The sequence below is a fragment of the Vidua chalybeata genome, chromosome 10, assembly GCF_026979565.1.
Source record: "Vidua chalybeata isolate OUT-0048 chromosome 10, bVidCha1 merged haplotype, whole genome shotgun sequence".
Lineage (NCBI taxonomy): Eukaryota > Metazoa > Chordata > Aves > Passeriformes > Viduidae > Vidua > Vidua chalybeata.
In genome coordinates this window covers 4112519-4182351 of record NC_071539.1, presented here as the reverse complement: position 1 = coordinate 4182351, position 69833 = coordinate 4112519, and the positions used below count along the sequence as shown (strand labels likewise).

The following is a 69833-nucleotide window of genomic DNA, read 5'->3' as shown; positions in this document are numbered from 1 at the left end:
CTTCCAACACTAAAGTAAATCAAGATGATGTGGGTTTCCATCATTAATCATTTCAGGTCAAGTTTCTTTATTAAAAAGAAAAATACAGCACATACACATCTTAAAAATTATTTGCAGGCATGTTAGAATATATATATGTCACAGATGTCAGATACTAAACCCCCTATTATTATCCAAATTTATGTATGAAGTCACAGGTTTTAATACAAACTTCTTCCCCGTGTGAGATTAGCATGTAAAATTGCACACCTGACCTTGTGAACAGGCTCAGAAATCAGCATCTCAAACAGATTGAACATCTTCACCTCCAGTTTGAAGGATCAGACTATGAGAGAATTACTTGAGTTAGGATTGCCTCTCTCCCTTACTCTTTCCATTTTCTGCTGCACTGTGGAAGTCTGGAAATTCACATGTTCTCTAACTAAGGAACTTGAATTTTCCACTCCAGAGACAATGCAATAGTGCCCAAGCCTTTCTCAGTCTACAGCTAGTTCTGCCCACGTAGTCAGATAATAACAAAATGTAAGGAACCCTCATTACCTTAAGATATTTAAAAAAAATGTATTCCACTGTGTACACTGGTGTTCCACAAAGCTGCCAGCACTGGGGTTTGTTATGATGTCTACACACATATAGCCAAAATTTTCACTGGGTAAATCTAAAGTAGGTACATCAGACTAAAGCAGCCAAATATATCTTGTGATAATGGCCTTGATTAATTCTGATTGCACGCTGATTTGGAAAATCCACTGCACCAGGAAATAACTATAAAATATTAAGATTTTTCTGTTTTAATTTAAAAGATAAATTAGCACAAAGATTAAGATAAATATATTAATAACCACTTAGCTTTTAAGAATATTTTGTTATGGATAGACAAGACAGGGAAACATTTATACATACATAACAAGCAATATGATCTGAATCCAAAGTCTTCTAGAAAAATACTGAGTATGCAAGGACAAGCCTTCCCAAAGTAAAATCTTCTGTCTGTGAAACAGATCTTAAAATATTTCTAAAATTATCCAGTTATGTCATAACAAATACGGTATTTGCACCTGAATATGCAGAATTATTTACCCATAAGAATACCTATAGCAGATTGCTGAGAAATCAGAATTGAGTTAATCACATAATTTACTTCTCCTATACCACCCTGCCTATTCCTAACTTTACTCAAGCGCTGCTCTTAAATAAACTCGCCACAAACAAATTTGCTTTGATTTGCTCCATTTCTACTGTGAGACAAGTCTTTCCTATTTAACCTGAAAAATCACGCACCTTTTGGTATTACTTAACAGGTGTTTCATCACCATTTACATTAAAAACCCAGCACTTCTTATTTCGTGTATACTTACATCTATTGTGCAGACCTTAGTTTTGGGTACAATGAAGCCACCATGAACATCCAAGTGTGTCCCCTCTCTATGAGTCTTCCTTCCAGGCTGCCTCACTAATGTGTTTGGCAGCTTTTAAAACACATCAAGATTAACATGTCAAAAACTGTCTTAACTAACGCTGACTTGACTTTAAATACAAACTGAACTTGTCTTGATTAGCTCTCATCCCTGCTCCTAAGCTCTCCCCACTCTGACATCACAAGCTCTTCTCCAATACCAGCCCCTAACCAGGCTGTAAAAACATAATTACATGAAGAGCACTACACTGAGCTGATAAACCTATTTCACATTTAACCTGCTAAGCCGTTGTTAGCTTTTAAGATGCTTGATGCATTCACTTAAAATCTTCCTGTTCCAACAAGAAATACAAGACAAGGTTTGGAATTGCTTGGCTCTCCCCTCTTGTGTTACCTATTTATACTGGTTTTTAGAAAGGGTGCACTTCTGACTTGGCAAGGAGTTATCCCAGAAGTGGGATACCCCAGAGCTGTGTATCTGATGGGATTGGGGGGAGCTGCAAGGTGGAAATCCTGTTAAGCATATTGTGAGGCTAACACAGGGATCAGTTGGTTATACTGCTCAAGCCAGCAATTTACTCTTTAATTCTCACTGGCCATGAGCTGGCTCTCAGAACCAGTGCCTAGAAATGGCAAGTTTGGAAATGTCAGGGAGTGCTTAGCTTCTTCCAATATCTGTGTCAATTGATGAGATGTTTGTTAATCCTTAATCACCTGCCTAAAATTCATCAGATGCTCGCTGCAACAAGAAAATATTGCCCCTTGTTCTCTCTAAAACACTAACACAGTGCCTGAACCTGGGGCAAATGGGCTCATTCCTATTGAAAATCACCCTCAGGGAAGTGTTATCATTAGCAAAGGGGTATAATTCTGCTCTACCTCTGCACAACCTCACAGAAAACAAATTCTTTTTTATAACACAAAATATATTCGTTTTAATGTGGGATTATTTAAATTTTTTGAAGTGACTGTGACTCTAAATATTTTTGTTTTAAATCCCATCGTGGCTATTTTGTTGCTGCCTGGACTTTCTTTATACAGAAGAAAATCCCACTCAGAAATATTGCTTTAAAAATCTACTACTGGGTTTAAAAAAATAATTTTGGGTCTTCCTTTAAAAAAAATTAAATTATTGGAGACCAGTTAAAATAAACTGAGAATAGTTTTCATGTAGATGTCCAAATCTTTGCATGTGCAGGCAGACAAGGAAGCAAAGGAGCATTCTAGGTTTAAAGATAATTTTCACCTTGTATTCAGTCCACTCAATTCGTAGCTGCCTGTGACTTGAAATGTAATGAGTAGATAATCTTGAAAAATGTTTTTTTACTGGAATTTTTTCAAGATTGTCTGGGTGAGGCTGAAGCAAATGCTGTGTAAGATGTGGGGTTGGCCAAATAAATAAAAGTAAAACCTTGCATCAGCATCCATTTTTCATCAGATGGTTTAGTCCATGTGAATCACATTTCAGGAAAACCACAAAAAGTTAATTATCAGAAAAAATTACTTCCCGAGGTAGAAACAAACCCAGCAATATAATAAGACCATATATTTATTTTTTCATGCTTTACCTAGTGAGGGAAGTTTGGAGAGAGAGACACTGCTTCCCAAGATCTCTGGCACGTAGCCCTTGGATTCTGGCACAGAAGCAGCATTGCTGTGTGCTGTAGTGAACTGTGACAAACACAGCTCATAAAGATGCTTCAGTGGTCCCTCTCCAGGGAAGAGCAAGTTGCTCTTGCCTGGATGTTGCAGGCATCAGGCAGGAGAGCATTTCTGTATCACACCGTGGTCTGTGTGTCCCTCAGCATTCCTGTTCCTGCTGGGTGTCTTCACCTGAGGAAAAATGGCAAAGCACCAAAGGAGGGACAGAGAGACATGCAGGAAATTAATTATGAACAGAAATTAATGAGTTTTGGGCAGTTTGGGTATTACTCTAAAGCTGAATTAAGAACAAGGAGATCCAAAGAAATGTCAACTACTACCCATCTTTCTCAATTCCTGAAGTACCAGGATTTGCCCTTTTGTTCCCTTTTGACAAAGTCAATGGCAGACATAGCTCAACTGATGGGATTTATGGTCTTCAAAAATGGAAGGTAAAAATTGTATTAGACAATTTTATTGTCTAATAATTAATAATTGTCTAATGATTAATAGACAGTTCAAGAATTATGTTGGTTACCAAAATGTAGTGCTAAAATGGATTTGTAGAAGTAGAGAACCTGCTAAACTAGTGCCTAAGCAGGTTTTAATCCATTCTTTCTAAACACTGTCTGTCCTAAGTGAGGAATCTGTGAAAGAGTGATAATCCCTGTTTCTTCTTATCAAGTTTACTGGAGCAAGATAAAAATCTACTTATCTCCACTTTAATGGAGATATATCATGAAATGAACAGAGACAGAACTTGATAAATGGCTTATTTATCACAGGTCAGCCCATCTTTTTCCAACATGTAATCTGTGTTCAGACATATCAGATTCTTTAGCTAAACCTCACTTCCTTCCATGTTTCCCCCAGAAAGGTCTAATCTAGAAGAGCACAGTTGCCAGAAGCAAAGTAAAGAGGGAGTAGTCTGATGGATGGGTTAGAAAGTCTGAGACCAGTCCAAGAATGAGCTTGAACAGAAGCTGTGCCCTAGGATTAGAAACAAACACCAGATTTTACAGTGTCACACTGCCTTGGAAATGGTGTCTTGGTCCACAAGAAATTGAAAAACAACCAGAGAAGGGAACAGGCAAACTTGTGTGAGTGTCACTGTAATAGACTGGGCTGTGCAGAATGTCCTTCAAGCTGGAACACTCCTTGGGAGTTAATTTTTTCCCCAATCCCTTGGTTGCAGGGTAGATGATTTTGCTCCTTCCTGAGTTGCAGGACACTGAAAAGTGCCCACCTTTGGTGTTGTCCTGTACTAAATTCACACTGACGAGGTCAACAGATACTGCAAAGGGAACAGGTTGCAACATGATTGGTTGTTTAGTGGAAAAGCATTACATTTACTACTGTTCTTGAGAGAATTTGGAGAGACTAGGTGGATTACATAGCTCTCTCATTCCCAAGGGAAATCTGGGAATTAGTCAGGGAGAACTGGAGCCAAACTTTGGGCAAAACTGAAGCTATTCAATTTTACTTAGTGTGGCTGATCTCAATTCCAAAAGCCAGTGAGTGAACCTCAGGGTTGAAATATGGCTAACCCTTGAAAATTCCTTTGAATTCCTTTGAAAAGTCAATTGACCAAACATTGTTTGTGGAAAGAATACTGGATTTTATGTGACCTTGGACCCAAATGGTTTAGAAGGTCTGGATGTAAAACCATACAAGTTGAGATTTCAAAGACCTGAATTTTTTTTGCTAATATGGTATAAAACGAGACTGATAGGTTTTGGTCAAAACTTTCAAACTGACCATTTGCTGAAAGATAAAATGTATTGGCAAAATTAAATTTTAATGGAAGCTGCACTGTGCCATGTTCCTGTCATTTATGGAATTTCTGGACATAGCTTTTAAATTGGAGTAATAATTAGTGAAGCAAATCACAATACACATAATACCTTTAATGAAAGCATTTTATGGTAGACATGATTTCATATTTGCTTGTTTAGTGATTTTTTTCATTACCTGTTGTAAGGATTTAGGGTATTTTACACATTCTTGGATGTATAAAGGCAAGTAATGACAGCATTGGCATTGCATTCAAATAGAAAAGTGTTGAACAAATACCTTTTTTGGTAGTAACTTTTGAAACAGCAGCTAGAATACAGAGATATGGCATCACTAAGGATGACCCTATAAATGGTTTATAAGCAGCTCCTATATCTGCATAAACTTGCTCTCTCTGGCAACACACATTCAGATTGAGGTTCCACAGAATGTAGTGGGGAGTTTTGCTGAACTATCCAGCTCCATTATACCAGATGGTACCGTATGGAGGTAACACTGATCCTGTGACTCTGTTGATTTGTAATTAGATTTCTAGTAATTAATATAGTTTGCAGGCCTTGCATGAACTCTGCAGATTGCCCATTCATGTAAATGATTAACTGAAAGGGGATTAATCCTGGCAGAAGTTCAACCAAAAAGAATTTTCCAGACTGAAAATCTTCTCTATCAGTCTAGTATATTGTAATAGAGACTGAAAATTTGCATTTGTGTAGCTCCATTTTAAAAGGAGTAACTTGATATCTGAGTGTTAAAAGTATCTGCACTATGTGCATAAATGTACATTTGCTGCAATAGATCTATAAGTCTTGCTTTTTATGGAATTCAAAATGCATATTCAATCTACTTATTGTCACTGCTATTTAATAGGAGGTAATGTAGTTCCAGCTTTGTAAAAAAGAATATGGTTTAGAATTCTACAGTTTGTGTTTAGCTGCTTGTGCTGGAATATGCAAAGGTTGGAATTCTTACAGCTACAATAAATCAGTGACAACAGGGGCTGTCACACAGCTCTGCACACAACCAGTTCATCCAGCACTAGCTCTTGCAAGATTATCACAGAATCCCAGAATGAATTGGGTTCAAAGGGCCTTTAAAGCTCATCCAGTTCCAAACCCCTGCCATGGGCAGGAACACCTTCCCCTGTCCCAGGTTGCTCCAAGCCCTGTCCAACCTGGCCTTGAACCTGGCCTTGTCCTGCCAAGTGTGCAGCCCCTTCAGGTCCTCCCTGAGGAATGGTCTTCCAGCCCATTGTGTGTGCAGTCTCTTCTGAAGGATTTTGTCTGGCCCTAAAGCCAGTCTCTGCAGCTCTGTGGATCACCTGGCTATAAAGAAAGTTGACATGAAATTAGTGAGTGACACAGATGTTTGGCACAAGCAGCACAGCATCAGTGCCAGCTGAGGGATTCCCAGCTGTGTGGGCAAGGCTGAATTCCCCTGCCTCTGCTATGAGGGGTCAAAGGATGAATGGAGGGACAGAGCAGCAGAGAGAGGATGGAGAGAGCTGTGGAGAGCATGGTTTGATGCATGTGGCTGGGAAAGATGAGGGCAGCAAACCTGGTGCTGGACCAGGCCACTCTTCCCTTACCCTCCCTTGGCACTTGTGTTCTGAGTCAGCACAGCTCAAGACTGTGACACCTGGAACTGCCAAAGTCAACCATGGGGCAATGAACATTTTTCCAGCCCCACCAATTCCTTGCTCCATACAACTTCCCCCAGCAAATCTGGCCAAGCAAGAAAATCCTGCAGAGGCAAAGCTGGGGAAGGGAACTGCCATGGAAGCAAACAAGGGTCACAGTGTTATTAAGTGCTCCAGCACTCAGATTATCAAAAATCTCTAACAGAAAATATCCCAAATCATTGCATTCTATATAAATATAAGGCTGAGTGCCTCCCTGATGTAACTGTGATTGTATGATAGCAAGGATGGGTTTAGTCCAGTGTGTTTAGACTCTCTATTATTTTAACCAGATGCTTGGGGGTTTGTTTTCCTTTGGTGGATAATAAGGGCCATCCAAAACAGAATTGCTGATTTGCTTGGGTTTCATTGAAAGAGACACTACTAAAGGGAGAGGAAATCCCCAAAATGATACTCAGTGATTAAGCACATAGAATATAGGATTTCAGTGTTTGCAAATCCTTTTTTTCAAATGAACTTGTGGCACTAATCCTCTAATGGCATTATTTCTTTGGAATATATGCCGGATTAAGGAGTCACAATGAGGCAAAGTACAAAAATCCACATTAATCTCTCCCCAATGGATGCTGTGTGGGATGCAACTTAAACTATTTTGTTCCAAAATTGGTTCTGTTCCTAACCTTGCCCCAGGTCTAGACAGAGAGAAGAGCAGATATAAACAAGTGTGACACTGAGCACTTGGCAGATGGTCACAGGCCATTTAACTGGATAGAAAGGGGAAGGCGTCTATTATTTTTAAACTCCAAAAGCTAAGCCTGCCCTGTGCTGTCCATGACATGCTGCAGGAAGCAGACACAGGGCTCTGACAGGCAGGAGCAGGACACCTGTTCAGAAGTGTGCCAGGGAGGAGATGGAGAGAGCAGCAAACAGGGCATGGCTGGGCCTGGCTGTCGTGATATATCACACGTGCACAGCTCAGCCTGGGCCTATTGCAAAGTGCTGCTCATGTTTACAGCCTAGTGCAGCAACCTCGCTTTTTTTTGGGGGGATAATCCTGTTGGCACCTCTTTTCTCATAGCTGATGTAAAAAAAGGTAAGGATTTGCTTTTTAGGAAGAGGAGACCAGGTCACTGTGTTGCCCTTCTCACCAGATTACAGGGATGCTGTCAGAGTGCCCTGGAATATTGTCACTGTCATTCAACAGTGGTGAAAGAACTCAACTCAAGTGGTGAAAGAACTTCTGAATTGACAGCACATCATCTGAAATACTGATGTCAGAGCATATGAGTTAGCCCAGCCTAACCACTGTAATTGGTGCTCAACATGCTTAAAGATTTCCCCAGTTTCACAGGACAGAGATTATCAAATATTCCCATTCCTTGTTCTCACTGAACTGCAGTGGGCATTGAGAAGTCTTGGGCCAGGAGAGCCCAGGACATGTTCACAAATACAGATTGCTTGGTCTCTGCTTCATTCCCAGTCACTCTGTTGTTAAGCACAAGCAAAGAACTGTCAAATTCAGTTCTTCACCAACAGAAATGCTGGGATTTTCCACTGTGTGCATAACTGAGATGCCTGGACACGTGAATTAGCACAATTTCCTAATGTGGATACAGCTCTGTAGTGAGATGCTAATTTCAGAAACAGAGAGAGGACAGCCACTCCTGGTGTCAGAAAACTCTAAAGCTAACTTGGACATCCTTTCTGTTTGGGAATGGAAGTGTGCCCTCCTTTTCTACAGGGAAAGATGGTTGATCACAATGGTTTTGTGCATTTCTAGCTTCTGTAAATGTTTCCCAGCATGGTACCTCTCATGGGCAAGAGGATTTTCCTGATGTTCACTTTTTCTTCTCATCTTACCCTGTTGACTCCCTGCAGCACCCTGTGCCTCATTCCACCCTGTCTGAATCCTTTGTCTAGTTTCACCCTGAGTCAAGCTCTTCCTCAGGCTGGTGTCTGCTCAGCTGCTTGCAAATGAATTGTTGGTTTTGTTTACCAGCTTTATCATTCCCCACCAAAATCATTCCAGTTTGCATATGTCTTTAGTGCATACAGACTGTATACAGACAGTGGATTTAAGGACGTATAAATTATATTGCACCAGGTGCAGACAAAGGTGAGCAGGAAATGATAAGGGAAATGGAGAGTTTGCCACATGAGAGGAGAAGGATTTGGCTGGTTTAGCCTGCAAAAGGCAAGACCTCATAGACTGAAAAAGATTGTCAAGGCTAAAGAGATTCAGCATAAATGGCTATGAGTATGGCTCAAACAGAAATTGTGATGTTCACCATTGAGGAAATCAGACTTTAGGACAGACAGACCAAAAAAAAGGTGTACCTGAGTTTGAAGTACACATAAGGTGTGTCCAATGATTGCATTATAATGTTGTATCATGGTTGCCCAGAAGATGATTGTGACTTCTCCTCCTGTGTCTCCTAAAATGATCAGGAGTGTCTGTCCTCCCTTTTTCTTACCTTTTTCTTACCGAGCTGTGCCTCCTGCACTATTGCTGACCAGTATGGACAAAAGGGGTGGGAAAACAAAGAGCTTTTCTTCAGGTGCTCTTGTAATCTGATCTGTACGGTGACTCAGCCTCTTCTAACAGCAGCTGTCTCAGGGGCATGCAGTGCTGTGTGAGCAGCGGCGAACATTTTGCTGCCACTTCCTGATTTCTGCCTTGAGAGCGATCTAAGCTGGGACATGATCGGAGCATTTAAATGGACTTCTCAACGCCAGGAACGGCAGACTTTGGGATAAAGTACAGAGGAACAGAGACATCAGGAAAGAACCCACAATCCACTCGTGCAGAGCTGCTGCTGTCAAACTGATGAAGACAGAAACCTGTGAGAGAAAACTGCACGGAAAGTTCCTATTAAGGAAAGGAGTGAGGTTTTGTTTGCATGTCATGGCTCACCTATCCCACAAACCCTGAAAGTGCTGTAAAAACTGAAAAGTGTGAAAGGGAACCTCAGGTGTAGCCATGGAAAAGACAGGTATGTTCTTTGTTTAAAATAATGCCTCTCTACAGCAGGAAATCACAGCCAGGGAAAGCAGGATTTCTCTACAGCTCAGTAACTGTGCATGTACATCAAGGTATATTGGTTTGTACCATTTTTGTATTTCTAAGGAATACAGCTGTGACAGCACATTAATGCCAGCTTTTAAACATTGCCTCAGCTTTTTGTGATTGTAAGTGCTCTGCTCTTGAACACTTGTATCATGGCTATGATATATGGTTGGATGGAGGCAACGGAGGCAAATTCTCAGTGCATCTGCCATTATGAAAAAAGGTAAGCGAGAGTAAACATTACCAAATTCTAATTCACACTAATTCTGTCTGCTGATCCCTTGAAAGATGACCAGAACTGCCAGGATAGACATGAAGAGGACAACCCAAAGAGTTCCCCATTTGACTTTGTAATAAAACAGTTCCAAGGAAAGAAGTGTGCTCCTGAAAAAAGGAAAGAGCAGCCTTCAGTCATCAAACAGTTCTTCAAAGGCTTTGACTTTGGGAAATCTGAAGGAAAGGACAGAAGGGAAATTGAAGAAACAGAAATAAAAAATGATGGAGCTGATGATCAGAGTGAAAAGCAAAATCTCTGTGTAGAAGGTAATGCTGGTACAATAATGAAACACATGTGTAGGTGTATATATTTTAATTTCATAGAAAATCAGCTGTTTTCTTGCTAGCCAAAATCCTGTAATTGCTGCCTACAGTTTATCCTCTGGCCAGGATTTACTTCTGATTGGGACATTATCAAGGATGTCCCTCTGATTTGATAGGTGCTAAGCAAGGACTTAGATCTACATTGCTGAGCAAGGGTAAAGCTTTTGGGTGACTTCTCTCTTGGTCTGCAATGTGAGAGTCAGTGCTGAAGTCAGCTCATTAGTTCCAGAACCAGTTTGGTTTCAGAGCCAAGCTTTGAGCAGTAGCTTGGCCTGTTGTATTTAAGATGGGTCTCTGTCCTGCTAAAGCAGTCTGAAGACAGCAGGAGCAGATGTTTCCTATCACTTGGTACTGGGCAGGGACAGAGGAAGGGAATGGGAATCCCTCATGGATATTATTTTGCACACACAAGGATACTCTTTACATCCACTCCAGAGAAAATGGAACTATTTTTCAAAAAGAGATGGAAGCTGAAGCTTAGAACCCTGTCCTTTGTCCTAACGGGTCTGGGTCAGTTTGTGGAAATGATAAGAGGGCAGCTACTAACAGCAGAGAGTGGATTGCTATTTTCTGTATTTTTTTTTGCTTTGCAAAGCCCAGAAAAGCAGGAACTACCTTACACAGATGTTGTATGAAAATGCAGCAAAACCTTTGTACTGATTTGATCTATAGTGATCTTATCAGTCAGGTTGTTGGTCCACATTGATGAAAAATAGAGCCTGCTTTATTGTCAGATTTAATTAATTTTCTAAAGTCTTCACCTGTCAGTCTCAGTCAGATTTCACACCTTGTGTTTATTAAGAGAGGTAACCAGGGCTCTATTTCTTTGTTGCTCAGATGGACTTTCACATCTCACTTCTGAAGCAGAGTCACCATCTGGTGAGCAGAGATTTAACCAGTTCATGGAGAAACTGGGAAAGAAGCCCAGCAGCAAGAATCTGGATCTAAATAATTGTGCACTAAGTGCAGCAGATATAACAGAGCTAGGTAAATGCACATTTTATTCATGTATTTCTTTAATTTTTATTTGCATGTTCTACTATTCCCTCTCCTCTTTTCCCTTCCCTTTCTTTTATACAGGCCATATTAACATTTCATCTAATGGTCCCAAGTCTCTGAGAGATATTAATTAATAAATTATATCAATTATATAATAGATATAAACATAGAAATCCAGGTCTGTGAAGCAGATCAATGTCCTTACACTTAAGATACAGATAAGAAAAGTGAGGCACAAATTGTCATGGCTTTATAATTCTCTATTGGTTGTAGAAAACATCTCAATATTAAGATGTATTGATATCCAGGGTGTGCAAACAGAAAAGGTTTTTCTTTTCTTTCCTTACAGCTTCCTTACTGCCATTTCTCCCAGAGCTGGAAGAGATCAGCCTGTCCTGGAATGGTTGTGCTGGAGGGACTTTGAAAGCTCTCACTGCCCATCTTCATCATGTGAACCTGTTAAAAGTCCTCCGACTTAACAACTGCAGGCTGACAGCTGAGGATGTCATCTCCTTAGGTACAGGATTTCATTTACATTTACTTCCAGACAGCTTGGGGCTAATGCAATCCATCTCATCTTTTCCTACATCCTACTCCTGCTGCTTCCACACTGGGCAAAGTAAACTCCTGCTGTGAAACAGTAGAAACTTGGGCTTATGGGTGACCTTACACCTTTAGGTAGCTCTGCAGCGTTCATTCCTCAGGCTGTGAAGCTTTCATACTCAGAAGGGAAGAGAATCCAGTCCTATTTGCAGGAAAGAATATTTTTAATTTGGATTTCCTTTTTTTGCCTAGAAGCAGAGTCAATCACAATAGGGTCAGCTTAGGTCTTGGAGCTGCAGGAGAGGTGTGTGCTCATCATGAAAACCCCAATGGTCTTTTGGGAGAAAACTCAAAACCAGAAGTGCTGTCTCAGAGCTTTATTAATTGGTGTTTTTTTAAGTCTGGGAGAAGCTTATTTCTCTGCTTGCTTCTTTGCTTGGGGTGCCTGCACCCTGCTTTCTGCAAAGCATGAGATGGAAAAGTTTTTGAGGTGGTGTTGCACACTCAGGTTCTGGCATGGAGTCACCTCTGGGCCTGGAGTTTACTCTAGAGTGGATCTGTGGTTTGTATTTAAAAGAAGGGCAAACACAATCAATTAGAAATTATAAAAGTTATTGCTTATTTTGAAAGTTCTAAACTGGGTGTGAGTTATAAAGCTGGGCTGTTTTTATGTCATTCATATCCAAGCCTTTTCCAGGAAAGGTTTAGAAATAAAATGACATATATGGTGGTAGATCAAAAGTGAGTCATGCAATCTCCTGGGGAGGAAATAAGCATCTATACAAAAGCTGGTGAAAATAACTGCTGTGTTTCTGATGAGTGTGAAATCTGTATTTAATTTTCTACTATTTTTTCAAATTTATTTCATTATTTTCCAAACCTCTCTCATAGATTTGGTTTTTGTTTGTTGGGGATTTTTTTCCCTTCTGAGTTTTATTGGTTATTTTTCCAACTGATTCATTCTGCCAGGTTCTTCAGTGCTGTTTCCTTCCCAGTTTGGTTTAGCTTCTGCTGGGACAGACACAAAATTGATCACAGAAGTTGAATTTCCAGACAAAATGTGATGCCCTTGACACGTGGAATAGCAACAGTCAGTTTGCATTGATTTTGCCTGTGATTTTGAAAACAACTTGTGTTTTTAGGCCAACCCTGGCTGTGTGACCTTGTCCACATCTCTCTGCAGAAATGTGGCCTCTTGTGGACTCAGCACATCCTGCTTAGAAATCAATGTCTGAAATATAACCATAATATCAACCTATTCTATGTGGTTGCTCAGAGCTTGACTGTGAAAGGTGATAGGAAACAATTCCTGGAGTTATATTCCTTTATTTCTCTTCTGGGAGGAAAATGTGTCTGGAAATCTATAGTCCTCCTGTCAAACAGAAACAGGCTATACTGCACTTCTCAACTGTAGAGCATTGCTCAGTATTCAACACTGAGGCAATAATTTAAAATAAATGCAAAAATAAAAATTAAGATGTGACCTTTCCTCTCAAACCCAGATATTCACTTACGGAAGTAATTATTTTTCTATTATAAATCTTTTGTGAAAAATTAATTATGAAAATCACATAGACATGAAAGGCTATTACTGTTAAAATACAATTCTCAATTATTAGACTTTAGATCAAAAAATTGTGTATGACACTTTGAAATTGCATTTGCATATGGTCTGATTATTTGATCTTTTTGGGAAGGAGTTTATGCAAATATGCTCTGCCTCCTTCCCCTACAAAGGAAGTTAGGAAGCTGGATTTTACATTGGGATGTTTGTATTTCAAATGAGCACTAACACAGTTCACATTGACAGGTGTGTCAAGCCTTGAAAAGGCTGAATTTTCTGAATGCAGTAAAAGTCAGTTCTGTCTGCCTTGAAATCATGGCAAAGTTAGTTTGAGTCAAAACAATGCTCATCTTGGTTTCCTATGAAGTGAGTCAGAAATTCCTGTCAGAAATGAAAACTTCACATTTCAGAAATAGCTGTGAGAGGAATTCTTTCATTCCCTCCAAAATGACCTTTGTACACAGTACAGAGGATGTTGGAAATTTGCCAAATAAAACAGAGCAGAACTCTCCAGTAAATTTAGACTTGTCACTTGTATTGATTTCCCTGTAGACTGGACTTTCTGGTCCCAGCACAGGCCAAACAGCCTGATGAGGGTTTGGAAACCTGAATAAATTTCAGGTTTGTGTGCACTGTGACAATGACTTGTGATCTATGTTGCTCCTTAGACCATGTGAGATTTTATACAACATTGCTGCAGAAGCAATAATTCATTTATTTAACAATTTTCCTGGCAAGACATTCATCATAAAGTAATTTGAGTATTAAGTAGCTAACCTGCCTCTTTAATATATTCCAAACCTGCATTTTTGTTTGCACTGAAATTGATACATAGAATGAATCATTCTAGACTTCTGTTGCAGGAGAGGCATTTGAAATTGTTTATCAGCTTGAAGAACTGGATTTATCATGGAACAGTAACATAGGTGGAAAACTATCACTGCTGACAAAAAAACTTCAGGAAGGATGCAAATTAAAGTGTCTGAAAATTACGGACTGTAACCTGACGGCAAAGGATGGAGAATCCCTTGGTATGTGTGTCCATGGAGCTGGACTGAGGCTGGCTTCACAAAAATGGAACTTATTTGACTTAGATAATGGCTGTATTGAGCTCAATATCAGTGAAAAGTTAATTTATTTCAAGTTCTGCATTACAACAGTATTTATGATGTGGGGATTTAATGCACTTCCTTCCAAAGAGGAAAGTTGTTCTCTCTAATCATATGAGGGAGAGTTGAGAAGACCTAAACCACAGTCTGGCTGCCTCAGTGGTCCAGGGTTTCTGGATCCTTTGATACCTTCAGCAAAAAATGTGTGCCAGAATTTCCAATACTAATTAAACTTAAAAATTATACTTAAAATTAAGCAGCTGAATATGTAATTTGCCATGGGATTGGAAAGAAGGTCTGAGGATTGGGAATTTAGGCAGATTTGGCAACAAGTGACCACCCTTCCCTTCTGTCCTCTCACAGCTTAATTCTGTGTGGTCATTTTATCTCATTGTGTTTTAAAAGGTGTTTTCTCAGTAAAGAGAAGCCCCATGGCTCTCATCTCCACTGCAGGAGGAGCCCCATATGTAACAGACATTCCTATATATTTTCATTAGAAAAATTTATTTCTGTTTGTATTTCTGCTTTTTTATTCCTCTGCATTTTACTAACAGTCCCTGTAATTTTTCACTTTTATTTTAATAAATGTTTTTCACAGATTTTCATTATTCCTATCCAGTCTTTCTTTTACTGGGTTGTTTAGGTAGAACAGGAACTTAGCAAGTCCAAACCACACTGACAGGCAAACCCTGGCCACGTCTTCCTGTTTATCATAGTGCTGTATTTTTTTAGGGTTCATCTGCATGTATTCTAGACAATTACCAATTCTGGTTTTCTTTTCTTTTCTTTTTTTTTTTTCCACAGCTGAACTTCTAAATGTGATCCCAAACCTCGAAGTATTAGATATCTCTATCAACAAAAACATTGGCTGCAGCATGAAGGTTATTGCTCAGGATCTGAAAAATGTGCCAGGCTTGAAAGAGTTAAACTTGCACATGTGTGGATTAAAGCAAGACAGCCTCCAGAGCTTAGGTTAGACTTTATGTTCAGAAAACTTTCATTCTGAATAAATTGTACATCTGAAAACCATTTAAGAAAGGCAATGAGGTGGGATTTTGCTGATGGTTTGGCAGTACTAATGGGCAATCATGATTTGCTCTTTGAGGATTGGTAAAAGACTACAGGGCCTTTCAGCAAGAGCTGAATTTATCTCCCCTGAGCTCAAGCTTGTGAAAGTCAGTGGGGAGAGTCACCCTCCACACCATTTATCTGAGACACAGCTCAGGGCTGTGGCTCCCTGGATGTGCTTCCTCTTTCCCCAGACAGAACATAGACAATGGCACAGACAGGCCAGCCAACTTTTAACAAGCTAATCTTGTTTTCCAAAGGAAATCCAAATTCACCATTACCATTTAAAGTGTCCAGTGAAGCCACACGAAATGGTCTTGTTATCTGTGTCTCTCCCTAGTGGATGTGGCAAAACAGCTGGCATTAATGAACACATGCAGCAGTAATTTCTGCAAAAGGCTGAGGACTGACTGGATGTGGGGGATGAGCTGGCCTCACCTTCACCTGCTCTCCCAGAGAAGAATGGAGCTGCATGGAGAGGGAGGCTTTGCTGCATTACTGAATGTCTGCTCTGATTATACCCTGAAGCTTAGCCCAGGAGCTTTGCCTGCAATACCTTGTGCAAACTTTGACGTTGAAGCAAATAGATGCCAAAGCCCTGACCTGGGCTGTTGTGGCAGCCAGTGACCAGAGTGTTCCCTTTTGCATTTCAGACACTGCTTTACAGCACCTCACAGAGCTAAGGAAATTAGACATCTCATGTAACAGAGAGATTGGTGGCAGCTTTAAAGCATCAACAGCTCATTTGGCCAGCTTGAAAAATCTGGAAGTCCTTGATCTTCACCAGTGCTGTGTCACAGAAGAGGACATGACTGTTTTGTGTAAGGACATGTTAAGGAAATTCATTAATGATCTCGGTTTTGTCTTCTGAAAATATCTCAAAGACATAAAAGATTCTGGCTGGCAGAAGAGCTGAGCTCAGTACTTTTTTCATTAGGCAGCTCAGAAAATGCAGTATGGGGAAGAACTTTCTTGATCAATATGGAATGTTTTTTTTTGCTGAACAAAAGGAAATCTCAGAGTGTTTGATCCCATGTGGAACTAAGGACCTGAATCTGCTGGTGATTCAGATCCACAATGGGAATGTGGGAACTGCCACCAAACACTGCTTTTTTTTTTGATAATCAATAATTTAGCAAATATCCAGGGACAGTTCCCCCAGTGGTATAAGTTGGATGGATCCATGGTAGGTATGTGCATGGAAACATGGAAATATAACTGCCTAAAACTCCCTTGGTGAGCGGCACACCGAGAAGAGGATGATTTTAGGAGATCTTGCATTGATGCTGCTGTGTGCTTTCTCCAGGTTGAATTGATGCAACTATAAACACTACTATGAAGAAAAAGGCATTTCCCAATCAATTTGTGAGACAGTTTATTTTTCTCTCTCTGTTATCATAACTTTGTTTTTACTTTTAACAACAACAAATCCCATGACTCAAAGCCTATATTGCCCACATCCTATTACCCATGACAAAGAAGATAACTTGAAGATACAATGATGAAGCTTTAGGAAATATTCAGTATTAGTAATAACAATCATGATTTATTTTTAATTTATTTTATAATAGAGAATAATAACATTAAGACAAAGAAGTTTCAGTTAGCAATGAAAACATTTGGAAATTCCCTACTTCACCCAGAACATTTCCAGGAAGCCATGTTGTGACAACCTTCCACATAGTACGGAATACTTAACTTCTGAAACAGTTTTACTGAAAATGACAAGGCTATTTATGGTCTAAAACATTTCTCACCATGAACTTGAGCGTAAAAACTTGGCTAGCCATGACTTTTGGATTGATTTATAAAGAAAAGAAATTATGTCAGGCAAATATACAACTACACATTTGTTATGGATCAGTGACTGTCTAATAAATATTTCATGTTTTTGCAGCCCAGGTGATACCTTTACTCTCCAATCTTCAAGAGCTGAATTTATCCTCGAATAAAAATGTAGGACTCTCATCAGATCCTCTTCTGGGCAGGCTCAGGTTTTTACCAAAGCTGAGATCTGTGACCGTCAGCAATTGTGGCTTAGGCGAAGAGTCCCTTTCATCACTAGGTAGGAATGTTTCTTTAAAGTGTGCCTATTCTCCGTGCATTCCTGTAGGACAAAACATTCCCTTCTCCTTTGGCTGAACTCCAAGGATTATGGTTACATTATACCTCAGGTCCTGAGTGAAAAAGCCTCTGATGAAACCAATGCCTTGTGGGAGCAGGTTGCAAGGGAAGAGAATTGTATGACTTCCTCTACTGCACCTGAGGGGATGAAGTTCTTTTAGTCCTTTGTCTGATAGTGAGCTTTTATATACTCCTTTATTTTGGGGAAAAAACAAAAACATGATTTTGTACTATGCTGTAATCATAGTCTGGACGTAACACTTCACTCAGTGAGGTAAAATTTTGACTGAGGGTATTTTACCTCGCTGCAAGTGAAAATTTCAGTAGAAACTTTCTGGGGTAGAGTTCAGCATGGGGCAGTGGAGGAAATGACTGCAGTGGTGGAAATGATATTGCACAGCTGTGAAGAAAAGTCCAGTCTAACACAGGAGATGTAAATTCAGCCTCTTTTGCCTTCTTATTGCAAATCTCTGTGGATTTGTGGCCTTTGATAGGTGTTCCATATGTCACATGAAATCTTAGTATGCAGGATCTCTCAGTTACTGTGTCTTATGCACTTGTATTTCGTACTGTTACTCGTGACATTAAACCTGGAGTAAGACTTGACTGCCTCCAGCAGAAGCAGTAGCAAGCTAAGCTGGTCAGAGATCCTTGCAGAAAGAGTATTATGTTTATATCACTACAGTTATGTAAGAGTGACACTGTGGAAATCAGAGCTGTCAAAAGATACAGAGCATCTCACCTTAAAGAGTGAGTTCACAGCAAAAAAAAAAAAAAAAAAATCACTGCCTTTAAATTGATATAAAATGGTTTAAAAGCAAGCTGTTAAATTAAATTAATTCAGTGCAACAAGGCCAAGGCAATAATGTGAGCAGAAAGACAAAAACTCCTCTCCATAGAGTCCTGATAGAATCTATAGCCAGAGCCTTTTTTTTTTTTTTTTTGTCTGACTTTCATTGGGATAAAAGAATTCATTCTAAGCACAAGCAATCAGGCTGTTAGGATCTTACTTACGGGTGAATTGCAGGTGAGGTGTCTGTTTGAGGCCATGTTGTTTTCTCTTAGTAAGCAGAAGTTGCTGGTCTTAATCTTTTCAGCTGAGGCTGCCCTTCACCTTCCTGAACTGGAGATATTAGACCTTTCTTGGAATAAGTGCGTTGGTGGGAACCTAAAGCTGCTTTTGGGAGCACTAAAGCTTGCAACGGAGATTCAAGTGTTAAGACTGAGCAGCTGTAACCTGGTGGCTGAAGATTTGGCACTTCTAAGTAAGTATAACATGGTATTTACTAGCACTAAAGGAACTAGGGCATTTAGACCACAATTCAGAAGGGGCTTGTTCCATGGGCTGAGCATAAATCAATGAGGTTTTGCATAAATCAAATGAAAACATGGAGAATACGAGAGTATTTTTCCCACAAAGGGCTTTCATTTTTCTGTGTGTCCTGGACATGCCCAGTGGAAAAGCTGAAAAGGCTAAAATGCAAAGAATCTTTAAGCACTTTTATCTATTAATAAAAAAAAAAAAGCATAATTTAGAAAATGTTTTTTATATCAAATATTTAAAGCTGCATCTGAGGAGTTTTATTTTGCTTGGATGCTGTTTTATGGCTCAGTACTTTAGAGAAAATGTCTGTGCTGACAGCCAGGAATACTACCAGCTCCCAATCATTAGGTGGGTTTCTGGAGTCAGACTACTGGGGGACAATTAAACCAGAAATGTTTTCATCCACCTCTCAGCAGCTGCTAAGAAATACTGGAAAATGGGAACCTGATCAAGAAATAAATTCTAGGATCCTTTTAAAAACTTGCTAATTTTATACTCATCCTTCTGAGTCTGTGGGCCTGACTCAGGGGTTTGAGTGTCTGACATTGGCAAAAGCTGTGTGACAACTGTAAGGCCCTGGAATGTAAAATCTGGTGAGGTGAAGCCCAAATACTTTTGACTTGAAAAACCATCACCCCTGATGGGTGTCTCCTTTGCCAAGCATATGTTAAGGACCCCTTTAGGCTCCATTTGGCCCTCCCACAGTGAGAGGTGGCTGTTGTAGTCAGTCATGCAGCCTCACCAAGTTTTGCTTTCCCCTTTCTAAATCTCCTTGTAAAGTCTGTCTGACTCTTACAATTGGCACTCGATGTAACCTCCTTCCAACTGACTCCAAGGTTTTCAGGTGGCCACACACTTTTAACTCAATACTTTGTTACTTTTGAACTGCCTGTGCTTTAAGTGTTGTAAACTCCTTCAGCTGTTATAAAACTGTCTTTCTGAGATCAGCAGCAAGTGGTTTTATGTTGCTGAGGAATTAAACCTTGCTGTTTGACTGCTGAAATGAGGTATTAAAATAGCATTCTCTTTTCTGAGAAGCTTTTAAAGCAGTTACCAGGATTTATTAATTGTGCTTGTGTCTGTCATCTCTTGCAGCATCCCTGAGGCAAGATGGCCATTTAGCCAGATTGCAGAAGCTGGATTTGAGTTATAACAACAACATCTCTGATGAAGGCTGGGCTGTTTTCTGCCAAGGTTTAGGAGCATTCAAGGAGCTCTCAGAGCTGGATGTGAGCCTCCGGCCGTCGTCCTGCCGGGACTGCGGGCCATGGTTCGGGGAGTTGTTGGCAGCACTGACACAGCTGCCAGCCTTGGCAGAGCTGGCCATGCAAAGATGGGCCCTTTCAGAGTCCCAGAGGAAGCAAATGGAAGGCTTTAATCAAGACAACAAAAGAAACATTCGTTTTGACTGTTGATGAAGGTTGGAGGTGTCTGAAAGGCCTTTTGGGAGCAGCACATGAAGCAAGCATTACGTGTCTGACTTAGAAGACTGCAGTTTTTAATAATCTCTTGAAATAGTTTCACAGTTATTGAAAACTGTTATTTCACCTTCTGCAACATTGATCATTCCATTTCATAATGTCCTTTCAGATCTCTGGGCCACGCTTACACTACTCAATCTTCATGTTGTGAATATTGGCAAGGCCACTGCCCACAGAGCAATGCTGGGGTCAGAGGGAGGGGCTGGGTTTGTGTTGATGCAGGTGGGTGGGCAGTGTGAATGTGGCCTCAGAAAATACCTCTAATGTGAAAATACTTGAAAACTCCATGTTTTAAATTTTAGTTTCTGCTCCCCTCAAACTTTTGCCTCTTTGTGAATTAATTAAATCATAAGTGGGAGATGTGGCATCCATCCCAACAACTCAACATTATAGATTAGTCCAGGAAGGAGAACACAGAAGGAGCTGGTCTGCCTCTGCTCTGGTTCTTGATGCCATCTCATAGTGTAGATGACTCTTGTGAAGAGAATCAGCATAAAATCAAGGTAAGAAACTCTTAATTGGTGTCTTTGCAAGTCTCGGGGCAAGGAAAAAGCTATGGTACATTAAATCAGAGATATGTCCTGCTACTTCAACAAGAATTTTGGTTACAGAGCAATCAATAAGTGCCAAATTCTGGCACAGTCACTTGTGTCATGGAGCATGTTAACCCACACGTGAGCTGCAGGACTGCAGTGGGATTATTCATTGGTAAGGTATTTTAGGAAGTAAAGATATTAGATCTGCCCACTGAGTGAGGAGTCTTAGAGAAATCCTGAGGCAGCTTGGGGGATAAAGTACTGCTCAATTAGCTCTGAGCATCTCTACATGCTGCAGCAGTCTCCTGGAGGAGTGGCACAACAGGATCATTCAGTGGCACCTTTCTAACTTGCTAAGGCCCCCCTCAGCAAGTTCTCCCTGGCAGATGCTGATCAATATTCAGCTGTCAGTCCATGAGACCCTTCCAACATCAGCTTTTTCCTGTTCAGGGCTATAACCAGAAGCTGACTGTGCTGATACATATTGATCATTTAATCCATGATTTCATGTAAGAGTCACCTGGACTTCCTGTAAATTCCTGAAAGTTCCACTTTCAGTTCCACTTGAAAAGTGCACTTGGCTCCCCCAGATTTGAGAAATGTGAGTTGAATGCACATTTCTCAGTCAGGGGCAGCAGGGAATTGCTGTGTGGGATCCTAAACCTCTGAAATAAAGCAAAGAGCCCCTGCTTCATTTAGGGCTAACAAGAGAGATGTTCAAGCAGTGACTTAAGCCAGGTCAGTTGTTCTAAAGAGGAAAAAACATCATGTCTGTTTAACAGCATCACACCAACCTGTTCTCTTTATCACTTGTCTTCACTTTCCTCCTCAAATCCACCTTTGATCCAATTGGGAAATTGATATTTTATCTGTTCTGTGAGAATTTCTCTGAATTAATCCTTTCCCACTTGAACCTCTCTCTCCAGTTTACCTTTATTGTCCACTTTCTGTTGAGGTCTTCCTAACTGAACTCAAATTCAGTGTTGGGGTTTCTTGTTCTTTCATAGCTGGATTCCTCATTCTCAGCTCCAGAGCCCAGGATAGACCCACTGCTGGCAAACTTTCCCCTGCTCAATCCTTTGCCTTCTTATTATTCTGTCATGCCAATTGTGCCACTAAAAAGCTTTTGTTCCTTTTATCACCTCTACTAAATGTCTTGTCAATCTGCCAGTCTGCTCAGAAATCTCTCTTCCAGTTATTTCCTCCTTGGCAGTTTCTGATTCATCCTTCTCTCTGTTCCTCTTTGCTTTCACTTAGGGTGAAAAAATTTCATTAGACATTTCCAAACAATCAAAACAGCCTCAGTTACCCAGTGAAATGGAAAATCTGAACAGAGCTGTCCCACTTTGCTGCAGTCCCAGCTCCCTCCTGCCAATGAGCATGTTAATGAGATTTCAGTATCAATCAAGAGCTAAACAGAAATGAGTTCCATGCCCTGGATGCAGACTCAGAGAGCACTACCTGGAGATGGAACTCTGGTTCCTCATCAGCTCCCTCAGGATGCACCACCTTCCCTGAGGCAAGGGGAGGGAGAGCAGGACTGCAGTTCTGACCAGCCAGTTGAACTAAACAAAGGGCTCTGCTCCCACCCACTCTGCGTTTTGAACCTGCACAGTGGCTGGCCTCAGTCCAGCTTGGTGCCCTGTGTACACTGCAAAAGAAACTCAGGGCCTTAAAGGGTAGCTGAGCAATACAGAATAAAAACTAGACAAGGACATTGTGTCTAGGACAAACAGCTGTCTGCCTGTCAAATGCTGTGAAAAGACAGAGTTGCACATAAATTTGACATGCAAGAATTATAGCAATATTATGTTTGTCGTGGTTCTTTTTAATAACAAAGGTGTTATGATGTGTCAGAACCAGAATCATGGCAGAAATTGCATCCTGCAGACCCACTGCTTTCAAATAAGCCTGCCATACACAGACACATCCCAAACTGTCCCCAAGCCATGTCAGAGATGAGCAGTACCACTAAGGAAGTGACAGCTTGCAGTCGTTCAAAGTGCTGTAACCACAGATTGTCAAAACATCAGTGAACAGTTTTGCACAAGTGTGGAGAGTGTGGAGATACTTTCAAACAGCTTTTTTACACCTCTGTAAGACAGGATGGCAATGCAGGTCCTGGTAGAAGTGTGTGGCCTGTCTGGAATCCTACTCCACATTTCCAAACAAGGTACTGATCATTTCTGGAGGTAAAGTGCATAAATAAGGTTTATAAACTGTGATGTTGTTGGGATCATTACTAAGCACAGATAGACAACAGGAGTTTTAAATGCTGAGCTTTGATATCATTCCTGTTCTGACATTTCTGGCCTGATGCTGCACCATGTACCAAAAGAGATTAAGAGTCCCTCCAATTCTGCATTTGGGAGCAGATGAAGTCCATGGCATTTCCCTGTAGCAGCAGAACAATGTTCCCTGTAGCAGCAGAACATTGTTCTATTGTTCCTGCCTGCAATTTACTTATGTCTTCTGGCAGACATTTAATTCCTTTATCTTGTCCCATCTGTAATCTTTCTAATGACTCCAGAAGAAAGATCTCCTTTGGAAAGATACTGAATTTATTTTCAGAAAGGCTAAGGCATTTAAAATTTTCAGTTCCTTCACCTCCACAGGTATCTAGACACAGTCATTAAAAAGATATATTATGTCAATTAAATAGTAATCTTTGGAATTTTGTTTTTAGAGAAAAAAAATCTCCTAAAAAATACTGTGGAGCTGCATTACTGTTGATAGATGAACACAGAAAATTCTGCTCATTAATGTCACATTATACCTCACAGTATGGTGGAAATTTTGGCAAAGATATCTATGTTGTTTCCTGTGCTGGAAAGATTTCTTATGGGTTTAATTTTATTTCTCAGCAGAAACATTAATCTGCTTCTTCATTTCCTTTGTATGCACAGTGCAGCAGAGAGCAATTTAAATTAATGAAATCTGAAAGTGAGTCTTTTGCATGAATTACTACTTCTGTAAATGTAACCTTCAAGAAGAAAACTGCAGTGGAAAAAAATCCTTGGGAAAAAAAAAAAGCATTGCATTAAGCAAAAAGGAAAGTGTATTCTAAGCCCCAAAATAAGGATGTCTATGAATACTGTTACACTTACCATAGCCCAAGGGTGCATATTTGTTCCTTATCAAATGAACATCAAATGTTCAGAGATTTAAAGACATTAACAATTAATTTTTCAAAGGGCATTTTAAAATTGCCCTTTGCTCACTTTGTGACATATTGATTTTATGCAAATGCAGCTCTTATTTTCCAGTGTACACAGGAAAAAAAGATGCGAAAAAATGCAGCAATCCCTCCAGTCAGGATTCAATCTTTATGATTCAACACAAAGGTCAGTGTTTCCACATTCTTGCTTTTTCCTCCCTGAATTCTGAGATGCCAGAAATAATGAGGAACCCAGGCTCAGGTGTGCACCAGGGCAATGTCCCTTCTCACTGTGGTAGGGAAAAGTGACACTTGGTTGCATAGGAGAACTTGGATTATGCAAAAAGGAAGTATCAGTAAAAAGTAAAACAAAGGAACAAATACATTTTTCATTGTGCACATTCCTTTAGGAATAGCATCAAAGCGTTTTTCACTCAGATCTAGCGTCCTGACGCTGATTAGCCTGGTGGAGGATGCAGGTGCAGTGTGTAAGGTGGTGTTCCTTGCATAAACACGGGACAGGGAGGGCCAGCAGCAGAGCTGGTGTGGGATCTCCTCCCGGCTGTCCAGACAGTCTGAGCCCTCTCGTGTCAGGGAGATTCTTCAAACCCGGGGGAAGTTTGTGCAGGAGATTACGAGACAGACCCAGCACAGACAGCTCCTGGCAGTGCTGCAGTGCAGGAAAATGGAGCCCACCCCCTCCTGCCCAGGAGGGCAGCGGTGAAATCACCAGAGGGATTTGTTTGCTGGAAAGGGCCAGCACAGGAATCTTTGAAGGAGCAGCTGATCCGTGTAACCATGGACAGCTTTGCAAAGGCTCCTCGCAGACCAACTCCGTGCTCTGGGGTGCGGCGAGGAACCTGCCCTGCCCCGCCCGCAGGGTCTGGGCAGCACCGGGGGCTCAGCCCCGCACAGGGGAGGGACCCCGGGGGGCTCCTGGCAACCCCCGCCCGCTCCCTCCTGCTGCGGGCCCGGGCCACCCTCCCTGGGAACGGGCCCGGGCCATTCTCCTTGGGAACGGGCTCGGGACATTCTCCCTGGGAACGGGCTCGGGACACCCTCCTTGGGAACGGGCCCGGGCCATTCTCCCTGGGAACGGGCCCGGGACACCCTCCTTGGGAACGGGCCCGGGCCATTCTCCCTGGGAACGGGCCTGGGACACCCTCCCTGGGAACGGGCTCGGGGACACCTCCCTAGGAACGGGCTCCGGGACATTCTTCTCGGGACACCCTCCCTGGGAACGGGCTCCGTTACCGAAGTCACCGCGGGCCGGTCGCCGCAGGCTGAGCTGAGGACAGGGGAGAGGTGGGCATCGCTCAGGTAAGGCCTGTGGGGCTCAGCTGCCACAGGGATCACTTCTCTGCTAGCTCAGATACTTTTATCTCTGACTTTATTACAGAATATGCTGAGCTGGAAGATGAATAATCAAGTTCAACTCTGATGTGAATGGCCCACCTTGGTATAATTAGCACGGTGCTCTAACCAACTACAGCACATCAAAAACACACCCACCGTTTTCCTCATGCTTTTCCTGGATCGGTTACTCCAAGCCACGATCTGTAACCCTTTCCAGACCGAGCCCATTTGTATTGCTATGCAGATCCTTCCTGGTTGCTAGGCTGCCAAAATGATACAATAACACTTGGTTTTGTTTTCCAGCGCATCATGTCGGTTCTTCCAGATCTTCACCTGCATTATGTGGAGGCCTGTCAAAATCTGAGCCAGCCTGAAAACCCCTTCATTGCTCGTGTGCTTCAAGAAGCTGATAAAAATGATGAAATGTAAGAAAATAACAAACGGGGTGTTTCAGATGCTTCTGAAAGCTTTAAACGGGGTAGCAGGATGAGGAACTGAAAAATGAGAAAGTTCATGCAGTTTCAGGCTTAAACACAAATCAAATTTAACATTTACTGTTGAAGTTCTGGTTTGACTCATCTTGACATCATCTTGGCAGAAGTTTGTAGCTATATATCCTTTCTGGGCAGCTTTACAAGCAATGAAATCAAAAACAGTGAAAAATGTACAGGACGGTGCCTTTCTGTCCCCTAAAGAAGCCAAACTCAGTGTTTAGTCATCCTAACTCCCTTCTTTGTGTCTCACTCCTGTTTAAAAAGCCTCAGCTGCATCCAGTAACCTTCTAGCTGCTCATGCTTCCCTGAGTTGTCTCTGAATCCTGCCAAGTTATTAACCACCCAAATTCTCTCTCATTAAGGGTCTGGGTACTGCTTCTTCTCATGAACAGTGCTGTGATCAAAGTTATTTGTCCTTTGGGGGGAAAAAACTGAGAAAATGAATTGGTTTGTGTTAGGTTTTGATCCTGAGGGCAGGATAAAGTAAATAAAGGAAAGAGAGCAAGGAAAAAGAAGATGAGGTAACCTCTGAGATAATCTTTACCTCCATCTACCTTCCCTTCATCTTGGCTATTCCTGCTTTCAGTACAAGCATGAGCAGTGCCTTCAGAAAGGCACTGGATCACATCACCAGTGCAAGAGCTCCAGTGAGGGCAGGCGTGGCCACACCTCTGATCTGGAGAGAGAGTTCATTTCTCTCTATCATTTTACTTCTCCCCACGTGCTTACATTTTTATGTTACAGCAGAAGTACAAAAGGAATCACATTAAAATTAGCTGGAAATAATCATCTGGTGCCTGTGCCGAGAGTTACAGATGATGATCTTGGAGTTCTTGTCTCTGTCTTAGGCCAAGCTGCCTTTGTCACAGGTAAGATTTTTCCCTGTGTGTTTGACATTGCTGTGCTAATACAAGGAAGCATCATCAGTCTTGATTTCAGCCTTAGTTCATCTTTGTTTCTTTTTGTTCAGAGATCAGTTCAATGCAGATATGCATTTGTCACGTTCCTTATTCTTCATCTTTTTCAGGTTTGGATCTTGCCTATAATTTATTGACTGATGCTGGAGCAAAGACCATGGCAACATTCCTCCAGGTGCCAAGAGATGTTTATCTTTCAGCAACATGTAATTTATTTGTCTATAGTAATATTTATATTGGGGACAAGAATGAGATGTTTGGCAAAATTCCAATAACTTTGACTATCACATCCCAATCCATCCTACTAGAACCTCAGATTGTATTCTCTGTGGAGATTTTTATTTCTGGTAGAAGGCCTTTGGATATTTGGCTGCAGTGTCCTGAGAAAAGAATGATGGAATAAACTATGGGGCTTTTAGGCTCACAGTTCAATTCAACAAAGTTGTGTCAAGTGTGCCAGGGCCTTTGTTTCAGCTATTTTATAATCTCTGTTCACCTTTTTATAGGCTTAAATATAGGGAATTTTAATGCAGCCTTTTTGTCATTGTAAGCACTGGGATAGAGGTGGAAAAGAGTGGGTTATCACCCTGTGCCTGTGTTCCCAGAATTTGAGGGGCACTGTTAGGTTCACAAAATGCCTGAATTTGTGCATCTGAGCTTGACCACCTGCCTCATGCACAGGGCTCCTGGGTGGTTCCTCAGGCCCCTGAGGGCCCTCCCCATGACAGGTTTTATGCCTTGCCCTCATCTCCTGACATAATTTGGCATTCTTTAACTACTTCCCCAGCTCATCAACTGCCTGAAATGATGTGAAGGGCAGAGTTTTGTATGTGTATCTCCTTTTTTGGAAAATACAGACGTGTTTTGGGGAAAAAAAAAACCCAAAAAAAACCTCTCATTGATTCCTGCTTTGTTTGCTCCCAAGGAAAACTCCACTCTGCACTATCTGAACCTGATGTTCAATGACATTGGCACAAGTGGGGCAGAGCTGATAGCAGGAGTGCTCCATGTGAGTATTTCCCTGGGAGACTGAGGCAATGGCATCTCCTTTGATCTTTTTGCTTTTGATGACCAGCACTGGCTGTGCTGCCAACATCAGAGCTGGCTGAAAGGAGCCTCTGTCTTTGCTCCATTCAGCATGTTGCTGTGTCACAGGGATTGCCTGGTTTCCCAAGGCACACTTCAGAAATCAGATTTCACACAAGAGAAAGTTGCACTGTGCTGCCATTAACACTTCATTATCTATAAAAAGACATAATTGTCTATAAAAAGCACAACTATTGCAGCTGGGTTTTTCTGTGTGAAAAATGCTATGCTACAGGATGTATAATGCCATCATTTTTCCCCCTTTTTTCCCCCAAAAATTAAATTAAATTTGCCTGCACTTTGACATCAATATTTGTATTGATTCAAGATGTCTGAGACATCAAAACTTTGCCTTACAGCAGCACCACAAACCCAAGTTTGTTATTTTTAATGTGGTTTCCCAAGGAAATGAGGCTTGTGTGTAAGATTTGTTGTGTTTGTGAAAGGAGACTCACATGAGCTCTTTCTTCCTCCTTCACAGTCTTTGAACCCTGAACTGATTTCAACTAAATCTGACAGGCTCCCAAAACACTAAGGCTGTGCAGTAGATGTACAATGCTGGGCTCATACAAGGCTTACCAGATTTAAATTAGTATTAAGGCAATTTGCATCTCAGATGCCAATTTAGGCAGAAATATTTGCCTGGATTATTTTTATGAGTGTGATGAAATTCGAGAAAGAAAAGTTTTCAAATAGAAGAGTTTTGCTTGCAGACTCTCATATTTGGTGCCACTGAGGGGAGCCTGAGCCAAGAACTGAGCCAGTGTTATCACTTAGACACAATTCTTCTGGAAGGTTGTTTTGTCTCTGTGTGATAACCAGCAGAATTCACATGAAAAAAACAGGACAGTGTTGTTTTCCAGGCCATCTTAATGGAATATATATTTTTAAAAATTTTGTCTAGAGCAATCAAAGTCTTGTGCACCTGAGAATGACTGGAAACAAAATAGGAAACCAAGGTGGGATGTTCTTTGCTTCAATGCTAAAAATTAACTCAGCCTTAGAGAAGTTGGATCTTGGAGACTGTGATGTGGTGAGTAACCCAGTAGAATTATCAGCAGTAAGACATAAGTCTTTCAAGGGTATTACAAGGGTCCTGCAGGGCTTAATTAGGGGGAAATGCCATCTGTTGTCATTGATTTTGTGACAGCCAGAGGTAACAGAATATATAATATTGCAATGTGTGCTTGGAAAGGCACATTGCATAAAGCACCTGTGAAGACAGAACTGGGGATATTTTAGAGCCACCGTGTCTCCCTAGGAATTCAAGTGCTTGGCTTGCACATTTTCTGAGGGTTTTTTCTGCTGTTCCTTTCTGTTGAGCTAAGTCCTGTGTAATTCATTTTGAAGAATGGACTTCTCATTCCCTGGAGAATCTTTTCCTTCTGAAGTTAGCAGTGCTGCAACCCCTGAAAGTCACTCATCCCATAGCTCTGCTGCTCCTCTCAGAGCTTGACCCATAAAGGACATAAGCACAGCAGTGCTGAATTGAGTAGAAAAGCACCAAATTTACTCTTGGACAATGTGGTTCCTCCTAGAGCTGGGCACTGAGACTTCCTACACATTGCACAGGGAGATAAGGAGGTTGTGGATTGCTTTTAAAAACCTACATTTGTCTTCTGGAAATTCAGAATTTGCTTCTGAGCCAGAAGGAGAAATACCCCTTAGAAAGTGTGAAGGTGTTATGAATACATGAATAAGGGAAGTGTAGGCAGTGTGGGATTTATTCAAAAGCTTGGTATGTGTGTGCTTGGTAGGGAGTTGATAGAGTTGGTTTTAAATGAGATGGCTTTGGTACAGACCAGCCTACTTGAAAAGTAGCATAAATATAAAATAGAGGGCAAATTAGAAGGATATTTTTTAAAAAATCTAAATTTGCCCGATTCATACTAAGTATGAATTTACCTGGTGGATAAATATTAGGGGAACACACATAAGCTGATTTTGCCTCATAAAATCAGGGAAATCAAAATATAGGATCAATTGAATGGACAAGTATTTTTCAGATCCATTATTCTTGCTTTTTATTTTCTGAGTTGCCAGGTCATTTGTACTACTTAGTCCAATTTCACTCTGCTATTCCATAGGCAGTTGGCATTGGTATTATCAGAAAATCTGTTATGTGTCTGTAAGCAGTTGCCTGCTGTAGTCCCACCTCTCTATCTCCAGAGTAGATGAAGGCAGAAATAATAATAATGGCAATTTGGTAGCTTGAACAGGTTTCTCTAAAGAGTTTATTTTCATTTCCAGGGCCTGCAGTGTCTGATAGCAACGGCCATAGCCCTGACACAGAACAAATCACTCAAAGCCATAAACCTAAATCGTCCTTTGCTACCCAGCCAACAGGTGTGTGAGTAACTGTGGAGTCAGCTCAGAGAGAGGGCATAAGTCAAGTCAGTACTGATGTATTTATGGACATCTGAACTACACAGCTCTCTGGCATTCCTTACAAACTGGAGAAAATGGTTGCAGGAATATTATTTTTCTGTAACAAGTTTTGTGCAGTCACTGACTGCACCTGTTTAACTAGAAGGTTAATTTTTTTAAAATTTCTTTGTTGGTACATTTATTTTAAAAATGGGCTAATGGAGAGGGGCTGGTGTTGGAGAAACAAGTATTCCTTTTGCTGTAAGAATGTGGAGTTTCCTGCACTGACCCACAGACTGAGAGAGCCATGCTATGTAGCAGGAAACGAGGGGGAGCACAAAGGATGTTGTTTACCTGAGCCTAAGGAAGAAAGACACTGCAGCAATTCCCACATTCTCTGGGCTGAGTGGTTTTGCTGTCTCTGTGCATGGCTGGTGCTGCTGCAGAGCTGGGTAGAGGTGGAGTCACCTGTCTGGCAGCAGTTCTCAGGTGTCTGAGACAGGATCAGTGTTTCCCTGATGGCAGGATAACAAAATTAAACTGTCATGAAAGCCAGACCCTCCTCAATTCCCAAAGGTAAATTTAACAGTTTGAACAGATTTAGTTTCTGTTCTAAGGCTGGGCTTGATCTGACTAATCCCAGCTCTAGAAGTCAATTTAAGCTACTGCTATTGCTAACAGTAAGGACCTGATCTGGACCTGTCAGAGACTCTATTTGTCATTGTTTCTACCTTCAGCTCTATCATTTTCTGAGGCTTCTGTGTTTTCCCTTTATTTTTGACTCACAGTATTCACTCAGTTAATTTCTTAACTAAACAGGACTAAACTTTGAACAAACTTCTTTGCCTTAGAGTGGCAGGACACATTTTTTTCCCATAGAAGTCCTGTTTCTTTTGCATACAATTAACAGAACCTTTAAGGCTGAAAAAGATCTCCAAGATCAAATAAAAACTTTGACCAATTCATTCTTGTATGACATAATTAGCATCATTACAAAATACTTTCAAATGTTAGCAAAGATTGACTCAAACATTCAGTTTTTAAGAGCAATATCAGGGAGGGAAACTGATTAGACATAATTAAATGTTGATGCTTCACTAATATTTGCAGTGATATAGACAGTATTGTAAAACTGCAAATATCCCTATAGTATTTTTCTTCTCTTTTTTTCTCTTCATTTTTAGCTTTATCATAACATATTGTTTTGTGGTTATTTTTATACGATATACAAAACAGAACACTACTGATGACCAGACCTTGCAGTTAGTTGCATAACTCTCTTCTACTGAGGCACAGCTGTATCTTATCCTAAAGTCCAGCTTAATAAAATTGAGTGTATGTTTCTAGGAAGAGGCCACAGTTCATATAGCTCGGATGTTGAGGAGTAATTCTTCTCTTGTGGAACTACATTTGGGCAAGCATGAAATGAAAAACTTTGGTGTAAAGCGACTGTGTGAGGCCCTGTATGAAAACTCCAGCCTGAGATACCTTGACCTTAGCTGGTGAGAGTGATTAAATGTGGCACATTAGAAATTAGTTTTCTTAGCAACTCAAAAAAAAAAAAAATTAAAATGTGCATCTCTCTTTCAGTAATAACATAATCTATGATGGTGTGGAGTTTTTGGGAGAGCTACTAAAAAGGAACCAAACCCTGGAGATCCTGGATCTCAGTGCAAACCGAATAGAAGATGTTGGAGCCATTTACCTGAGCGAGGCCTTGGCAACGCGGAACAGGACTCTGCAGGCGTAAGTATTTACACAGCTTCCCCAGAGCCTGCAGGTAAGAAACCTGCACTTTGCAGTGGCTGAAATGGCATCTCAGCTCTGTGTCTTCGTGTTGATCAAAACAGGAAAGTCAGGAAGTTCCAAATGTTTTAGGCAATTTTTCCTTCTTGGGGAAAAAAAACCTGTGAGAGATCGGGTGGGATTTCTTTACTAAGCATCGGTGTCTGCTGCCGTGTGAACTGCTGCAAGACCTGTGAGACACCCTGGGGTGCTGGAGGTGAGCCCCAGGTCTGCTCAGAGCTCTCACAGCTTTCAGTCCCTCTGAGAGGGTGCAGGGTGAGGCCACTGATCTCTTCGCTCTTTCTGTGCCTTTGAAGCGCAGGTCCCTGTGGCGCGCAAACGAAAACAAGAGCTGTAGGCCTCCAGAATTTTGAGATAATCAGATTCCACGCTGGGATAAAGCACTATATTTGTTGGTTCTGATCTTCAACACTTAAGAAAATCCTCTGTTTAAGTTCGCTTCCGGGTGAACCCAGAAGAGCTGTAATCTCTCCATCAGGGTGTCTTTTGCAGCCGCGTTAAACCCCCGCCGCCAGGACATAAAAGCTGATCAAAGGTGTTACCTGAAGCCATTAGTTTTAAGTAGCAGACTGAGGAGGTGGCGGCTGCGAGGTGCCTCTGAAGGCCTTGCAGGTTCTCTAATATAAAAATAACTGCCACTCCACAAAGATCAAAGCTTAGCCTGGATAAATGCCAAGACTTGGGCTTCAAAGCAGAGTAGAGATGAGACCTGGCCACCATGCAGCAAAGTCAGTGACACTGAAGAACGCAGTAGTGAGCAACCTGGCTGCAAGAGTCTGGAAAGTGCTTTGAGAAATGGAACAAGTCCAGAGGCCAACTGCCTTTGGCAACCTGAAAAAGATATTAGAGTAGGACTGGCTTTGATACAAATAAATTATTATATTACAAATAAAAAAGTTCTATATACATATTAAATACAACAATAAGACTAAATCATAGTTAAATTCTTAGTTTTAACTAAGAGATGGGAATTCTATGGTTTGGCATACATTTTCTCTGTCTTCTAGGTTGTCCATTGTAAGCAACAATATCACTGGCAAAGGACTTGTAGCTCTTGCACAGGCAATGCATTCCAACATGACACTTTCCCATATTTACATCTGGGGGAACAAAATTGATAGAAGCACCTGTGTGGTAAGTGTTTGGTTCTGAACTCATCTGAGAAGGCTGGGGTTTGCTCGTTCTAATTTGTCTTTCTGTTGTTGGGAAGACTACAGCAATTAGTGAACAAGACACCTGATTTATTTGGGCTTTTTATTGTGTTTATAAAATGGTGGTGCTGGGATGAGACTCCCTGGAGATCAGCACACTGAAGGGACCGAGTGCCGTGTGTTGCCTTGCAGAGCCTTCACCGCAGTGCAGAGGAAGTACCGCGTGTTAAATCCCCGGTTTCCCTCACTGCAGGCATTCTCGGAGCTGATGGCGGTGGGCCGCCTGCAGCCGGGCTGCACAGACGTGGCTCCCTACGAGGTGGATGGGGAGGTTCTCCTGGCAGAGCAGTCCCACGGGCTGGCCAAGCACCGCTACTGGAGCCCGCGCTGCGCCGCCGTGGCCCCCGGCGCCGCCAACGCCAGCCTGGAGATCGTGCCTGTCTCCGAGTATTTGTGAGCAAGTATTTGTGGGCAGCCTGAGCTTTCCCTACCTGGTTTCTAGTAAAATAGGTTCTATCAGTATCACACTTGCTGCATGTTGTTTCTTTGGGGGTTTGAGTCTAGGAAGAATCTACACCTGCTTGAAATGGCAACAGAGAGAAAATATCAAACAAATGACCTCAAAATTTGTTGCTAAATCATGCTCCATCTATTAAGTCTGTAACTATGGAAAGGTTTGTAGCCAGGCAGAGCAGAGGCAACACCCAGGACTGCTGCTGGGCAGGAGATCAGGTATCCTGCAAAGTCAGATTCCTGCTGATACTGAGAGCTTTGGGTAAATCCATTTGTTAGCACTGTTCTCCATGAACTCTTTCCTTTTCCTTAGCAATTGCATCCTTTTGATCTTCTTCCAGTAGTGACTTTTTAAAAATCAAGTTAAGTGAACTTAAGCATTAAGCCACAGCCATGCAAGAATTTAAAGCTGGTGAACCCAGGGATATACATGGAATTTTGATTAAATTGTAGCATGTACTTGTTTCTTATACTACAAATAGAAACCACCACCAAATCTGATGCTATCATTTCTTCTCATCTCATGAGAACTGCCTAAAAACATTTGTATCATTGTAGCCTTGTGGCAATTCCTACACACGAGTAAGACAACATATGCATGTAATGGTAAACATTGTTTAATGGTTTGTGCAAATTTGGGAATCACTCTGCTGGTTTCCGTTTTCCATTCACTCTTCTCATTCCTGCAGAAGTGACTTAATTTATGTTCTGAACAGGAAAAGTCAACAAACAGGACAGCAGGGGTTTGCTCCAAGCCTTTCATTAATGCAATCCTCTGCCCCTCTAAATGTGCCTGTTAAATATTAGCATAAAGTACCAGAATGATCTGTGACTGTATGTACAAGAGCAAAAGCATGAGGGGAAGAATGTAAGAAAGTAAAACTAGCTGGGAAGCAGCAGTGTAACTGCTGCTGCTCTGACTCTGTATTATCACTGTGGTAGTGTAGGAACTGGAAGACATTTGGGCACCTCTTCCCCAGCTGAAATGACCAGGGCAGTTGTGAGAGCTGGTGGAGGTTTGTTGTTGATTGTTGTTTGGTTGGTTTGTTGTTTTTTTTTTTTTTTTTCATTGCTCCCACCCCCAAACACAAATTACTCGGGCATATCCTTAGGGATAAGCCCAGAGCAGGAATGTTTGTTCTGCACACCTGCACAGGGCCCTCCCAGCCTGCAGTCACTGTGTTGAGCACAAAGTCCATACATCACCCTGTGAACATCCAGCCCTAGAGAGGAGATTGTATTTTAACTCTTGTTCAGCAGGAGCAGCAACGAGAACTAAAGTTGGGGATACACCAAACATGGTGGTTTGAGAAGAATCTGCTGTGAGCATTCCTAAATTTTGAAATCATTTGATAAGCCTGTGCTGGTACTTTTCTGAGTGCTGCTGCTCTGGATCATTGCAGGTGACACTCTGATAGTGTCAGTACTGTCACACTGGTGACAGAATTTCTTGCTATGAATACCACTACAAGACTCATACTGGTATTTTTTAACATGTATCTTTCTCTATATGAAGTCTAATTTCATTGCTCAAATTAAGTCTTAATTTACTTGCATGAATGACATTTATTAATCTGAGGTGGTAACAGGTACCCAACTCTACCAACAGCAGTATTTTGGTTTTAGTGATGTGATAAGATGGCAACAATATCACAGTCAAAATGTATCAGGTAAAATGGCATCTAAAAGTGGTGGCGTATGTGTTTGAAGTATTTGCACTCTATCTGAACTCTTGTTTAACAGCAGGTTGTTCAGCCCATAAAGCCCTCCTCATTACTGACAATATCCATAAAAACAGCTCATGTGTTACAGTTTGCTTTGATATTCCTTTGTAAGAAAGGGCTGCAGAGTAATTCTTACCAAATTCTGTATAAACAGCTTCCTGCAAACTAAAACATTTATTTGTGCAAAACCTGTATTGCTTAAAGAAGCCCATGCCAGAGACTTATTTCTTCCTTCCTCTGACCTTGAAATTCTTAGAAGATGTATCTTGTGTTTTTTGGAATGAGAGAATTTACATAGGCTAGATTATTTTTGCCATGTTCTTCTGAGTTATTCAGAAGCTAAAGCAAACATAATCCAGCGCTGAAAACCATTTTTTTCAGCTTTTGGACCTCGCTGTACCTTGCTGAAAGGCAGCATTTCTCCCCCAGTTTTAGAGGGGAGGCAAATGAAGGCAAGTGACAGGTCCCCCAAATCCTCCTGTGAGCTCCAGGGGCCCCCATGGTCCTCGTGCCAGGGTGGTGACAGGGGCTGTGTCTGACTGGTTCCCTCCTGCTTTTGTTGCTACCCCTTGTAGTTATAAACAGGAGACACGAGGTGAGGGAAAATTATAAAACAAGTTTATTAAAGTCTAACATAAAACACTTCAGGCTAAATATGTACAACTCCCTCCCTTCCCAGGGAATTATAAAATTGAGAGTTGAGGTATATACAAATAACAGAGGAAAAATTGTATATACATGGCAGATACTTTAAAAATAATTTAACCAAAAAAATCAGTTATTAGTCCTTATCTGAACTTAGTTCTGCAAGGCTTATTGAGCCTCTCCTGGATCACAGTCCTAAAATCCTTCATGTGGGACGTGTCTGTACTTGACAATTGTTTTGTAGCACATGATTTCAGAAAGGTTGTCATGCTTTGTGCCCACTTAGAGGCACTAATTTAGAAGTAAATGTGATACAAGGAGCTATTCTCACCATCAAACAGTCAATTCAGAGATTCAGAGATGCAGATAAGCTATTCAGGCAAAACTTGCACCAGCTTCAGTGCAAAATTGACTGAAACAGCAGTGTGACAAAACATGTCATATTCTTTGTATTACTCTTCATAGAATTATTGAAATTCCTTCTTCTCTTTTGCAAGGACACATGCCTAGAAACATTCCATGCTCTCCCTTATAATCCTTATAATCCCTTACAGAAATTACCAATACTGTTATAAGCCTTGTACTTCAAAATGAACCCAGAATCCTTAAGCCTAGGACTTACATGTGCAGCTGATTTCCATGCATCTATTGGCAAAAGGTACAGGTGTAGGTTCAGACCTACAGCCTGAACACACCTACAAATATATATATATATTTATATATATTTATTTATTTTAAATCTATATTCTAGTAAATGAATACAGTTGGTAGAGATCATACCTCAGCAGCTGAGATATCTTCACGAAAGATGAGGATAAAAATCAAGATTCTCGGATGGGGACTCAGTTATTGCTCCAAGACAAAACTACAAGCCTGTGTATTCTATTAAGAAAGGTTAAAATTGTTGTCTTGTAAAAAATAATGAATATCTTCTTGTCTATAAAGAAAACTAAATGACTAATAAAGCAACTGTTACTGTTATAAGTATCTAAACAAATCCTGTATAAATCTAAGCACTGTATTTTTTAAAAAAGTCTGAAATCTAAGAATACAGTAATAAGCTATAATTTTAGAAATATAAAACCAGTCCAAACAAACACTGTTATGGAATGCATTTTCTATGTAGGAATGTAGTTATTGTTTAGGTTTCTCTCCAGAGCTATTATCTCTCCTGGTCATTTATCCTGGATATGTTTATTCTGAGCTGCTTTTCCTCAGGTACCAGCAGCATGTCATTAATTTGTCTTCCAAAGCTGTTTAAATATGCAAGTTACCAGTTGTACAGTGTTTTTTTTTCCTCAGTATTCATGACTAAACCTATGTCTATCCCAAGATTTCTGCTCTACTTTCAGAGAGAGACAGCAAAGAGGAAGCTTAGTAGAAGCTACACACAGTCAAGATCCCAATTTTGTGGTTCTTCAGTCTTAAAAGGCTGAGGAATCCCTCAGGGGCTACACCAACAACAGAAGCTGGAAGAGACAAGAGGAGAGACAAAGGGAAATGCCAAAAATAAAATACCAGAGAACTTTATCCTTTGTCATTTGCCAGCATTATGAACATCAGCTATTCATAAGCGTTGTGGGACAGACAAGCAGGAAATCAAAGGCCCTCCAGTGAGGACAGTGTGAGAGATTCCTGCAGTAGGGATGTTCCTTTGAACATGGCTGTACTCCTGCTGGCCATGGTAGGCTTCATCAGCAAATCTACCATATATTAAAGCATAAAATTTAACCAAGCAGCAGGTTATAGACGTGCCCCATACTAAAATGATCAACACAAAGCAGCAAAAGGTCTATTACTTTACAATTACAAACATGTAGGAAGAGAAAAAAAAATTACAGTCACACTCAGGAGTCAAGGGACCATTTTCAGACTCTTTAAATGAAATCCTTCAAGAAATTTTTCACAAGTCTGTTTAATTAAGGTGCAGATTAATTATTACTCCATGTAGAGTGGAATCAGTTCAGAGGTATCTTCTATGTTCTTCTATTTATCAGCATCTGGACACAAGGCATCGGTGGAAATAAATGCTAGCACCAAGTAAATAGCTTTAAATGCATTGTTGGTACAGTATCATGACTGTTTCATTACTGTTTGATTATTACATAAATAATGCTTACAATTGTTAATGGCACAAACTGGCAAAATGGAGTAGAAAAGTATTTCTATTATCACCTAGTCTTTTATGACCCTACCAAGACATTAAAATGTTGCTTTTTAAATGTGTCTGTTGCTAGTAATAAAGCCTGTCTTTACCTGGGCCTTGCTAGGTACCAGTTTTGTGCAGTTACTGTGGACAAGTGACATGAGAGGTAAAGCAATACAAAAAACTTTAATTAAAACAAATCAGTCAAACTCTAATAAAACCTTGCCTGGAAGATTATCAATCTGCTTTGTTGTATTATTCTTTAATGCCTCCTCATGTAGTGTTCACTTACTATTTTCACAGTGAAAGGCGGGATTTATCTCCTCTTTTGTACCTCCTGTCTAGCACAAGAAGCAGCACTACAGCAAAAAACAAAAAAAAAAAAAAAAAGGATTTTCAAGCTCTGATTCATGCCTCACTAATTAAATCACTGCATCTTTTCACCTCATCTACAACATGTGTGTCCCAGTTCTCCTTTTGTTGCTATTTGTGCCAAACCCATGGTGTTTTAAGGATGTGAAAAATAAATCTGAGACAAGATACAACAATGTTGGATTCACTTCAAACAAACAAAGGCAATTTGTTGGAAAGAAGACCCAGGAGTATCTATGTGATTAGGAGCCTCCCACTTGCCACACGTCAGACAAAAAGTAACCCTCCTTTACTTTTCTTGTCAGGAAAATAACACCCAAACCTTTCCCTCTGGTCAGGCTTCAGCTGAAGATGGGAGCCAGCAAATCTATGCAAGCACCTCAGCAGAGCATTGACCTGCCTTCATCAGGGACCATTCTAGCCCCTTGGAGTGCAGGCTAACTATTACATCCAAATTATGATTTCTCCCTACACCTCTGGGTTAATCTTCCTAAACTATCAACTATGGCTTAAAATATTTGTTCTCAAATGACACTGTGACACATCAAATCAGCAGGAACGTGGGAAGAGAACTCCAAAAGCACATTAACATATGTAACAGAGAATTCTTAAGGCAGGTGTGTTGCCGGAATCATCTCCTGGAAATCAGTGTTAATCACAAATAGAAATTTGATTGTAGATTAGCACAACCCAGCACTGCACAATGGAAATGCCTTACAGGTGTCTTTACACAGAGGAAAACAAAGAACATGTCCAACTCTGAGAGCACAACTGGTTGTTTGATTCTGTTCATCTTACCAAACATTTCCAAGTTCACTACCAAACTACCTGGATGGCTCTGCACTGCTCTGTCAGTACAACTGCTGCAGGAAAATAAACTGAGGTTCTGAATATCCGGTCACAGCAGATCTCAGTAATGTTTCTGATGAAGGGGACTGGCTCCCTGTCACAGGGAGCAGCATCTGATGGTCTTCAGTCCCAATGGGGAGAGGAAGTGCTAAAGACATCTCAGAGGGTTTCACATCTATGGACTCTGATAAAGGACTTTTCTGACTCTGAATGGATTCTTGTTCGTTGAAAGAATTATCAAGTGCAGTAGAATCAGGGGAAGTTTCAGGTCCTGTGGAAACAACAACAACAAAAAACCCAGAAAGAAATGTTCAGAAGCTTGTGCACGGATTCTGTAAATTCCCTTTCCAATGAGAGCCTACACCTGGTGTATCACAGGCTGCCTGGACAGCTGGAATATTGTTGCTTCCATGTGCTGCAAAGCCAGGCCAGCTGTAATACAATGTAAGCACTGGGAATCACATCTGCTGCTGCTTGTAGTGTGACAACTGGAAGGATGATGCATCCCAACCTGATCTTTACTTGGCTTAGTACAGGAGATAACAAACCCTTAACATCACAGTATACAAAGGATCTTTGGAAAAAATGTAATCATGGAAGTTTCCTTCAGATTTTCCACCCCAGAAAGTCTCAGAACCAGAGCCACATCCAAGCATCCTGGTTTAGCTGAAACAGCAGCATACAAAGTATCATTTGTCTGTAAACTTCTTTGGAAGACAACATTTCTTAACTCCATTCCAGCCAGACACATTATGGATTTTATCCAGTCACTTCAAAAATTACTTTCTATTTTTAATTGAAACCCTGTTAGTGTGCTCCTTGCTGCCTTCCTGCTGGAACGCAGCCAGCCACTTCTCTTGGATGGCTCTGTGACTAAGCCACATCAGGTATCTGACCCTTCCTCTACCAAAGCATGCTGCACAGTCTGTTATTCCAGTGCTGAGGCACTCCTGGCTGCCTGCTGTCTCTCCATGAGAGCTGGCCTGCCTTGGCAGCTCTCCCAGATCACCCCTCCAGCTCTGCCAGGCCCTCTCCACACTCAGTGCTGCCCTGCCCTCACCACTGGCTTCCTGCTGCACTGGGGCTTTCCTAAATTCCATGCTGTCTCTGCACATGGCTCATTTTCTCACCTTCTCCCTCCCAGCCCAGATGTACACAGACACCATTTATTCCCTCTTCCATATGATATTTATGGTCAATACACAAGGATGGACACAGGACAAGGAATATGAAGCCAGTGCTGAACAAGGCGGGATACAGATGCTTTTGGCCCTAAAAACAACTACTATCCAAAATTCCTTGGTTTTCTGATTTCAGCCTTGGATGAGCAAAAATATTTATCAGCATGGAGGACAAAAGAGCAGATGTGATTTCTTAACCTCTCTTTGCACAACAAACTCACCTGTGTGAACTTTTGTTTTGTGCTTCTTAAGATTTTTTATATCTGTGTAGGAATTTCCACACATTTCACAGATAAATGGTCTTTCACCTGAAAAAAATTGGTTTGGCAGTGAGAATAAACTTGATGTTGAAAAAAAATTACAGAGACATAGGATAACAGATTTCAATGCTCTGTTTTGAAATACAACTTTGTAACTCTTATTTTGTCTGTGTCTCTATTAGAATAAAATCATTTCCAGAATAATAGTTTAAAACAAAGCAAGAGGACCCAAACATTTTAAGTAAAGCCTCGATCATACCTCAACACTTACTCTATGGTACAGATACTATTCTGAAGGCAATTTTAAAAATTAATGAATATTTTCTTTACATTATGTTAACCCAGAGATACATAAGTTAAGAAACTGTTCTACTTTCAAGTACAGACCAGTACAGTGTATTTTAAAGGCAAAAGAGTAAAAGCAGATTATAATTTATGGTGCAGGAAACAGCTTGTCTGAAAACTGACCTGTATGGGACCGAAAATGTTTATTGAGCTCTCCAGAGGAAATAAAACTCTTCTCACAAATGCCACAGATATATGGCTTCTCTCCTAAAGGAAACACAAGCACGTTGTTATTTCAACACGTAAACCAGAATACACATTAAGAACAAATCAAAATTAAACAAAGATAATGTCCGATGAGACAAAATGCTCCCGAAACTGGAATCAAAGGAAAAACACCACGAGGAAGGAGCTGGATGACAATCCCAAGGTGGATTTGCGGGTCGTGCCCCCCTCCAGGAGCCGGCAGCGCCCCGTACCTGTGTGTTTGCGGGAGTGGGTGATGAGCGAGCTGGACACGGCGAAGGCTTTGCCGCAGCTGTCGCAGACGTACGGCTTCTCCCCGGTGTGCCGCCGCACGTGGTACGTCAGCGTGCTGGCCTGCGCGAAGCGCTGCCCGCAGCGGTCGCACACGTACGGCTTCTCCCCGCTGTGCTTCCTGCAACAACACGGCCCGTGGGGCTGAGGGATGGCCGCAGGGAGGGCTCCGTCCCCTGCTCCTCCTGCCACCGCTCCGGGGTACAGCAAACAGGCCGAGCGCGGCCCGAGCGCGCGGGTCCCGCCAGCAAAACTCGCGGCTCGGCCCCTCCGCCATCGGCACAGCCGTGGCTCCCCAGGCAGCTGAACTGAACCACAGGCCATGCCCGTGGGAACTCAGCATGCTTTGCACTTTAGGGTACTGAAATGTAAGATGATGATTCCTAACGTGGGAATATCATTCCTGCTCCTGCCAAAATTGCCAAAAGCCCCAGGCAGACGGCAGTCAGAACTTCTCTCACTTCCCACCACAGAACTCTCTCCTCTCTGGTGCTACAAGTAGTTTAAAGGAAGGATACCAGACTCAGGCTGTACATTCATCCAGCACAAATCTCCTCCTTAATGAGCAAGTACTTCCATACAATTATTCTGTTAGGCATTGTGAGAGAAGTCCCACAAGAAAAGAAGTAGAAATCGCATTCATGTGTAACTCTTACTCACACTGGAGTGAATGTTTCTGTTTAAATAAACCCAAGGATAAGCACGTGCAAGATCTCACTTGTGCCTACCTGGCATGGATCTTCAGGTTGCTTGAGGTTGCAAACTGCAGGTTGCAGACATCACATTTGTAAGGCTTCTCCTCTCCATGGTGCATCCGGCTGTGGAACACCAGCTGGCACTTCTGGGCAAAGCCTTTTTCACATAGTTCACACTTGTATGGCTTCTCCCCTGGTGAAAAACAACACCCTCGTGCTCTCTGTATTTACATAAGAAAGCTTTGCAATCCATGACCTGACCAAAGCTCAGGTGTCTGTTCTAATACTTCTTACAAATAACATCTTGGAAAATCCTGCAATCAGTCCACTGAAGTGGAACGTGCTAGAACACAGAGGCTAACAGGACTATTTTTTAACACATTATGTTTGGGTAAAAAAAAAAAAAAGTAATAATGTTTTTAATAGTGCCAGCTTCTCCACATTATTTTAAGAATGCTGCCACTTCAGTTTCAGACTCTTTGCTGGTTATGTCTGTTCATCATTCTGAATATTTAAAATGAACAAATCATCTGTTTTTTCTTGCTTGTCCAACAGCAACAGATCTTCAACATACAGTCTAGTGCTCCCTAATTTCTCATTAGTGTCTGCTGCAGAATGTTACAGGTACTTCTCTGACTATTTATGTCCTCTTAGTGGTGAATTGTCTCCTCTAAGGTCCTGTGCAACTCTGCAGTCCTAGAAAGTATAAAAATGCCTTTCTCTGCCACTCTGAGCAGTGCACAATCAAATCTCATGAGTAAATAGGGTACACAAAAACTTCAAAAGTAAAAGACATCTAGCATGCCATTGAGCAACCAACATCGTGGAATTCTCACCCCACTCTTGCAAAAGTTCCCAGGACAATACCCTCAGAGGTACAAAGTATAGCTGGCATTCCTACCAGCACTGTCCCTGAATCCTGCAATCAAGCTCCACCTCGTGTGTGAATCTTTGCTTAGACCCTGGCTGACAGTTTGAAACTCTCTCCCTAGGTCACAGGAAGAGCAAGGTGTTCTCCTGCAGCTGTTCCTCAACATTTCCTACATTTTCACAGCTTCCTGGAAAAACTGTGACCTCTGTTCAGAGCTTTCCAACATACAGAACATATGGGAAGACAAGCACAGGACTTCTCCCCTGCATCTTCCCAATTAGTTGCTCATTTTAAGTCAGACCTGCTGGATTAAAATGTTTAAGTGCTCCTAAGTGATTTCTCTTGGATATTTGATATGACACAAGCTCCTCGTAATGCTACTGAATGCAGAGATTATAACACCATCACACATTTCAGCTGCACATCTACAAAATAAAATCCTAAATGTTGTAGTAATTCAGCCAACCTCCTACCTTTTTTTGAAGACCCTACGTAACAAGTTATAAGACTGAATTTTTTCCCTACTCTTGTTCTCAAACATATATTATGTTTTGAAGTTTAAAATAAAGCAACAGAAATTCTTGTATCAAGTACAGCTCGCTTTTCATGCTCTACTGATAGTAGTTTTTGGCCACTCCACCACTCTACAGAGCTGAAGGACAGCCAGCTCTCCTAAGTCTCCCCAGAAATCAAGATGTTCAGAATAACAGAGTCCTCTTTAGCTACTGAAACTACGATTTAGTACTGAAAAATGCTGAAACATTTAATGTTATTTAGGTCTACCCCTGCATGCCCAGCGACAGCAGACAAAATTTCAAGAGGAAGAAGTCAGAATCTTTCTAGTCCTGCCCTCCCAGGCTGTGTGTGATCCCAGGCCTCCACAGCCCATGAGACACGGCCAGTGGCTTACCTGTGTGAGTTCTTACATGTGTTTTCAACTGATTGCACTGGGTGAAGGCCTTCCCACAGAGCTGGCACACGTAGGGCTTCACCCCTTTGTGTATCCTCATGTGCCGACGGAGGCTGCTGGCTTCGGAGAACACCTTCCCACAGGTGTTGCACACTGGCTTGGCTTTGGAGAACTTCTGCTCCAGCTCCTCCCCCGAGCTCTCCAGCTGGTAAGTGCTCTTGTCACTGGCTATGTTGGACATGCAGTGCTCCTTCAGGGCACAGCTCTGCTGAGGCTTTCCCCGTTTCTGTTTGGCTGCCATGGTCTGGGCCAGGATATCCCGTGCCGCCAGCGTTTCGCTCTCCACCACCGCTGCCAGCTGCAGCTCCGAGTTATCGCTCCCCTGGGCAGCCTGCTCTGTTATGTGGGTGGCCAGCTTATTTGCATCTAAAAACATCTCAAAGGACGTGTTCTCAGCCACCTCGTTCTGATATTGTAAGGATTTATTCTCCGTGCTTTTGGCGGGGCTGAAATTCTTCTTTCGCTTTTTGGGTTGAGGAGATTTCTTCTCTAAAGGTGCTTTCTTTGCCTGTGGTGGAACCAGCTCTGCAGCAGCAGCATCTTCCTTCTCCTCCCGATTGTTGTAATCTCGGAGAGTCAGGAGGCAGGTCTGCTGGTTCATTTCAACATTCCCAGTGATACTGGATGTCTCTGTGGAAGAGGGATTAGCAATAAAAGCAAAGTCCTCCATCTTGATCTTGCATTTAGTGACCACTTCTTCTACTTTGAGATAGTCAGCAGCCTGGTGAATCTCTTTAACATTCCAGCTGCAAGGAAACAAGACTTGGATGAAACATTCTGGACAAAGTAAACATTTGTTCTGCATCAACTGTATCACAAACAGACAGGAAGCTGCAGAAGAGTTATACTGGCAGAAAATGTAACTTTGAGAACACACAGTAACATTTAATTTCTCGGTGCTGTAGTGCCACAAGGCTCTAAAATGTCAATTATTCCTGAACTGCAGGTCTGTGTCTAGTGGGGTCTGCAGACCCTCAAACTGGGGATTTTATTTTAGTTACATGCCTCTTGTAGAATTTTAAGTTAAAAGCCAACTTGAAAGGTACTGACATGGGCTTGTTGGTCCAAACAGCTCTGAAATAACAGCACAAAGGGGTAAAACACTGGAAAATAAAATACATAAAATACCATTTCATAAACCTTCTGGCCAGGGTCTCAGGTAATTCACTAGTAGTGCATTCACCTCAGCACTTCCATGGCAGGTATTAATCTTGTTTTATAAAACAATTTGCCAACAGTCTTAATTCTGTATCAGCTGCAGACAGAAACCAGTAATACCAAGGAAATCCTCATTTAAACCACTATACTCTATTTTTCAGTTTCTGCCGCACATGCCTTGATGGAAAAATATGATCTGGAAAAGGTGGCAACATGTACCACGAGTGCATTTATGGACTTACAGCACTTTAAAGAGAGATTTATGGTAAACAACCTCATTTCTAACAATAAACAACTTGCCACAATTACTCCCCATATGAGTACAGCTGTTTCAGTACCTTGTACTGTGTGAGTGCTGGGTTCAAAGTACCCTCCTGGTGTCACTCATGCACCCACCACCTCTGAGGACAACAGACTTTGCAAGCAGCTCCATCAGCCCCTGAAGGGTCACAGGACAACATGACAGGTGTCATCTATAGCCAAATAGTTCTCTCTGGACAAGAATGGTATTTTCACCTTCCTTGGTACTTTCACCTTCCTCCTCCTCCAGAGATCCACCTGCTCAGAAAATCCAGAAACTCTCCTGCTGCAGTCCCAGGTGGACATCAGGAACCCTGCACAGTTCTGCTCACATGTAACTGGCAAAGCACCAATCACGAACTTCAGCTCTGCTGCTATTAATGCCTGTAGCTAATTAAAAAAACCACCCTGCATCTGTGTACTTAAATTATGGAGTGTGAGTTTACACACTTCAGAAACAAAAAGTTTTTAAGCCTGAGTTTGACATCAGACATTGAGAAAGAAGTAAAAATCCTGGACTTGGTACTTCTAAATAGCCACACCTCCTTCATGAGAGATAAATCTCTTTTGCTGAGAAAAAGGCACTGCAAAGAAAAAAGCATCCTCACTGTATGTGAAGCAGCACAAAAGGCACAAAATCAACGCAGTAATGAGGGAAAACACACTTTCTGTGATTTCTTTTGGGCAATGCGATATAAAATTTTAAGTAACAGATCATGCAAATTCTAACAAATGTGACTTAAAACCGTGTCTATCCTCATCCATCCCTCAGACTTAAGTCTCTACCACATTCACAGTTCCTGTGTGCTTTTGAAAAAAAGGACTACTGTAATTCAACCCCAGACACACACTTGTCCTTCCCTCTCCTGGTAATCGTGCAGGATGTTTAATCTCCCCCAAAGCAGACAGAAACAGCAGGAGACTGAAACTATCAATCAGTGAAATATCAGACAACACACCTTTATTTTGGCACTCACATGTCAAGGGGTATTTTAAAGCAAACAAACAGATGAACTTCAAGTTGTTAATATTGATCACATCCACTGCTATTTGTTTCTCCAGACCTTATTACAAAAAATCCAGCTCTGCCTTACCACAAAGTTTATTTCCCTATTCCCCTTTACCTGTCAAGGTTTAAGTTTCCTGTGTAAATAAATTCCAGGAGCTTTTGGAATCCATCAGCTTTCACTTGAGTCTGATCCAAGACAACGTTGTTGTCAGATGCGTCTCTGTAAAAGGCCCCGAAATACTCGCTGAAGGAGGCAAGCACATTCCTGTGTGCTTTGAACTGGAATTCCCCGATGACCACGGTGCAGTCGCAGAGGAATCCGGCCTCTCGCTGCTTGTTCAGCCTCTCCAGCAGGTGCTCACAGTGATGGGAATACTGCATTTTGAGAACGCGCTGCAGACACCTTCTGATCTGCGAAAGCAAAAGGAAAAAAAAAATCAATTTATATGCAAGATTTCACCTTTTTTACCCCTTAACAGAGTTAACGATCACAGAGCAGTCAGTGTGCGGACCCGCCCGTGCTCACTCAGGACAGCCGGGCAGCAGCAAGGGACGGCGAGCTGGTGGCTGCTGCTCGACCCGGACCGCTGCGCTTCCAGCGGCGGAGCGCGGGGGCAGAGCTCCCGGCCCCGCCGGGATTAGCCCGGCTAAGCCCGGTTCTTGTCACACCGTGTCACACCCGGGCCCCGGGGAGCGGCCCGAGGCTCGGACCGGCCAGCGCTCAGTCCGCGGGGCGGCTGCTCCGGGCACCGGCACCGGGGTCCGCAGCGGTCCCCGCTCGGTGCCGGCGCGGCCCCCGGGCCCGGGGTTTGGGCCGCGTCGCAGCGACCGGGGCGCGGGACCCGCAACCCCGCGGCGCCCCCGGCCCGGCCCCGCCGCCGGACGGGACGAGACGGAGCCCGCAGCGCCCTCCCCGCCTCGCCCGGCCCCGCGGCCCCCGCATCCCCCGGCCCCGCCCGGCCCGAGCGCCGCGGCCCCCGCGCACCTGCGGAGGGGACAGAGGGCTGAGCGCTGCGCTCAGGCCGCCATGTCCCGCTGACGCCGCCGCCGCTTCCGGGACGCGAGTTCCGGCCTCCGCGCCAGGGGCGGCTCGCGAAATTGCGGAGTAAAACGGGTTTAATATCCCTGCCAGGCCGCGCCGCGGCTTTAAATAAAATAACTCTGGCACGGCGGTTGAGAAGCCGAGAGCAGTGCTGCGATCCGGCAGGCAGGGAAAAAGAAGAGCCACCTTGGCGGGTGTTTCCGCCCGGTTTCGAACCGGGGACCTTTCGCGTGTTAGGCGAACGTGATAACCACTACACTACGGAAACGCCGATGGTGGGGGGTTTTCCAGCAACCCTCTAATTCTTTTCTGCCGCCCGTCCCCGCTGTCCCACCCCATCTGTCCCTGCTGTCCCCTCCGCGACCTCCGCGCCCCCTCCTGCCCCGCAGCGCGCCCGGAGCCCCGCGCTCAGCCGGGACCTGCACGCCACGGACGCCGCCAAACGCCCCCGGGACCCGCAGCCTCCCCCACAGCTCCGGCGGGTCACCCCCAGTGCCCGTCTCTCCAGGTGTGCCAGGTGCTCTTCACGCACACCAGGAGTGACAGCATCGGTGGGGACCAGAAATTGCAAGGAGAAAGGGAATGTTTGGCACTGCTGGCAGGGGAGGGCAGTGATGAACCAGCGGACAGGAGAGCTGAGAGCTGGACACAGAACCGGGCAGTGTCTGCTTCGCAGGCCTCTGGATCTGGAGAATGGGGAAGTGACTAATCCTCCTGGATTTTCTAGTGCACCAGGAACTGAAATAACAGGAGAAGCTACAGAAGAGAATGTGGTTTTGCCACTTTTCGCAGAGGTTAACATGAGTCAAACTCCAGCTGGTGGAAAGATACACCCTAAAACCTTCTCCGAGGAGCTGAAGTTGCCTGGATTGTGAACAGGTCAAATGCATTCCCAGCATTTTTTTCAAAAAACACATAATTAAGTGTACACATTTCCAGTGTCCTTTACCTGGGACATCCCCAATATACCTTAACCAAAGATGTTGGTGAGATGCCAGAGATGCTGGTGTTGCCATGGAGACTGGGGTGGAAAAGTGCTTGTCCAATACTGCTGCATTTTGTTTGATTCCTGTACTTATCCAGAAAAGCGTGGGATTGTCACGTCCTGGGGAAATGGGAGGCTGTGGGGAAGAAATGGCAGAGCCCTCCCCTGAGCAGGCTGCCGTGCCAGCTCTGTGTGTCAGTCCAGCTGTGCTCCCACTCTGTCTCCAGCTGTGTGACAGCCTCCAGCCACGGTGTCACCCACAGTGACAATCGGTGACACCAGTCCCTGGAGGCTGCTGCTTTCCCCCTGGTATTTTCTAGTTTGACCTGGGCAGGTGTGAGCTCTCAGATCATTTAACATGGATTCTGAAAGTGGCACTTCACAAGTCACAGGAGCTGAGGAGCTGCTTGTACAAGGCTTTAAAGAAAAATGATGTTATGTGTGCCTCAGGCTTAAGGAAGGGCTGACTAAGAATCCCAGCAATGTGGAAAAAGCTTTCCACCTTCCATGACATTATGGCTCAGAATCAAGGGTTTAATCATCCCAAAAGCCTCTTTCACCCTCCTGATTTTGGCACAGAGCTGCCAGGGATTAGCAGATTCTGCTCCAAATCTATCATGAATGAATCACCATCATGTTGGCATAAGGACTTCCCTCGAGTCCTTTCTTGTATTTTCTGGCAGCTTCTCCCCTGGAATTAAGCTGAATACATGGGCCCAGGTGTTGAGGTGAAAGTCAGAGTTTCTCCTAGGAAGATTTCAGTTTGGACAGAAGGCTCCTTGCTTCCCTCGGTGACGTCCAGCCTGTGACAGAGTACAGGGAGGCTGAGCCTAACACAGTGCACAGAAAATGTTTCTAAAATAGACATAATTTTATAACAGATTTTCCTTAACAAATAGCAGATTTTCCTTTTCCTGGAAAAGAATCCAAGATTACAGCTACCTGGGAGCAAGCAGGGAAAAGCTTGTGTCTGTAGCACACCAGTAAAAATCATAACATCTAGCAGAATTTATTCCTTCTTAGTCAGTGAATACATCTTTCTGAATAGATATAAAATACTTTTTTTTAAGAGGCTCTTCACCAGATCAATCCTGCACAGCATGTGTACAAATAAAGTTGGGAAAACCAAGAGCTCTGCACTATTATTTCACACTCCTTGGCGCTTGCAAAACGCCTTGCTTTTCCATGGAAATCTCAGGGTGGAAAAGCAAACACACAAAAGCCTCTCTGAGGAGCAGCAGAGGGGTCCGAGGTGAATGCTCCAGGGGGCACCGCAGGGAGCATCCGCCCAGCACAAAGAGAGGTCGGGCAGAGATGAATAAAAACCATCATCCAACACAGCATGGGAGGGGGAGGAGGGGGATGGTGGGGTTGGCACAGCCCTGCTTTGGGGGAATGGTGGGAGAGGACTGGCCTGGTTCCTCATTCAGGGATCCACCATTCCTCATGTGGGACGGGATGAACCCGAGCGCAGGCTCAGGCCCCTAAATTAGACTCACAAGCACCGGGCACCAGTCGCCAAACCCTGATACCACCTCCCAAACCCTGGCACCCGCCCCCAAATCCCGGTACCCGCCCCCAAATCCCGGCACCCGCCCCCAAATCCTGGCGCCCGCCCCCAAACTGCAAGCACCGGTTCCCAAACCCCAGGCACCAGCCCCCAAATCCCGCTGCAAGCCCCGGGCCCGGGTCTCCGGTCCTGTCCCAGACCCCGGCCGCGTCTCGCGGACCCCGACCCGTGGCCGCGGGCCAGGGCAGGCGCGCTCCCGGGCAGGCGCGCTCCCGCGAGCACGCGGCGCGTTCCAAACTCCCGCCACCAGCCGCGCCCCGCCCCATAGCCCCATCGTAGCCAATGGCAGCGGAGGGGGGCGCCCCTCTGACCAATGGGGACGCAGAGGGCGTGGCCGCGGGTATAAGAGGCCGAGCGCGGGGCTCTGCGGCCTTTGCCGGGGTGGGCAGGCCCTATGGCCAACTAACCCTAATGGCGGCCGCGCCCCTCACGCTCGCCCGCTGTTTTACTCGCTGACTTTCAGCGGGCAAAGGAAGCGGCCTAGGGGAAGGGGGTGGGGGGAAAAGAGTTCCGGCCTCAAAAAAAGCCAGCGAGGGGGATCCACACCCCGGCCCACCCTGAGGTCCCTGTCCCTTCTCCGCAACCGGGGATGCTCCCGCCCTCTCCCCTCGTGGAGGCCGCGGTCGGCGGGCTCAGCGCCACTGCCGCCGCGAAGAGTTCGTCTCTGTCAGCCTCGGCGGCGGCCGGGAGCAGAGGGCCGGCGCGCCCGCCCTGGGCAGCCGGGGGACCCCAGCAGAACAAAACGGGCGCGGCGCCGCTGGGCGCTGAGCAGCCGCCGCCCCCTGAGACGTGGGGTGCGCGGTCGGCGCCGCCCCGACACCCCCAAACCCCCCCATCCCCCCGGAGGGTCCGGCCGGCCCCCCGCGGTCGGGGTGTCCAGCCGGCTCCCGGCTCTGCTGGGCCGGCCGGGGAGCCCGAAGGGAGCCCCCGAAGCGTCGGTCCCCGCCGAGATTTGCCGTGCGCTCCCCTCGGAGTGCGGGCGGTGGGAGGGATGCGCCCGCCCCCGCCGAGATCCTATCTAGGAGAGCCCTGCGGTGATGGAAGCTCAGGAATGCCGAATTTTATTCATCGGGTTCAAGAAATGCCGGGTTTTATTCGTCGATTTCGGCGGCAAGGAGCTGAATTTGTGAAAGAGAACGCGGGGATCTGGGGGCGAATACTGCGGTGCAGTGTGGAGAAGGGTTGTGAGGGGAAGGTGCTGTGGCTTGTCTTCCCTTAGCAATTCCTCTCCCTGCGCTCAGGCTTTGGCACTGCTATGAAGAAACATTCTCCAGTGTGTGCCAGGGGCACAGTACCAAACCTGCCTCCTTTGTGCCAGGGGCACAGCACCAAACTTGCCTTTTTACTGTCAGGGGCACAGCACCAAACCTGCCTCCTTTGTGCCAGGGACACAGCACCAAACCTGCCTCCTTTGTGCCAGGGACACAGCACCAAGCTTGCCTTTTTAGTGCCAGGGCACAGCACCAAAGCTGCCTGCAGAGTGCTGAGCCCCAGCACTGTCTGCCTGATGGAGGAATGCCCAGGGCCCATCCTGTGCCATCACCATCACAGGAATTGGCTGCTCAGTTCCCTCTGCTGTTAGTTTTGACCACAGCTAAACTTTTTTTGGTATTTCTGCCATCAACCACTTACAGAAGGTTCACCAGACACGCGGGCACACGTGTGGGATGCAGACATAGCCCTACGAACTGGGCTTGTAGCATCATCAGTGCTCATTTACCAACGCTCCGTTAATACCCTGAGCGTTTGACCAGTGCCATCTTGTGGCCTTCTGTTTTTTAATTTGCACAGAGGATGGAAGTGAACTCGGGTACCTAATTTTTTGATTCTGTTTGAAAAAAACCTTCCGCGGCCAGAATAAACAAAAACAGGAGAGGCCGACCCCACACACTTGAAGATATGTAGGGCCTTTCTGGTACTGGAATCTGAATTTGCTTAATAAATCTGATCCAGCTAAAACTAGTGCTGGCTCTGCTGATGGTAATGTTCTTTCTTAGTTCAAACAATTGTGTTTTCAGTGTTTTATCTGGTTTCCAAGCAACAGCTTTCACTTAGCATCAAATACTTCATTTCAAACTCTCAACTAAACATGCAGAGCCAAGATATTTCTTGTGCTTAGAACATTGATTTTAAATAAAACTCGACTTAAAATTGTCTCTGAAAAAAAAAGTCTTGTCTTCTAAATATACCTGTTTTGGTGGCATTTTAAATGATTTTTTTTAGCTGCCCCTTCTGAAAGAGGTGATAAGTTGAAACTGCCAGGTTTCTGTAGTCATAAAAAAATATGTGCTCTTCAGATCCACGCATCAGAGAGAAAATGCTAAGAAAATCAGAACGTGGTCTACTTTTGTTTCTATTTATTTATGGAAGCAAGGAAAACTCAGCGTGACGTTGTTGCAGACAGGACAACAAATGGAGCTGTAGGTACACCTTGCTACTGCTTCCGAACAGCCTGCCCAACTGCCCTACCTGCCCCAGAGAAACAGGCCAAAAAAATGTGCTAATGTGGCATTTTAGGAATGCAAACAGAAGCTCTCAGCTCTTTCGTTCCTGAAGTGTTTTAAACCATTTGCAAGTGTGTCAAAGGAATTGTATTCAATGTCTGTCCTCAGAGCAGATAGGAAAAAAAATTCACCTGGCAGCCAGCAGTAATTACCTGCCCCAGCAGCAGCTCCGTCTTTTATCATCTGTCATTAAGTCAATTTTCTTCCCCTGGATCTAAGTGCTCATCTTAAAATCTCCAGATTTGTTTAATTTCAAAATCTTTTTAAAATCCTGTTTATGTTTGGGAGAAGAGGCGCTCTTATGCTCGGTAGAGTTATGAAAGGGCATTATTGAGGTTCACACCCTGGGCTGCCATTCTGTTCCTTTGGGGTTTAGGGTTGCGCATCCTGAGAGACTTGTGGAGTGCCCAGGAATTAGCACCGAGTGGTCAGGAGGTTCTGTAGCAGATGTTTAGGCTGAGCTTAGAAGGACAGCTGGCTCAGGTCTGTTTAAGGTGGGCGTTGTTGCCGTTCGAGGTCAGTCACACGGCATTTGCTCTATCAGGCTGGGTACAGGGGCAGTGCTCTGGCCAAAGGTGACCAGCCCTGTGTGTCCTCCCAGCAGGATGAAGTGGCCTCGCTGCACTCCTGTGTGCCTGGGGATGCCTTCCTTTTACATGGTCATCTTCTGGTGTGCTGTTTCTGAGCACCCCAGAGCTTTCTGTCCCTGTGAGAAAGCTGATTCTCTTCTGTGGAGAGCCTAGGAAAAAAAAAAATCAGCCGAGCATGGATGAAATCCTCTAGGAGATCCCATAGAACTGGTGGGATAGCAGGAGGGGCAGCATTACAGTGCTTGTGCAAACAGCTCTGAGGGCGTTTTGGGAGCTGACAGACCCGAGGGGACGAACACACCTCCCCCAGAAGCACTTTTCCAAGGCTCATTTCTCAGGATGAGGTCTCAGCCGGGCTGATTCCAGCTGTGGTGCTGTGGCAGTCCTGAGCCGTGCTCCACTCCTGCCTCTACCTTGACCTCTGCTTTCAGTCGCCTCTCAATGTCCTGCCCTTTTTCACTCTCCATCCACGAAAGCAGCAGGATTTTATCTTACATTGCTTTCATTAATCTATTCCCAGTGCAGGTTTTAGCTTTCTTGCATTAGTTTCAAAACGATTATGGTTGTTTGGGTTGGATGCGATGTGTCAGTGCAAAACAGACAAACCAAGGAAGATTTAAATCAGTGCAAGAGGCTTGTAAAAATGGACAAGTATAGATTCACAAGTTAATGTGACTGTGTGCAAATTTAAAGCACACTTTGCCGTGTATTTGAAATGACCAACAGAAAAGCAGGAGTTTTTTCACTTACTGAGAATTCTGCTGAACACTTCCCAAAGCTGTTGGCAGAGGTGACAGCACCCACAGAGTTTGTAAGAACAGCATGAGCAGAGTTAACATTGTACTGAGATACTGAGTCTAACAAAACAGTTCAAGTTGACCTTGCTTATGAGGCAACAAAAAGTGTCTTAAGGAAAAATAATAATAATTATCAAAGAGTAAAGAGCAGTTTAATTCAAAGGCTGTTTAACTTCCGACAGGTCTGGCAAACATTAATAGAACCCTACCTTAATTCTGTTTTTAGATTGCCTCAACAAGGGGTACCTTCAAAATGTGGTTGGATGTGGTATCTAAGGATATTTATCAAGAAAAGGAATGGAAGAAGCATATATCTCAATTATTTATACCTAAGTAATTTAGTGGTAAAGTGAAGACATACAATCAAATCTTTGTAAATACTAAAAACCATGAACTAAAGATCGTGTAAGAATATAATAACTTTTTGTGCCTTTCTTTGCCCAGAATTTTTTTTTCTCTGCATTCAGCTCAACACACCCAAGCTGGGAAATTGTTTTATCCAACAGAAGTTTGGAAAAACCAGCCCTAGGAAGTGCTAAACCTCTGGCATGAGAGCCAGGGAGAGCCACTCTGGCTCCTGGACCTGTGCTGGGTGTCTGTGCCCTGCCCGTGGGTCGGGTCAGGTCCATTTTCCAGGCATTGCCTGGCTGTGCTCAGGCACCTGGGGCACGCCTTTTACCTCCTGCATTTACAGTTTTCCAGCTGCAGAGGCATGCTCGTAACTTGGGCCTAACGGTATTTTAAAATTAAGCTTTATTAGTTAATTTTTTTTAAGTTTGTGTGTACTCAGCTCTAGTTGCAGGACTGGGTGAAGCCTCCCAAACCCTCAGATCCGTACAAAATGAAGTTGTCAAAGTTTGGGTTTGTGTTTACATCCCAGCTGGATCACACCTAAAAATGACAGTGGCTTAGGAATAGAAAGGACTTTTTTCTACCTCTCTTGGGTGACTTGAGTTTGGTATTTCAAAGATTTCAGTAGGAAGAGCTGATCCTCTGTGGCTGCTGAAGCCTTTGTTCCGCACGTCTTATCTGTGCTGTTATCTCTTGCTGTTGATCCTATTTTTCCAACGGTAGATGGCAACAGCCATTCGTTTGTAAAACATTTGAGTGGAACTCGGTGCATTACACAGTTTAATGTGCAAAGAAGGGAATTTAAATGAAACTATGTGCAACTAAGTAGTTGTTTTGGGGTTTTTCTGGTGGTTTTGTTTTCCTTTTTTTTTAAGTGCAGACAAACTGCTATTAAATGAGAACGTTTGCAATTAAAAAAAAATCTTGTCATAGAATCCAATTCAAAGCAAAATTTAAAAAATGTTATTTAAGCCTCGCGGGAAGGCACTAAAATGAATAGTCATCCCTATGTAAAAAGTATTTAAAAATGCATTTTTCAATGTATAAACTGAAGTGCTTAAGAAATGTTGTTTAACACTAGATTTTTATTTCCTTTCAAGTTTGCTCAAAACACTACTAATTTGCAGTTTATGTTTGGTTGAGAAAATAATTAAAACATATATTTGCACAAATTAAAGAATTTTACTTCCTCTCTATCATGTTTAGGATTCACCTTGGCAAAGTATTTTGACAATTTGACCCCACTGAAAACAATGTCAGAGATCAGCATTTGCAGATATCAAATTTTCCTTTTGCCTCTAAAAATGCATTGTATTATTTGAAACTGGATGTGCAAACATCAGGCTTTCCAGTGCACAGCAATGTGTTGCAGGATAAATTGCTTTCCATATTTCTCATTTATTTAAATAAATTTACTGCTTGCTTTTGTGGAATATACACTTTGTTTCCCAAAAGCGAACGTGGGAGTTGTGTGAGTGAGGAAGGTAATCATCTATAACAAAGTTCTAACCAAGTCACAGGACTTTTGGGAATTTTACAGCTGCAAACCGAAGTTCTCGTGCATTATCACAGCATTCTGGTTCGCCATGATAACGAGTTTAAAGGCTGGAATTTCTCTGTTTTTATTGAAAAGATAATCAGACTTTTGTACATTAATGATGGGATATTGGCAGCTCTGATAATTTCATAGGAAACATTTCAGCGTGGCAATTAGTATTTTAATAAGGTTTTTTTCCTATTACTGTATTTGGTATTATCTGAATTGTACAGTTGGGCGCTTCACTTCTCTCCGTGGGGGACAAAACAAGGGAGGAAGGATGAAAACGGACTGAAGTGAAGTGGTGAGGGGGGTTTGGTCCCAGGACTGCGGCTGCCTCCAGATGTGCCCTTCCGAGCAGCACGGTGGGAAGGATCCCGCTGCCCTTTGGAGGCTGAGGGTGGGAAATGCTGAGCAGCGCTCTCCTGCTCTCCCCTGCCCGGGCCATCCAGCTCTATTGTTTCCGGAGAGCCCGGCCATAAAACTGTCCTCTAGCTCGCAAACTCCCAGCACCAGCAACACTGACCAAATCACCGTGCTTAAACTTTTTCCTCGCCGGTTCTGAGCCTCCTAAAGAGCAGAATTCCATCACTTCTTTCATCACTCTAATATTCCTTTAAACAACTGTATCATGGGATCTATTGTACTTAGCTGTAGTATGTCTACCGTACAGCCCATGTTTTTCATCACAGGAAGCAGCTTGAACTGCTTATAACACATGGAGTAGATATTTGTCTTGTTTTAGAATAGCTTTATATCGTTCAGCTGGCTTTACAGCCTCTTCTGTGTCTAAAGATAAGTCCGTTTAAGGATAATCCTGAAGTTTTTATCTTCTGCATCTCCAGCCCACACTTTCGTTACCATTCCATGTTGCTCTGCTTCAGGCAGCTTTGAACAGCCTTAGCTTGACAATTAAGGGAGTGAGCTGGCAAAACTGCTAATTTCTCCCCCTTTCCTTTCACTCTTATCTCGTATTCTCTAAGGTACACGTCTTTATCTCCGTGTTTCCAAGAAGGTGTTCAATTAATAACTCAGACAAGTCAGAGCTGATAGGATCTTTTCATGTATTAATTTAACTCTTCCTTTCAAACGGAGTGCCAGAAAAATCACTGTTTTCATGTTTTCTCTATTTATTCTGGCTGGATTTTTAATTGAAGTTGCATGCTGTAGTCCTTTGATTCTGCTCCCAAGAAATTATCAGGGATTACAGTAATGGCCTTACAGGTAATGAGGGTTCTCACTGATGTCTTGAATAGTGGCTTTCTTCTCCATTAATGTTGATTTTAAATTGTTTTTATTTACAGCAAGAAGATAAACCCACGGACTTAGCCAGGCAGGATATAGAAGTATTAGGTGGTTTGTGACTCAGTTTGTTGTGTTTGGGTTTTTCTCTGATAAGAACGCAGCTTAGCTGATGAGTAAAACAAAATTAATTTTCCGTGGACAATCACAGGACTTATCCAAAGGCAGAGGTTTATTGATGTGTATATGAGAATGATGTTTAAAATTCCCTGTTCTTTCATTACACATAAAGGACAATATGTTTAGTTTCCACCTGTGCTGGTCTTGCAGCAGGTTTAAACTTGCAATAAGAGCTAAGTTGATTTGATATTAGGAAAATAAATCCTTTTGGCTCTTATCTACAATTCAAATTGATCTTGTCCTGAGAAGGAACTCTTGTCCTGTGGGCTGTGAGATGCAGGAAAACCACAGTCCCTTTTGGCTAGAACTGGAGATGAGGATGCCCCACACCACAGAGCTTCAGGCTGTTTAGTGAACACAAAATGAATGAATTTCCCTGAGAAAACAGGCAGCCATCTCACTAAAACATGATGTTCTATACTGAAAAAATTCTTTAAAATGCCTCTCAGGGAGCCTTTTTTTTTCTTTCCCCCCCCCCCTTTTTTTTTCTGTTGTAATTGAAGATAATGATTCTTTATTGGTGTTTTTAATATCAAAATATTATTTACAAAGTATTTTATAGCTTTCTACTCCTATGACAAGTCCATTTTCTAATTGCTTTCAGATAAAGTAGTCACCATGAATTTGAAACTAGAGATGGCAAATTCTGAAAAAAGACAGTAGACTCTCCTGATTTTCCTTGTGAATTCACAGGAACCTTTCAGTGAACATTTCCCAGAAATAAATGTATAGAATCTGTAAGTAGTGTTAGGCAGTACAAAAATTGTTATGCAATACAGAAAAAAAATTACACATTAATAAGCTTTTTGATATCATTCATTTTCCTACCAAGTTGATTTTTCATTCTCCAATCACGAGGACTTTCCATAAGGATTTTTTTCCTCAGAGATGACATTTTTTAATGTGGCAAACTTACAACACCAGGACAAAAAGGTGGTTTACATCCAGTGAGGATCATAAATACAAATTGCTGACTCTGTGATTAATACAGTGGTTTAGTTGTCTGTCTATTTCATGGAAATTTTGTGAGCAGAAAGTTCAAACTGAAAAGGCTCAGGGATATAGCAGTTCTGGAATATTTCCAGCATTTTGCTTCTATTTCCAGGTTTATCTTGGTGTTACCACCAAAGCAGGTGACACATGAAGCCACAGGTGACTTACTGGCTTGGCAATGTTACACTTCAAAATTCAGCTTAGTCTTGTAATAAAGCCTGTTCACATCATGTTTTAAGTGTGTTTCTCAGCTGCAAGTTCTGGCCAACTGTTTCAGATAGTTCAGGATTTTTCAGCTAAAAGAAAAAAAATAGGCAAGAAGGAACAATATTTAAAAAGGTGGAAGTCTACTTTATCAAAGCCAAACCCTGCGACATTTTATTTCCCTTAAAAAAAATATAGTGAGGGCTTTGAGTATTTTCCATCTTGAAGTCTGTGCAAGGTAAATTGTGTGTTTTAAATGAGCTCTTTCTAACAATTAAGAGATAAGTACATCATTGGCTGAAGATTTGGGAACCAAATGTGAAAGGCAAAGGAGATTTCATTGAGAGCTCTTGGTGGAAAGGCAGATCATGGGCTGGCCCCGGGCTGCTGCTTGACAAGAGGGATGTGTACTGACAGTGCTCCTTAAAGGAATGCTTCAAGGACAAAATGAGAACATTTCCATAGGGTGCAGCCATCCATCAGCAGAGGGATGTTCTTGTACACCAAGTACAACCCAGCAGAGCTTTCCAGTGACCTTAAAGCACTGGCCAGCACAGGAGCTGCTCCAGTAATTACAGATTACATTAAGTAGCCAGTAAAAGCCAACGGCCAACTACCAGGCAAACCTTTTATGCATTATTAAAATCATATCCTTCCCAGAAGATTCAAGCTAATAAAATTGAACTTGATAATGCAATCAGTAAAAAGCAGGTTTAAAAAAAAAAAATTCTCCTTTGTTGATAATGTCTCAAGAACTGCTATGTTTTATATAGTGTCTAATATACGTAAGTGTGGAAATAATCCCTCAGGTATATTAACAGTTTCAGTTGCACATGCCCTGAGACTGCCTTGAATTTTTTATAATTAGATTTTATTAAGGAATAATTGTTATATATCAAGTGTGGCTTGCACTTAGATTAAATATTAAAGGCTGCGGTTACATAATATTTCAGCAATTAAAATATAGAAAAAATTTAAAAGTATGAAATTGGAAGGATTTTTCTCACGTATCAAGAAGCTTGTTCACCTTCCTAAGCAACTGCCTGGGACAGTTTGCTACAGGCCCTGAAAAATCAGAAATATTAGAGGTTTAACATCAAAAAAGGAAGAGGGAAGAAACACTTTGTAGGTAAGGAGACCAATATTTCCTGCTAACATTTTTAATAAATCAGTTATGAGTGGGTATATTCTATGGACTCCTTAAAGGAGTCCAGGTGTGCCTGATTCTCAGACCAAAAGTTTCTGAAAACTTGACATTTTTTGACTGAATAAGAAATTTTCTTCTTGTTGGCCAAGACAGTATATTTTATTATATAATAGAACCAGAGTCACCTGTGTTTGAGAATTGACACTTCACAGCAGCTGCTTTTGTGAGGTTATTGGTCAGATTTTGATTTCATATGACTCTTAAAATGTTAAAACAAGCTATATACTATTCCCTTATATCTTATACAAAGTTTAAGAAAAAGGTTAATATTGAAGCATATTCTGTGATTGGATTAGTTTTCTGTTTCTGCGAGCCTAAAGGGTCTGAGACCCAGCTGTAAAACTGTCAGCAAATGAGTTGAGTGTGCACTGAACATCTAGGACACAGCTTGAAGCTGAATGTGGGCAGATTTTCTGTGTGATTAAAAATAAGTATGGCCAGGATAAATCAGTTTCATTATATATTTCATACACAGAGCACTGCAGTTGCAATAATCTCTCCCTTCAGTCATTAGCTGGCATGGTAGAACAAGATCCAGCCATGCCAAGTGAGGACCTGTGTGTTTACTGTTTCTTCAGGTCTCCCCAAATGATTAGAAATGTTTCAAATTTGTGAATTAGACCACAGCTATTACCTAAAGCAAGAAGTATTGCCTGGTCTGTTCCTGGGAAGGAAATACTGCTTCCAGCAGGAGTTAATTGTGAGTTTGTAATCCTTAATTTAGGCAGTTTGTTACTCCGGGTCTGGATATAGTCTTAGCTATGGCTTTTGAACAAAAAATTGCCCCCAAAAAGTCTATTTTTGCTTTTTAAAACCAGATTGCTTATTTCAAAATCAAAGTGTAGGTTCCTATTTTTGTAAAAAACCCCAAAGCAAACCCTCTCACCCCTGGCCTGAAAAAGTCTCAGGAAACTTGTCTGAAGCAGCAAATAGACCAAGGAGCAGCAGCACAGCTGCAAGTCAGCCCATGTGCAAGTCCAGTGCAGTCCTTGGAGCAGTGCCTGCTCAACCTGGGGCTCAATTTCTTCTCTATCTTCACCGTGTGACTAGAGATTCTGTTTCAGTTCTTCAGAGGTGCCCAAGAAAACTTTGTAATTGATGTTTTCCACTCATTTTCTTTCTCTGCTGGTTCTGTATTTTGGTAGAGTCGTGTTTCCCCAGCTTTCAGATGTGTGCTTGGACGCTGGAAAAACTCACTCTCATGCATAATGAAAGAGGAAAAGTTACAGAGGAGAAATTTCTTGGCTGGAGTCTCCATTCCTGCTCTGTATCTCGCTCTACAAGCTCCCACAGCAAGTGAGTGGTAGAGCCAAGAATAGAACACCACTTCTCTGACACCCAGTCCCGTGCCTTAACCCCTGGCTCCCGTGAGAAATTTTGTTTCGCTTTTCTGTGCACTGCAAAGATAAGATCATATTTTATTTTGGTGCCTAAATTGATCTCTAGGGTGAGTGAATAAAGTTGGGAAATAGCCAGAGAATAACACAATGTAAATAGTGAAACGTAAGGAAGTTATATATATAACACTACAGCTTCTCAGACTGCTGTGTGTCTAGATAGAATTAATTAAAAAACTGTATGAAGCATTTGAGTTCTTTCGGGGTTGTTTTGAGCACACAAGGACTTCTTCAGTGAGAAAACAGGATTTATTTTGCTCAGCTGGGTTTTGTTTGAGAGCAGCCAGTGGAGAAGTTCTTTGCTCTGTAACATAAAGTGCTTTTCCTCCCTGGTAACATTGCTTTGCTGGTATAACAGCAGGTGTTATGTGGCCTGTTTGGGGATAGCAAAGGAAATTTAGGAAAAAGATGGAGTTGATGCAGGTTGATTAGCTCGTCCTCCAGAAAGAATTTGAGTTCTGACAGATCAGGGAGCATCACTTTGCACTCAGTTTCAGGCAAAGTAAGAGCTTCTCTTCCCCAGCCTTTCCCAACATGTGAACAAGAGGCAAGTGCTAAGTCAGAGGTGAAACCTGGATCCCACCTCTCTTTTAAAAGAGCAAATATTTTGGAAAGATTTATTTCCAAAGTCTCTTCGTACATCATGAAGGGGTGTGTATGTGTATATGCAGGGAAGAGAGACTGCTGTAAAAGGATAGAAAAGAGGTCACTGTAGCTTTCTGCCCGTGTTCTTTAGCCATGTTTGTTGTTTTTCTACAGGCATTTACAATATAAACTGCTGAAATGCATTAGAAAATGGCCTTCCATTATTCCAGGTACCTGGAATTGTGGTTCACACACAAATTGCTGGGGACAAGATGAAGCGTGACCTTACAGCACCACTGGGACAGGGGCTTCCTTCTCCACTGATGGCAAAATAACACATTTCCTTGCTCACTGGCTAGAAATGATTGGGAATTCTTTGGCAGTGCTTTACACTTGGGAACTCTTATTTCTCACCACTGAAACATTTTGTGGGAACACACCAGTTTCAGCAAAACTTCTGTAATAAAATGTTTCTTTTCAGGGTAGGATTTAGAGGGGGGTAGGCTCTAACCCTGATCTGCTTCTCTGAGAAGAAGGATTTAACTCCCAAAGTCTTCACATTCCAAGAGAGTCCTAATTCTTGGTTATGATGATGTTAGAGTGCTTTTTTTTTTTTTCCCTGAGCTTCTGTAAAAACAAACAAAACCCCCAAACAACAAGCAAATCCCACTCCTAAGGTCATCTTGTTGTGATTGAGAGTGCTTCTGAAATTCTGAAAGGATTTCTGGGATGGGAAAAATTATTTTCCTTCTCTTTCAACTTTGCACCTCACCACTCTGTCATGAACTTTGCATGTGAGATTTTGCTCTTGATGAATGAGCTCTCAGCCATAAAGGCTGCTGTGAACTAGGCTTAAGAACTTCCCTGAAAAATGAAAACCAAAAGGCTAAACTACATTTACCTTAGGAAATGTGAAGGAGAAAAATGAAATCTTTGCTCTCCTGCCTCTTCTGTAGGGTTTTATCACTTGTTCTTCACAGATTTTCCTGTGCAGAACTGGCTGCTCCTGCTCAGACTTGAGATGTGGATGGAGCACTGCTGTGTGATTGGGGGGGTCTGCAGGGGTCTCAAGGGACTGGCAGGCAAAGGGATGGCTCTGCTGGAACTGATCCCCCCATCAACACCAGCCCTGATGCTCCATTTGAAGGAAATCACAAATTGGCTCTTCACATTCATGGGCTTTTTTGTTTCCTGCAATTAGGAATGCCAGCTGCAGTGTGAAATAAATGTAAACTTCACCCTTGTTCTTTCTGGAATCTGATACCTATTGTTATTTACTGCTTGCTGTAGTTGTGGCTACATTTTTTTTTTTTTTGTCATTATCTGTGTGACAGTTGAAAGAAAAGAGCTGAATTTTGACCTCAGATAAGTGTGGATGACCAATGCTTATACTCTGCCTTCTTCCAAGCAGCAGGTACCAAGAGGTTTCAGAGCTGTCAGAGTGGTCATATCTTTACACAGAGTTGTATCAAAGTGAAAAGTTTAAATCTTACAGATCACTTCACATATACTCATCCTCCTCTGGGGAAGAAAGATTGTCTAAGAGCTGTTTAGTGTGCTCTTATTATGGTGATGAGTGCAGAATGAAAGAAACAAATGGCAATATATTTAGGAAAACTTGCAAAGATATTTTTAAAAAGAATTACTCTGTAATCAAAGTATTGTGACACTGCACTTAATGGGTTTTTAATATACATTGGGTTTAGGTGCCATGGACTTCTTTGGGGATTCCATATCTAGCAGAAAGTTCTGAGCAGTGCTATCTGTACTTATGTCCTAAGCAGAGGTAGCAGCACATAACTGTGCACATAACTGTGCCAATACAATTCTGATGTGATGAGGGAGGAACTGAACAGCCTGGGCTGCTGTCAGCTGCAGGTTCTGTCTGTGTGCATTGACAGAAGTGTGGGTCCATGTGTGCTCTCATAACAGCCTCCACAAACTGAAGCAGCAGCGCTCTGAGGATGCTTTCCTTCTTCATGTCTCTCAGAAATCGCTTCCAAATCAACTCTGCATGTAGCTGAATGAAGTCTGGCAGTGAATTTGTGCTTAAATAGCAATGATTCCTATGCACGAAGTGATTTGGAAACACTTTTCGAGGAGGACAGACATGGTTTGTCTCAGCCAGTGTGGAAGTGCTATGAAATTCCTAGTGAAGGATTGCAACAGAATGGAATATTTGCTGGGTGCTGGAGGGCAAAGGAAGTACAAAAATTTTACAATTTTTTTTAAGTGGTTCTTAGGAGTACCTCAAATTTGCTTCTGACAAACTATTTTATTCACTATTAATTTTAATAAGTTGAAAGCATTTTTCATTTCTACGTAGTTTCTGCTCACTCTTTGAACCTTGAGGCTGATTGTTTTAATTCCACGGGGTCTGGAGGATGGGGTTCTTTGTTTTGGTACAATAACCACACTATAACCAGCCATGGTTTTCTGTTCCTTGCTCTCTTAACTTTCATCCTTTATGTGACACTATTTGCATTTTAGCTCCAGCAGGCATCAAATAAGATGTTTAATTAAAAATGTTATTGGAGTCCAATTTAAGATCAAAGATCACAAGCTATCAGAGATCCAGTACTTTGATACCACAATAATAGGTACCTTAGAAGTCGTCAGATGGGTTAGATTAGATAGTAATTTATTTTAGCTTGTTTCCTTTTCCTTAGTACTCATTCCAGATACCATAACCTGCTAGAAGTTTTAAGAAGCAGTAATTTTTAAAGTGAAAAGTAAAAGGCTCCCAGTTTAAACAAAACTGATCAAAAAATTATGGAAGTAGGAAATTGAGACCTTTAGAATATATAGGACCAAAAGCATAATAAACATTGACTGGGAGCATAAGCCTGAATGCTAACAGAAGTCCGTTTGTTGTAACAAACATTTTGTCTAATTTAATCTTCAAATGTATTACTGCCAGAAAGAATAGAAATTTCAAGCTTTAATGTGTTGCTTACTCTTGAGCTTCAGCTTCAGCTACTGGTGCTGGTAGTGTCTCCCACTGAAAAGACCATTTTAATTCTCCTTGTCATCCATCTCAGTGAAGTCCGTGCATGTGTATTAATTACAGATCATTCTTTAAGCTGCTAAATAAGTTGTGTACCCAGATGGGAACAAGAGATAAAATTAGACTCTGTTGCCATCAGAGCACAACAGCAGTGTGTGAATTTGAGCTCCTTGCAGAGCTCCTGACACAGAACTCCAAAGAAGGCAGAGGCCAGGTTAGTTCATTCCTTGGCTGTGCATCTGCACAGCGAGTGCTCAGGTCTCAGAGGACATTAATCACCTCTGCAGAGATGCAAGAACCCTCCACTTCTAACACAGCCACGGCAGTTAATGGAGCTGGCAATGGCCTTTTGTTCTACTTCTGGATTACTTTGATTTTAGATTAAGTAATCTAAATGTCTCTTTGGTGGAGAACAGCACTTCTGTTTTGTTTTGTTTTGTTTTATTCTTTCACATTTATAAATTATTCTAACAGCTCTTCCGGCTAATAAATCATAACTAGGTTGGTTCTAATGCATTTGAACTGTCAGCCAGTGTGTGCAGAACGTTATCAGTTTTCATGTGTTACAGATAGCGGAGGTGGAAAAGTGGCTTTCGAATGGTGTTGAGCTACTGCAAAGATTTTCCATTGGCTTCTGATCCACTGCCTTTGTGCCGTCTCGGGCTGGGTTGGAAGGGAGGGGCTACAATCTGCCAGGAGGGACTCTCCACAAAGCTTCCTTTGGCACCAGTGGAATCCAAAATTCCCTGAACCGGGCAAAGCGCTGTGATTCCCCCGGACCGACAGCGGAGCAGAACTCCGGCTCCTGCTTCCCAGCCCCCAAAAGACTTTAAGCGACTTTGCATTTCTTTTTCTTACCCTGAAGTGGCTTTGGAAACACGGCAGGAATGCAAATAAACGTGTAAAAGTCAGTCTAATCGGGCATACAGTTCTCAGAACTTCATTACTCTTCGTTATCTGAAAAACTGCAAATAACAAGGGGAACGCCAGCAGGGCAGAGATGCATTGTCACATTGCAGACTTCGTGTTAGGAGGCATAGTTGTGAATGCTAACAGAAAGCCTAACAACCAAAATTTGGTACTCGGGTTCAGCCTTGTGAATGGACACTATTTTTAGAAATTAATTCAATTGAAAAATCCTTATTCTCCATGTAAATGGACAACTTGTTTAAATTCAGAGGCAAAAAAACCTGGGGTTAAGTGTAAGACCCACAATTCAATTTGCATGTTGAGTAATTCAGACTGTAATAGAAGCTTTGTCATGTTAAGGTTAGGTCTCTCCTGTGGCTGTTCAAGTGGGCTCTAAAGACTTTTTAACGTGTTGCAGGATATTAAGGGGGGAAGGTTTGACCTGCATCCATTTTTTTCAGACCCACTTCTGCAGGTTTCATCACACTCCCCGTGTCTCGCACGTGGGACATTGCTGAGGGCAGGATAGGTGCCCAATTGCCTACATACAATTTCATCAGGAAAGGTATATGATTTATTGCCCTGTAAAGGGTTTTGACATGAAGCCTGTGAAAAGCACTATATAAATGCCAATACAATATAAAACGTCACACAAATACTTTGCTCATTAATTCTGACCCTGTGCTTTTGTACTGGAGAGAAATGAGAGTGAAATATGAATGTGTTCCTTATGCTTTAAGGGGAAAAATGGGGCTGTGGATTTTATAAAGGCTGATGTGTTAAACTGCCTTTGTGGCTCCTTTACAGACAAGCAACAAGAAGCCCACTCCTGCCTGGAAGCTACACCGTGAGTGAAAGCAGATAAAGCCCTGAAAAAGGGGAGCCCACGTTTGTGATGACAGTCCTTGGTCATGACAGCTTTCACCACACAAAGAGAGGATTTAATTTTTTCTTTTCAAAATACCATTTATTTCAGCACTACCAGCTCTGAAAGCCTGTCTGCCATCATCCTGTTACAGTTTTACTCCTTACATTTTGTCATATTTTTAAACAGCTTTAAATAGTTTTAAACGTATCTTTAAACCACTTAATATCCAAATCTTCCTAAGCTTTCATGGCCTGTTTCAGAAGGTGGCTTCAGCCAAAGAAACTTCAGCCAAAGAAACAAAGGTGCTTCACCAGAGTGTTTTAGTGACTGGCTAGAGCTGAGCAGCCCCCGCTGTTCATCCTCTTTGCTTTGGCCAAAGGGGACAACAGCTCCTCAAAGCCCAGATCTCACCAGTCTCCAGCTCCTTCCTTCTGGAAAATCACTGGGGAGGCCAGGGAGGAAGGGGAAGGTTATGGGACATACTGGAAAATGCCGTTTCATCCTCTGCAGGGATTTTCCAGCCTTGCCCAGTTCACTTTGCAGAATGGGAGCCAGCCTGGCACAATGGATATCAATCACAGACCTCTTGTGTCTGATCAGCTGTTTTCTCTCACATGCTGACACACCTTCATGGTGGGACTTCAGTTTTCTAAAATATTCATGCATCAGCTTTAACTATCACTGTGTACTGAGTAAAATTTGTTCCATTCCTTTATTTTGATTTTAGGTTGCTTTTCAAATTCCTTCCCCCTTCTGTATTTCACTGCGATTTTGATTGTTTCTATTTTTGCTTTAAATAGGATGTTCACTTTCTGCTGATCTTTGCTGACATTTTTCCCTTTTGATTTGTAGTACTATTAATTCTCCTCTGTTCAATGTTTTGTCTACATTTAGAACATGTTTGTTTTTCTCCAGTGGCCTGTAATTACTTTCCCCCCGTAATTTTTCCAATTACGTTCTCCACTGATGCTTCTTTAAGAAGTACTGGAGTAACCTCCTGAGGATATGACATTTTTGACCAGAAAATGCTTTTACTCTTGGAAAAGAGCTTGAGTTGGGGATATTGATTGCACCTCTCTTTGGCACAGGGGTAAATGGCTTTTTTTGGTTGCAGTTAGATAATATGTGAGTCCTGTTTCCTGTTCACGGATGGTCCTGCATCGCCATCCAGTTCCACTAGTGGAACTGAGGGCAGAGGCAAACAGCCCTGCTGTGCACCTTAAAAGAGACCTCCAGCTTTTGGGTTTGGGGATGCCTTTGTCCGTTTCAGGTGAGGAGTGGGGGAATGCAATCAAATACCAAAGTAACACAGGAAATCTGCCAGAAAGCAGAAAATCAGCTTCAGTTCTCCAGTGTCCCCACTTACGACAGTGGCCTCCGAGCCACACTTTCAATCTTGCCTCTGGCCTGTTCATTTTCCTCTGTTTTCCTTTCAGTCTCAGTGTTGTGGAAATCCAGGTCCTTCCCACAGGCAGAAACAAGACCTACTTCATAGCTGGCACCCTGCACCATTTTCACCGGGCAGCATTTCTCGGGGAGCGTCGCGCAGGGTTGGCCGCTGCGCTGTGCGCGTCTCCCCATCCGTGAACGCGTTTCATTCTCGGCGCTCGTGTGTTTCCAGCGGCGCTTCCCCCAGGGACAGCCTCGTTCCTCCTGCTGCAAGCCCCGGGCCAGCTCCGCTTCCCGGCAGGCGCCGGTACCGGGCCCTGAGCCCGCGGTCCATCCAAACCCGTTTTTTTGGGAGGCTTTTCTCGCCTCTCTCCGGCGCGGGGTGCGCACCCGCCTGCCCGCGCCCTGCAGTGCGGCGCCGCGGCCGCGAGGGGGCGCCGCAGACCGCGGTGCGGCGCGCAGGGCCGCGCAGGGGCCGGGCGAGCCCGCGCAGGGCCGCGCAGGGCGCTGCGGGAGCGCGCAGGGCCGCGCAGGGCGCTGCGGGAGCGCGCAGGGGCGCGCAGGGCCGCGCAAGGGCCGCGCAAGGGCCGGGCCGGCCCCCGCGGCCGCGGCCGCTGCCCCGCGCTCAGCCGCCGGCCCCGCGGGCGCGCAGCCGCTCCCCGCGGATCTCTCCGCAAGCGCGGCTCCAGCAGCGCTCCCGAGGGGCGGCGGGGGCTCCGCGGGCGCTCCCGCGCCTCTAAAGTCGTTCGGAGGCAGCAGCGCAGGGCGCAGACAGCGAGGCTTTGTGCCGGCGTGTGAGTGGAGCGCAGCGCAAAGCAGGAAAAAAATAAAGAAAAGGGGGAGAGAAAAGAAGGGAAAAAAAAAAAAAAAGAAGAAAAAAAAAAGTGGTCAGAGTAGGTTTGTTAAGGAATCCGGTAAGTTATAGGAAGCAAAATTAAATGTCTGGTGCTTACACGACGGCATGTTTTACAAGGGAGAAGGAAACTGTGCAGAAAATGCATGGGCTTTTATTGTTGGATTTCATTGCCTGTATTGTGGTGGATGCTTTATGCTACGGAGAGCAAGTTTAATTGAACCAGATCGCTGATTTCATATAGTAGGGGGCATGGGGTGGGTTTTTTCTTTTTCTTTTTTTTTTTTTTTTTTTTTTTTTTGTTTTGTTTTCGGAGTTAACCCTTTCGGGGACTAGGGGCAGGCAGGGCTGAGCTCCACAGCTCCGAGTTTCAAGCCAGCAAATAAAAACACATTACATAAAAACAAACACTGAGCCCAGTTATCAAAACCTCAATCTCTAGCTATTATTTTCCCTTGCATTTGGTGCCTTTTTTTTTTTTTTTTTTAAATCACATCTGTCGTTCCCAGCCTTTCCCAGGACTGCAAAGCAAAGTGGACAGCTTCCATGTGACCACCTAATACAGGAGGCGTTTTCTGCTGGGAAACTTTGCAGTGGTTTTCTCCTTTCCTTTCCTTCTGAGAGCTCGGAAAAGAAAATGTGCTATCTTCCCAGTGATTAAAGTCTCCGTATTTGTCTTCAGACTTATCGGGTTTATCCAAACTTTTGTGTGTGTGTGTGTATCCCCCCGCCCCCCCTCCTGTGCATTTGTAAAGTAGCCCCATCTAGCAATGATAAATATCCCTGTTGATCACTTGATTGATTACCTCTCGGAAAGGTCACGCGGGCTTGCAGTAATTTCCTTTTGCCTAAGGCTCCCTTTTCACTTTTA

The 69833-nt window shown here is 42.9% G+C and overlaps 3 protein-coding genes and 1 non-coding gene across 16 annotated transcripts; 2 read left to right on the top strand and 2 right to left on the bottom strand.

Annotated features, from left to right (window-relative positions):
- The first annotated feature begins 9217 nt into the window (after nt 1–9217).
- LRRC31 (leucine rich repeat containing 31) lies at nt 9218–25732 on the top strand. 4 transcript variants are annotated; one of them, XR_008432541.1, is made up of 12 exons: nt 9220–9481; nt 9844–10098; nt 10993–11142; nt 11504–11671; nt 14125–14292; nt 15175–15342; nt 16092–16259; nt 17336–17503; nt 18660–18827; nt 19982–23076; nt 24170–24247; nt 25720–25732. XR_008432541.1 is itself a non-coding variant. In XM_053951441.1 (10 exons), the coding sequence occupies exons 1-10, from the start codon at nt 9469–9471 to the stop codon at nt 20299–20301; spliced, it is 1746 nt and encodes a 581-aa protein (XP_053807416.1). In that variant the 5' UTR covers nt 9220–9468; the 3' UTR covers nt 20302–23799. The 4 variants fall into 4 exon arrangements, 2 of the variants coding, with proteins under 2 accessions (XP_053807417.1, XP_053807416.1); XR_008432542.1 differs by lacking the exon at nt 25720–25732 and having other exon boundaries at nt 19982–20870; XM_053951441.1 differs by lacking the exons at nt 24170–24247; nt 25720–25732 and having other exon boundaries at nt 19982–23799.
- LRRC34 (leucine rich repeat containing 34) lies at nt 24492–37553 on the top strand. Of its 7 annotated transcripts, none has more exons than XM_053951447.1 (12): nt 24492–25380; nt 25720–25841; nt 26655–26779; nt 26938–27002; nt 27753–27836; nt 28818–28946; nt 30164–30259; nt 31628–31782; nt 31871–32026; nt 33094–33220; nt 33491–33690; nt 37472–37553. In XM_053951447.1, exons 2-12 carry the CDS (start codon nt 25726–25728, stop codon nt 37545–37547), a joined length of 1329 nt encoding a protein of 442 aa, XP_053807422.1. In that variant the 5' UTR covers nt 24492–25380; nt 25720–25725; the 3' UTR covers nt 37548–37553. The 7 variants fall into 7 exon arrangements, with proteins under 7 accessions (XP_053807422.1, XP_053807421.1, XP_053807420.1 ...); XM_053951446.1 differs by lacking the exon at nt 37472–37553 and adding an exon at nt 35856–36011 and having other exon boundaries at nt 26658–26779; XM_053951445.1 differs by lacking the exon at nt 37472–37553 and adding an exon at nt 35856–36011.
- On the bottom strand, nt 36071–47868 carry MYNN (myoneurin). 4 transcript variants are annotated; one of them, XM_053951438.1, is made up of 9 exons: nt 47738–47868; nt 46868–47163; nt 44226–45031; nt 42478–42637; nt 41692–41870; nt 41396–41479; nt 40889–40975; nt 39466–39757; nt 36071–38624 (listed from the first exon to the last, which is right to left on the bottom strand). In XM_053951438.1, the coding sequence occupies exons 2-8, from the start codon at nt 47131–47133 to the stop codon at nt 39489–39491; spliced, it is 1851 nt and encodes a 616-aa protein (XP_053807413.1). In that variant the 5' UTR covers nt 47134–47163; nt 47738–47868; the 3' UTR covers nt 36071–38624; nt 39466–39488. The 4 variants fall into 4 exon arrangements, with proteins under 4 accessions (XP_053807413.1, XP_053807412.1, XP_053807414.1 ...); XM_053951437.1 differs by having other exon boundaries at nt 36071–39757; XM_053951439.1 differs by lacking the exon at nt 47738–47868 and adding an exon at nt 47279–47550 and having other exon boundaries at nt 36071–39757.
- Nucleotides 47869–47989: 121 nt separating this feature from the next.
- On the bottom strand, nt 47990–48062 carry TRNAV-AAC (transfer RNA valine (anticodon AAC)). The gene has a single exon. It is a non-coding gene; the product is annotated as a tRNA-Val (tRNA).
- Nucleotides 48063–69833: the final 21771 nt, after the last annotated feature.

Coding starts and splice junctions, on each gene's coding strand:
- LRRC31 (XM_053951441.1), top strand. Junction 10,099..10,992: donor GCAAAATCTCTGTGTAGAAG/GTAATGCTGGTA, acceptor TTTGTTGCTCAG/ATGGACTTTCACATCTCACT. Junction 18,828..19,981: donor TGAAGATTTGGCACTTCTAA/GTAAGTATAACA, acceptor CATCTCTTGCAG/CATCCCTGAGGCAAGATGGC.
- LRRC34 (XM_053951444.1), top strand. CDS start 25,726: ATGTCGGTTCTTCCAGATCTTCACCTGCATTATGTGGAGGCCTGTCAA. Junction 25,842..26,654: donor GCTGATAAAAATGATGAAAT/GTAAGAAAATAA, acceptor TTTATGTTACAG/CAGAAGTACAAAAGGAATCA. Junction 27,837..28,817: donor TGATAGCAGGAGTGCTCCAT/GTGAGTATTTCC, acceptor AATTTTGTCTAG/AGCAATCAAAGTCTTGTGCA.
- MYNN (XM_053951437.1), bottom strand. CDS start 47,133: ATGCAGTATTCCCATCACTGTGAGCACCTGCTGGAGAGGCTGAACAAG. Junction 45,032..46,867: donor GGAAACTTAAACCTTGACAG/GTAAAGGGGAAT, acceptor GTTTCCTTGCAG/CTGGAATGTTAAAGAGATTC. Junction 39,758..40,888: donor CAAAACAAAAGTTCACACAG/GTGAGTTTGTTG, acceptor TTGTTTCCACAG/GACCTGAAACTTCCCCTGAT.